This window comes from Ananas comosus, linkage group 19 (assembly GCF_001540865.1).
Source record: "Ananas comosus cultivar F153 linkage group 19, ASM154086v1, whole genome shotgun sequence".
Lineage (NCBI taxonomy): Eukaryota > Viridiplantae > Streptophyta > Magnoliopsida > Poales > Bromeliaceae > Ananas > Ananas comosus.
The window spans coordinates 73436-145524 of record NC_033639.1 but is presented as its reverse complement, the minus strand read 5'-3'; the positions used below and the strand labels follow the sequence as shown (position 1 = coordinate 145524).

Here is a 72089-nt window from a genome sequence, read left to right as displayed (position 1 = left end):
ACCTATATACCACTAAAAACCCTAAGACCATAAACGCTAAAACCTAACTAAACCCTAAACTAAACCCCTAAACATCAAACCCTAAACTCTAAACCGCTAAACCCCTAAACCCATAAAACCTAAACCCTAAACCCTAAAACTCTTCTTAAACCGCTAAAACCCTAAAGCCACATAAACCCTAAACCCAAACCCCTAATAACCCCTTAAATTCTACCCTAAACTCCTAAACCCCTAAACCCTAAACCGCTAAACCCCTAAACCTATAAACAGCTAACCCTAAACCTCTAAACCCTAAAACCCTAAAACCTAAAGACCCTAAAACCCTAAAGACCCTAAACCGCTAAACTACACCCTAAACCGCCTCAAAACCCTAAACCCTAATACCTTCTAACACCCTAAACCCTAAACCCTAATATTCCGAACTAAAACCTAAAGCCCTAAACCCTAAACCTAAACCCTAACCACTAAACCTCTAAACCTCACTAACCCTAAAACCCTAAAACCTAAACCTGAAACCTAACCCTAAACCCTAAACCCTAAACTACTAACCCTAAACCCTAAAAACCTGAAAACTAAACCTATACCCTAAACCCTAAACCCTACATAAACCTAAACCCTAAACCTCTAAACCTAAACCCTAAACCCTAAACCTAAACCTAAACCTATAACCCTAAACCCTAACACTAAACCCTAAACCCTAAACTAAACGCTAAACCTAAACCCCTAAAAACCTAAACCCTAAACCCGAAACCCTAACCTAAACTAAGACCACTAAACCCTAAACCCTAAAACCTAAACCCTAAAACCCTAAACCGTAAACCCTAAACCCTAACCCTAAACCCTAAAACCTAAATACCCTAACCCTAAAACCCTAAACCCTAAACCCTAAGACCCTAAACCTCTAAACCTAAACCCTAAAACCTAAACACCTAAACCCTAAACACCTAAAACCCTTAAAACACTAAATCCCTAAAAACCCCCCTAAACCCTAAACCCTAAACCACTAAACCTAAACCTAACCCTAAACCCTAAACTAACACCCTAAACCCTAAACCTAAACCCTAAACCCTAAAACCCTATTAACCCTAAACCGCTAAACCCGTAAAACCCTCTAAACACCTAAACCCTAGAACCCTAAACCCCTAATACCCTAAACCTAAACCCCTAAACCCTAAACCTCTAAACCACTTAAACCCTAAATCCACTAAACCCTAAACCTAAAACTCTAAAGCCTAAACCCTAACATCCTAAACCCTAAACCCTAAACCTAAACCCTAAACCCGCTAAACTAAACCTAAGCCCTAATACCTAAATCCCTAAAACTACCACCTAAACCACTAAAACCTAAACCTATAACCAACTACCCTAAAATCCCTAAACCCTAAACCCTAACCAATAAACCCTAAACCCATAAAACCTCTAAACCCTAAACCCTAAACCCTTAAACCTAAACCCTAAACCCTAAACCCCTAAAACCCTAAACCTAAAACCCTAAAACCCTAAAACTTAAAACCTAAAACCTAAAACCCTAAAACTCAAAACCTTAAACAACCCTAAAACCCTAAAACCCTACCCTAAACCTAAAAACCCAAGTCTAAACCCTAAACCTTAAACCCTAAACCCTAATACCCTATAACCCTAAAAATCCTAAACCGCTAAATCCCCTCAAACCCTAAACCCTAAACCCTAAACCCTAATACCTATAACCTAAAACCTAAACCCTAAACCCTAACACCTAAACCCTAACCTACCTAAAACCCCTTAAACCCTAAACCCTAAAACCCTAAAGCTCTAAAAACAAAACCCTAAAACCCTAAATACCTAAAAACCTAAAAATACCTAAAACCCTTAACCCTAAACCCTAAAACCTAAGAACCTCCTAGACCTAAAACCAATATCCCTAAACCTAACCACTAAACCTAAACCCTAACCTAAAACCACTAAACCCTAACCTAATCCTAACCCTAAAACCCTAAACCCTAAAACCCTATAACTCTAAAACCCGTAAACCGCATTAAACACTAAGACCCCTAATACCCTAAACCCTAAACCACGGTTGAATAAACCCCTAACCCTAAACCTCTGCAAACCTAAACCCTATAAGCCTAAAACCTAAACCCTAAACCACTAACCCTAAACCCTAACTCTAAACCCTAAAAACCCTAAACCTGACTAACCCTAAACCTCCTAAACCTCCTAAGCCCTAAACCCTAAACCGCTAAACCCTAAACCTAAACCCTAGAACCTATAACCTCTAAACCGCGTAAACCCTAAACCTGAAACCCGCTAAACGCGTCAAAACCCTAAACCCTAAACCGGCTAAACCCTAAACCTCTAAAACCCCTAAACCCTAAAGCCCTTAACGTCCTAAACCCTAACCTCATACAACCCTAAACCTAAAACCTAAACTAACACCTAAACCCTAATACTAAACCTCTATAACCCTAAACCACTAAACCCTGAAACCCTCAACCACTAAACCTCTAAAACCCTAAACCCTAACCAAAACCTAAACCCTTAAACCCTAAACCTAATCCTTAAACCCTAAACCTAAACCCTAAACCTAAACCCTAAACCCTAAATCTCTAGAAAATGAATACGCGCGCCTGGCAGACTACACAACAAACCACCTAAAGCCCTAAACCTAATCCCTAAAACCCTGGAAACCATAAACCCGTGCCACTGAAACCCTATACCTAAACCACTAAACCTCTAAACCCAACCACTAAACACCTAACCTTAAACCCCATTAAAACCTCTAAACCCTAACCTAAAACTAAATTTCTAAACCCTAACTCTAATTCCGCTAAACCCTTAAACACTAAACCCTAAACTTACAACCCTAAACCTCTAAACCTAAAACCCTTATAAACCATAACCTCTAAAACTCCTAAACCCTAAACCCTAAACCCGCTAAACCCTAAACGCTAAAACCTCTAAACCCCTAACCCTAAAACCTAAACCCTAAACCCTAAACCCTAAACCTAAACCTAAACTCTCTAAACCCTAAACCCTAAACTAAACCCTAACACTAAACCTATAACCTAAACCCTAAACCTAAACCCTAAACCCTAACTCTAAACCCCTAAACCCCTAAACACTAAACCTAAACCCCTAAAATCCACTAACCCTAAACCTCTAAACCCTAAAACCTAAACTCCTAACCCCTATAACCAAACTAAACCCTAAACCCTAAACCCTAAACCCTAAACCCTAACTAACCCTAAACCCTAAACCCTAAACTCTAAACTCTAAACCCTAAAACTAAACCTAAACCCTAAATCCCTAACCTAAACCCTAAACCTACTAAACCCTATAACCTAAACCCATAAACCTAAACCCTAACCTAACCCTAACCTAAACCCTTAAACCTAAACACTAAACCCTAAACCCTAAACCCTAAACCCTAAACCGCTAAACCCTAAAACCCTAAAACCGCTAAAAACCTCTAAACCACTAAAAACCCTAAACCCTAAAAAACCCCTAAACCGCTAAACCTAAACCCTAACCTAAACCCTAAACCCTAAACCCTAAACCTAAACCCTAAACCCTAAACCCTAAACCCTAACCTAAACCGCTAAACCCTAAACCCTAAACCCTAAAACCTAGACCCCTAAACCCTAAACCCTAAACCTAACCGGCTAACCCTAAACCCTAAAACCCTAAACCTAAACCCTAAACCCGAAACCCTAAACCCTAAACCTAAAACCTAAACCCTAAACCCTAAAACCCTAAAACCCTAAACCCTAAACCCCTAAACCCTAAACTAAAACCTAAACCCTAAACCTAACCTAGAACCCTAACCTAAACCTAAAACCCTAAACCCTAAAACCCTAACCCTAAACCCTACACCCCTAAGAAACCTAAACCCTAAACCCTAAACCCTAAAACGCCTAACCCTAAACCCTAACCCTAAACCTAAACACTAAACCTAAACTAACCTAAACCCTAAACCCTAAACCCTACCTAACCTAAACCCCTAAACCGCTAAACCCCGTAACCCTAAACCCTAAACCCTAAACCTAAACCCTAAACCTAAACCCTTAACCGCTAAACCCTAAAACCCTAAACCCTGAAACCGCTAAACCCTAAAACCCTAAACCTAAACCCTAAACCTAAACCTAAAACCCCTAAACCTAAACCCTAACCCTAAACCTAAACCTAAACCTAAACCCTAAAACCCAAAACTAAACCTAACTCAAACCCTAACCCTAAACCCTAAACCCTAAACCTAAACCCTAAACCCTAAAACCCTAAACCCTAAACCCTAAAACCCTAAACCCTAAACCCCTAAAACCTAAACCTAAACCCTAAACCTAACCCTTAAACCCTCTAAACCCTAACCCTAACCTAAACCTAAACCCTGAAACCCTAAACTAAAACCGCTAAACCCTAAACCCTAAACCCGCTAAAACCCCTAAACCCTAAACCCTAAAAACCCTAAACCCTTAAAACCTAAACCCTAAACCTAAGAACCCTAAAACCTAACCCTAAACCCTAAAACCCTAAACCCTAAACCTAAAACCCTAAACCCCTAAACGCTAAACCCTAAAACGCTAAACCCTAAACCCTAGAACCCTAAACCCTTAAACCCTAACCCTAAACCCTAAACCCTAAAACCTAAACCTAAAACCCTAAACCTAAAACCCTAAACCCTAAACCCTAAACCTAAACCTAAACCCTAAAACCCTAAACCCTAAACCCTAAACCCTAAACCCTAAACCCTAAACCTAAACCCTAAACCTAAACCTAAACCTAAAACCTAAACCTAACCCTAAACCCTAAACTAAACTAAACCCTAAAACCTTAAACCTAAACCCTACAACCCTAAACCCTAAACCCTACACCCTAACCCTAAACCCTAAACCCGCTAAAACCCTAAACCCTAAAACCTAAACCCTAAACCCTAAACCTACCTAAACCCTAAACCCTAACCCTAAAACCCCTAAACCCTAACCCTAACACCCTAAAACCCTAAACCCTTAAAACCCTAAAACCCTAAACCTAAACGCCTAAACCCTAAACCCTAAACGCTAAAACCCTAACCTAAACATAAACCTAAAACCTAACCTAAACCTAACCCTAAACCTAACACCCTAAAACCCCTAAACCCTAAACTAAACCTAAACCTAAACCCTAAACCTAAACCCTAAACCTAAACCCTAAAAACCCTAAACCTAAACCCTAAACCCTAACCCTAAACCCTAGAACGACTAAAACCTAAACCGCTAACCCTAAACCTAAAACCCTAAACCCTAAACCCTAACCCTAAACCCTAAATCCCTAAACCCTAAACCCTAAACCCTAAAACCCTAACCCTAAACCTAAACCCTAAACCTAAAAACCCTAAACCTAAACCCTAAACCCTAAACCTAAACCTAAACCTAAACCCGTAACACCTAAACCTCAAACCCTAAAACCCTAACCTAAACCTAAACCCTAAAACCCTAAACCCTAAAACCTACTAAAACCCTAAACCCTAAACCTAAACCTAAAACCTAAACCCTACACCTAAACCCTAAACCCTAACACTAAAACCCTAAACCCTAAAAAACCCTAAAACCCTAAACCCTAAAACCCTAAAACCCCTAAACCCCTAAAACCCAAACCATAAACCCTAAACCTAACCCTAAACCCTAAACCCTAAAACCCCTAAACCCTAATAAACCTAAAACCACTAAACCCTAAACATGAGCGGAGGTAAACCCTAAACCTAAAACTAACCCTAACCCTAAACCCTAAACCTTAACTAAACCCTAAACGCCTAAACCTAAACCTAAACCTAAACTAACCTAAAACCCAAACCTAAACCTAGAACCCTAAACCTAAACCTAACCCTAAACCTAAAGCCGCTAAACCCTAAACCTAAAACCCTAAACCCTAAAACTAAACCCTATACCCTAACGCTAAACCACATAAACCCTAAAAAAAATACCCTAAACCCTAAACCCTAAACCCTAAACCTAAACCTAACCCTAAACCCTAACCACCCTAAACCTCTAAACCTAAACCCTATACCTAAACTAAACCCTAAACTAAACCCTAACCCTAAACCTAAACCCTAACCCTAAAGCCCTAAACCCTAAACCCTAAACCCGTAAACCCTAAACCCTAAACCTAAACCTAAAACCCTAACCTAAATCCCTAGAACCCTAAACCCTAAAAAACTAAACCCTAAACCCTAACCCTAAACACTAAACCCTACCCTAAACCCTAAACCCGTAAACCCTAAAACCCTAAAACCCTAAAAACCGCTAAACCCTAAACCCTAAAACCGCTAAACCCTAAACCCTAAACCCATATAAACCCTAACTAAACCTAAACCCTAAACCCCTAAACCTAAACCTAAACCTAAACCCTAAACCTAAAACCCTAAACCCTAAACCCTAAACCCTAAACCCTAAACCCTAAACTCTAACCCTAAACCCTAAACCTTAAAACCCTAAACCCTAAACCCTAAACCTCTAGAACCCTAAACCCTAAACCCTAAACCCTAACCCTAAACCCTAACCCTAAAACCCTAACCTAAACCCTAAACCCTAAACCCTAAACCCTAAACCGCTAAACCATAAAACCTAAACCCCTAAACCCTAAAAAACCTAAAACCCCTAAACCCTAAACCCTAAAAACCTAAACCTAAACCCTAAAACCCTGAAACCCCTAAACCTAAACCCTAAAACGCCTAAACCTAAACCCTAAACACTAAACCCTAAACCTAAAAACCTAAAACCCTAACCCTAAACCCTAAAACCCTAAACCCAAACCGCTAAACCCTAGAACCTTAAAACCCTAACCCTAAACCTAGAACCTAAAACGCCTAAAAGCCCTAAACCCTAAAACCCTAAACCCTAAAAACTACAACTCAAACCCTAAACCCTAAACCCTAAACCCTAAACCCTAACCCTAAAAACCTAAACTCCTAAACACTAAACCCTAAACCTAAAACCCTAAACTACAAAACCTAAACCCTAAACCCCTAAACCTAACCCTAAACCCCTAGAAACCCTAAACCCCTAAACCCTAAACCCTAAACCGTAAACCCTTAAACCCTAAACCCTAAACCCTACCTAACCGCTAACCTGAAACCCTAAACCTAAACCCTAGAAACCTTAAACCCTAAACCGCTAAACCTAAACCCTAAACCCTAAATAACTAAACCCTACTAAACTAAACCCTAAACCCTAAAACCCTAAACCTAAACCCTAACAACCCTAACTAAACTAAACCTAAACCTAAACCTAAACCCTAAACTAAAACTAAACACTAAACTAACTAACCATAACCCTAAACCTAAAACCTAAACCTAAACTAAACCCTAAACCTAAACTAAATAAACCTAAAATAACCTAAACCCTAAAACCTAAACCTAAAGCCCTAAACTAAACCCTAAACTAACCCTAAACCCTACTAAACCTAAACCTAAACCCTAAACCCTAAACCCTAAACCTAAACCTAACACCCTAAACCCTAAACCCTAACCCTAACCTAAACTAAACCTAAACCTAACCTAACCCTAAACCTAAACCATAAACCCACTAAAATAACCTAACCCTAAAACCTAAACCCTAAACCGCTAAACCCTAAACCCTAAACCCTAACCTAAACCCTAACCTAAACCCTAAACTAAAACCCTACTAAACCTAAACCCTAACCCTAAACCTAAACCTAACCCCTAAAACTAAACCCTAAACCCTTAAACTAAAACCCTAAACCCTAAACCCTAAACCCTAACTAACCCAACCCTAAACCCTAACCCTAAACCTAACAACCCTACCAACCTAAACCCTAAACCCTAAACCCCTAAACCCTAAACCCTAACCCTAAACCCCTAAACCTAACCCTAACCCTAAACCCTACACCTAAACCCTAACCTAACCTAACCTAAACCCTAAACCCTAAAACCCTAAACCTAAAAACCTAAACCTAAACGGACTAAACCTAAACCCTAACCTAAAACCCTAAAACCCTAAACTAAAACCTAAAACCTAAACCTAACCCTAAACCTAAACCTAAACCCTAAAACCCTAAAACCTAAACCCTAAACCCTAAACCTAAACCCTCAAACCTAAAGCCCTAAACCTAACCATAAACCCTAAAACCTAAACCTAAACCCTAAACGCCTAAACCCTAAAACCCTAGAACGCTAAACCCTAAACCCTAAACCCTATACCCTATACCCTAAACCCTAAACCCTATACCCTATACCCTATACCCTATACCCTAAACCCTAAACCCTATACCCTAAACCCTAAACCCTAAACCCTAAACCCTATACCCTAAACCCTAAACCCTAAACCCTATACCCTAAACCCTATACCCTAAACCCTATACCCTAAACCCTATACCCTAAACCCTAAACCCTATACCCTAAACCCTATACCCTAAAACCCTAAAACCTAAACCCTATGCCCCAAAGGCCGCAAGAGTCCCAAAGTTCCTAAGAGCCCGAAGGCCTGCAGGCCCGAGGAGCCTGAAGATCCTGTCGCAAACTTCATAAAAGCCCAAAGGCCCTAAGTCCCTCAGCCCTAATGCCGGAAGGGCCTTGGTCCGTAAGTCAGTAAGCCCCAACCCCGTAGGCCCTAAGTCTGTAAAGCCCGTAGGAGTTTTAGCCCTGTCTCTAAGCCCTAGAAAGCCCTAAGCCCTTAAGCACTAAGGCCCTGACCCTGAAAAGCCTAAGCCCTAAGCCCAATAATCAACATACTTGTCACCATACACACAGGCATCCAGTCTAGAAAGAGCCCACCCTAAAAAACCCTAAACTCCAAACCCCCAAGCCTACATTTTGGGTAACACTTGGTCCAATATATAGCTTTAGGTGAAGCCCATGTGATTAAATTCTTAGTTTGGGCTGGGAAAGCCCACATGGTTCTTTTCTAATTTTAGTTAGACTATTTTTGTAGATTTTAAGTATGCTTGGGCCCATATAAAGGTTCATGTCTATTCCCTACGAAAGGAAGGAAAACATACAGGAGAACAAAAAGAAATAGATATGTAAAAGAGAGGAAACCAATGGAAGATTGGCAAATTAAATATCTAATAATATTGAACAGAAATAAAACTAGAAGAAAACTACAGCAGATTCTGAAAATTTGCACCAACAGAAAGTTGTCAAAAATCAAAAGAAAACTCAAAGAAATAAAAGAAAAGAATTTTTCCAAGCCTAACAATCTTTTCACATTTGTGAATTAAAAGAAAGTAGCAACCGTGAATAACATACCATGAACAACAGCAACCTTAAATTTTGACGTTAAAATTGAAACAAATCAATTCAAAAAGTAAAAAAGAAGCTAACAAAACAGACAAATTGAGAAGTGAAAAAAAAAATAGAGAAACGAAGATAACAATTCAAAACTGAAAAAAAAAAATATTACAATAATATATTAAGAAATGCTATTTAGAATGATAACTTGAATTAAGTACAACAAAAGATAAAAATTAATATTACAATAATCTAGTTGAACTAGCACAATACAACAAACTGTTATTATAAGAACAAGTCCGCAATGCTATTTAGAATGATAACTCAAATTAAGTACCAATCAACTTAATTGTTTAAGTTATCACAATTTTATTTTCATATGCAATTAATAAATTTACGCCAATGCCATTAACCTAAACCTTCATTGAGAGAATAAGAAAAGAGGGAGAATATGAAAAGCCGGACTAATAGAGAGAACAGAACAGGGAAGAAAAGTAGGAAGTACGAAAACGATCCACAAAGTATCTTTCCAAATTTTATTTCCATTGTGTTCATCAATATTCAAATTATGGTAAAAATATCGCATATCAACTTGCATTGTTTAAGTTATTACAATTTTGTTTTAATAGTGCCAACTACATTCAACCAATTATAGAATATGTATGAGAACAAACTCCCCTTTTTTCTAGAAAATATAAAATAATTTTTGTTCCAAAGCTTTTTACTTGAAAGAATTGCAGAATACAAAATATATTAATGCAAACTTACAGATCATGCTCATGACAAATCAAGCAATAAACCCCAAGATACGAATTGAAATTCTTCAACCTGCATACAAAGCCAATACATTAATGCAAAATTACAGATCATGCTCATGCCAAATCAAGCAATAGACCCCAAGATACAAACGGAAATTCTTCAACCTGCATACAAAGCCTCTTTCAACATCCAGTGGTGAAAAGATTAGAGAGAGAGAGAGAGGATTTGAGGAATTTCTCCATATGAAGGATAATTTTGTTACAGAAATACTTCTCACTTCAACTTTTATTACTAACAGGTAAATAAGGGCAGGTGCTTGAGGTAGGTTGAAAATATAATTCAATGTGATTATTCAGCAACTTCTCTTTAACCAAACTAATAACATTAGGAAAAGCAAAAAGAAAAACATACTTGTTACAGATCAAATAGGAACCTTTTGCATTGGTTGCACAACCGTGTCCGCAAGACCATAAGAAAAAAGCGATGGGTGCAAGCATGCTGCAGTCCGCAGATGAACTATGATGATGTAATGTCCCGCAGGTTGTTACAGATGAATTTTTCCTTCATTGAACAAATGGTCTCACCGAGCTGAGACCAAGAAAAGAGAAAAGAAAAAGGGAAAAAAGATTGGTCATTAACAAACCTCCTGATGAATCACTATTTTAGAAAAAGGCAAAGACCAGAATAGGTAATAGGTAATAGGTAATTTACTTTTCGCATGAACAAAGCATCCTTGGAGAGATTGCTAGAAAGATCAGTATGACCAACAGCTTTGATAGTCCTTTTTGAAATAATCTTTATTCTTTTTCACTTGGTTCGTTATTTTCTATTATCTTCTTCTTGAAGACGTTGTTGAAGAAAACCTCCACCGGCCCCGGCCAATAACCCCCTTCGAAGTATGGCAACTGTGATCCGGTAACCTTAGCCTTGCATTCCCACGTGGATATAATTGAGTGAACATATGAACTCGTAGTATGTCTGACAATATTCTCCTTAAGCATTAATAAGTATTTGAGAAGAGGAGAATACAATGAAGACATTTAATATGAGCAAATATAAGACAAACAAACAAATGGAAACCCACAACCCTTCACACTCACTACTCCCGCAATTTGTCAGATATCTCAAGATGGCACACTTCTCACAATATTCAAGATACTCTATCTGTAAGGACATAAATGTTAAAATCAAAATCAGGTCTTGAATGATATATGAGACACAAAGAATCACAAACAGGTGGCCTGTTGACCAAATAACTCAGGTTCAGAGATCAAAACTACCAGAATTTCATGGTAAACAAAAGTGCGTAGAGCTTCTCCGGTCGGAAGTACTTCAGAGAGTCTATATAGGAGAGATAAATGTGGCGCTGGTTACGAAAAGGGAATTTTGAACCGAATCCTTGAACGCACACACATCTACGCCTTCTATGTGTGGAACAACAATATAGCCTACACAATATTTGTATGTAAATATACACAATAGAACCTGTCATTACATTTTCTATCTTTTCCTAGAGTAAATGGAAGATGCGCCCATATTAGTGAACAAGAAGAAACAAGTGTCGAAACAAACCCATTACTATATAGCTCTATTTACCCTTGATTTTTATGGAAACTCTGTTGGGTAATTCTCTTCTTTAAATAGTTTTAAATACTGTTGTTTCACTTCAAACTTCTTGCCAACTGATGACACTACTCTTAACTACAAGTCCTTCCTCCCCTGGTACCTGATATGTGTATAAGGCCAGTTGTTGAGAAAATTATACTTTGCTATACAGTACAAAAATATAGAGAACTGAAATATTAGACTAACGAAACCGGCAGGACAAATGATGAAAATAGGTNACACTCATTACTCCCGCAATTTGTCAGATATCTCAGGATGGCAGTATAAGATGTAATCTTCGCCCTTCAGAGGAGGACAAGCCTATATGAAGCAGCTCATGAACCCACACTTCTCACAATATTCAAGATACTCTATCTATAGGGACATAGATATTAAAATCTGTATCAGGTCTTGAATAATATATGAGACATGAAGAATCACAAACAGGTGGACTGTTGACCAAATAACTCAAGTTCAGAGATCAAAACTACCAGAAGTTCATGGTAAACAAAAATGTGTAGAGCTTCTCCGGTCACTTTTTTTTATCTCCGGTCGGAAGTACCTCAGAGAGTCTAGAATAGGAGGGATAAATGTGACACTGGTTAAGAAAAGGGGATCTTGAACCGAATTCTTGAACGGACACACATCAATGCCTTCTATGTGTGGAACAACAATATAGCCTACACAATATTTGTATGTAAATATACACAATAGAACCTGTCATTACATTTTCTTTTCTTTCCTTTCCTAGAGTAAATGGAAGATGCTCCCATATTAGTGAACAAGAAGAAACAAGTATCAAAAACAAACACATTAATATATAGCTCTATTTACCCTTGATTTTTATGGAACTCTGTTGGGTAATTCTCTTCTTTAAATACTTCTAAATACTGTTGTTTCACTTCAAACTTCTTGTCAACTGATGACACTACTCTAACTACAAGTCCTTCCTCCCCTGTTACCTGATATGTGTATAAGGCCAGTTGTTGAGAAAATTATACCTTGCTATACAGTACAAAAATATAAAGAACTGAAATATTAGAGTAACAAAACCAACAGGACAAATGATGAAAATAGGTCGATTATGACTGACATGATGATGAAATAAAGAGATGGAAGTACCATGATTAGTATCAACAGACCAAAAGAAAAAAAAAAAAAAAAACTGATGCAAATAAATGGAACTTTGTCAATTAAACCTAATCAAGTAATCAATATAGAACAAGATAGTGACTAAACCATATCTATATCTATTTCTCTCTCCATATAATAACTAGTTTTTTAGATTAAGACAGTAAAAAAATATGAACCAAACATTGGATGCCTCTTTTGTAAGAAGTCAGTGTGGCACAGGTAAGTAAGCAGAGAAAAAATAAGGTTACAACTCAGAACTGGTGTTAGAGTTTAATGGAGTGTTCAAACAGGCCATCTTGGAGTCCAAACACGAGATATATGGAAGCTTTTAGTGTTAAGAGTTACTAGTATTCAGTACTCTAGGGAACGCATGCATGAAAGAATGATATATGGAATAGCTTCTAGCATATATATGATGAGTGTTAACTTGAATGGCATGAGCTATGACTTGAATGGCACTACAACAAGTTATTTTCAAGGTATTTAAGGTCAGATGATCAAGTAGCTGGACAAAAATTTTATCGGTTTAATCCATTTCTTCTGGATCATGAAAAGGTAATGCGCAAAGTTAGATGTACTTCAGGAAATTTCTAAATTTTCATAAATAAGAATTTCCACTTTTGCAATGTGTTACTCACTGCATAAAACAACGAAACCTAGTTCAGAGAATTAGAGAAAAGATTTAAGAATCTGCAATTCTAAACCAATCTATGACCTCTAGTGGCATGATTCTTTTCTCATAGACCGTACCCGTCATGGATTCTCCTTCTGATAAAGACAGAGAAGCTGCGAGACTGGCTAGTGCATCTGTCTTTGTGTTCTATCTCCTTGGCACATGTTCGCTGTTTAAATATGCGAAGGAACATGCTAATCTGCTCGCTGCTCTATGATAGGGTAAAGGTAAGAGATCTGGTTTTCTAACTTCATATATGCTGTTCATTTGGTTAATTACCAACTTTTAGTTATTCCAGTTGATGTACTTTGATGTCACAGGCTAGCTCTCTTCCCAGCTCTCTTCCCACAATCAGCGCCGTGTATTCTAACACATTGTTGGAACATGACTCTGACAAAGTGAAGGCGGGATCATGTTTAGGGCACCATCAAAATACATCTTCCAGGCTTTAAACTTTTTTCTTCAAAGAACGTATACATTCTAATCTTTAAGGAGACCAATCTAATCGCGCAGAAAAAGATTAAAAGATTAAAAGATACAGAATGTTTGCCGAATTATAATGTTATTCCAATACATTTTAGGTTCTATGACAAACAAGCAATCACGTGATCGTTCAATAAACCCGTTTATTATTAGCATTTATTAGTTCTTATTCACAATCTGATATCCTTGAGATTGTTCAAAGAACAAAATCTAAAACCAATTACAATTAAGAAATCTACCGAATTTTAGTGATAAAACTTAACGCAAGCTTACAGAATAGTGCTATGGAAATCCAGAAATTGTAGAAGAGAAAATATCTCCAAAAGCATTCTCAAATACTATACAGAAATTATATAGGCTCAAATATAAACGTAAACCAAGAAATGGTCGAAATCAAATAGAGAAATATGTCACCGGGAGAAATGTTGGAGGCGAACACATCAGCGAACTGCACAATATCGCCGGCGATGATGGTGAGAACAATGATGATGAGCTTCGAATTAAAAGTGAACTCGGCCTTTTCATGGAGTCCTCCCCCTCAACGCTTACCACCAAACGATGGTGATCACCATAACGCTTTGCCATTGGAGCGAACCCTCCGATCGGGCTCCCTAGCATTTCTTGAGGTGGAGCTCGATGGATCGATCGATGGAGGCGAAATGGAAGAAGGTGATCGCTCGCTCTCGCTCTCGCTCTTTCTTTCTATTTCAAAAATAAGGTCGAAAAACCCTAGCGAAATTTGAATTCCCTCGCGATCGATGGAGGGAATAGAAATTTGAGAAGAGCGAGGGCGGGAATAAATAGGAGCGCCAGAAGCTAAGTCGAGGTGGACTAGGGCTTGGGCTGAGAATTCGGCCCCAACTATGTCAACCACGATTGGTTTTTTTGTTTTTTTTTTTTTTTTAACCTGAGAACCATAGGCCCAGAGAAGAACCAAAAATTTTTGATCTGAGAACCATAGGCCCAGACAAGAATCAAAAGCTCATCATAAAATTATAAAGAATAAACATAATAACCAACAATAAGATTTAGTTGCAATTTCAACCAAAAACAAAAAAATAAAAGAAAACTTGATCCATTGTATGCTACACGTGGAATATATGCTAAGTTTTCATTTCGCAAGAAATAAGATTGTAAATGATATTTTTTTCGTAGATTCACCAGACAAATAAATTTTTAGAATTTAATCAACTGCCTTATTGTACATTTTTAATGAATAAAAGGTTCAACTTTTATAATTTGTAGCGATTAACATGCACGACTTTAATTTTGCGCACTTTTTTTTTTTTTCTCACTTCGACGGAGAGTCGGAGACTTGCCAATTAGAAGTCCCCTCTGGTTTATGGCCCGGTTTTGCTAGTGCCTATTGCAACAGTGTTGTTTTCAACCTTAAGTTTGTTTGGGCTAACCATGCTCCCTGTTGTCCAAAGCTTACACAATGTAATAATGGGCTCGTTTCTAGGCCCCGGACACGTCATCTCTAGGATATTAACTCTCGGGATATTTATTTCATACTATACATTGGATGGTTGGTGTAATTTAGTATCTACTACAAACTCCATATCCTAACATAAAATTCTTAAAATGTTAAACTCTAAACCCTAAACTTAAAAGGCCAAATTGTTTGTTTTGTTTTAGTTTAATTACTTGTTTATTCTTTTCTGTTTTTCCTTGCCCTTGCTTCGTAATGCATTTGGAAAAGCGAGTATTTGCATTTAGATAAAAATATCCATTGTTTTTAGGGACAAAATTGAATCTAGAAAGAAAACCATATGGAACTATTTCTTCTTTGTATATCTTCCGGTGATAAACCATTATAAATGATTGCAATGTGTAATATTTTATCAACTCTCAATTAGTTTGACCGATCCGAAGGCCCATCCGTATAGGCTGCGAGCACAAGCAAGCTCGTCAGCCTATAAATGGTAGATTCATAGGCTATGGTCCGAAATTGGATGGACTCGGTGCTATTCCACAGGTCCATAAAAAGGCATTTACGTAGTCTCGGAGCCTAACCCGGACCCAAACTTACATAATGGGTCGATCTGCTGCATGAGTGAGAGCACTATTTTGGTCCACGGAAATCAGGGCCGAATTAGTTTGATCAAACTTTGGTCCAGATATGAGCTAAATAGATTGAAGAGTCATGTGATTCTCCTCAAAGCGGCCCAAAAAAAGGGATTGGGTTCTCTTAACCGTAGCCCAGAGGCCTAATAAAAGGGAAAGCTGCAGGTATAAGCCCCACCCATGACTCTGAAGACACCGGGCCCCTTCCTTAGGTTTTCTTCCTCTCCCAATGCCCATAGGGCTGTAAATAGTAGATTCATAGGCCGTGGGCCCAAATTGGTTGGGTAAGGTGTGAAATCCAGGATTCAATAGGTTAATAGGTTGCGAACACAAGCCCGATCCAATTATAAACTTACATGTTGGGTGATTTTGCACTATAATAACACCAACTCCATCTTCGGAATTAGGCCCAAGTTATGTTGACCGGGCTAACCTAGGCCATTGGCCTAAACATTTGTTTTATCAAAGAAAGAAAGGCTGTGAACCCAAGCCCAAATATGAACAGAGATGTGAGATGCATGACCCATGTGTCCAAAAGTCGGCCTAAAGCCCTAAACTAGTTTAACAAAGTGGTCTACTGTAGATCCATAAAGGCACAAAAAAAAAAAACAAAAGTTCGGGGTTTAGGGTTCAATTTTAAAAAATGATTAAGGGGTAGGTCGGCCTACCTGGCTGGTTGGCTTTAAGAAAGATATATTTCAGTGTTTCACCATTTCGTTGTTAAACAGAAATGATAATATTTATGGTGCCTAATAAGCCATCACAAAAATATATATCTCTCTATTCCCTACAATAAAGGATGGAAATATTTATTTTTCTTCTTAATTTTGAAATATGTTTGAATTTGTTAATTAATCTAACGCTCTTTTGGTTACATTGTAAGAAATTTTATTTCAATTTCAACAAAGTCAGATACTAAATAAAGCCGCTCCATCGTTATTAAACTTTCATATTCACTCCCGTCCATAAAAAAATCGGGCCAACCAATTTTTGCGGCACAAATCAAGGAAGATCTTAAGAATACAATAAAATGAGCTTTGACAAATATTTTTACTGGGGAGTTTTGTTTTTAATCCTAAGAATGGACATTTCCAAACTCCCGAGGATAAAATTATAAGAGAACGGTCGATTTTGCTAAAATCGTGGGAATTGTTTTTTCTTTTGATTAGTCATAAATTATTAAAATTTTGCATAATAGAAAAATAAAAAAGATTCAGTCAACTGCATGAAAACTTTGCACAATTCTTCGAAAATATGATGTATAACTCTTTGAATTAATTATGGATCAAATTTATATAAAAAAAAAAACATGGTTTGTTGAAACTGTTCCTCTGCGTCGTAGGCCACTTCTTACTTAAAAACTATCCTTATATCACTTCTTTCAAAATGTAATTTTCTAAGGCAATCTCCAGTGCTCAGGGTTAATACTAGGAGCTAAACCGGGCTTTCATCGCTTGGGATTTTTTTCAGGTTAAAAATTTGAGGGAAAACTTCAAAAAGCCCCCATGTGGTTTCATAGTTCCTCACTTTGCCCCCCTGTGGTTTAAAATGTATCAATTTGCCCCCCTATGATTTTATTTTTCTCTTTTTATTATCAATTTCATTATTTTTTTTTCTTAAGTCAGTAATAAAGTTAAAATTAAAAGGTACTAAAGTAAATATTTGATAAATCTAGATGGGTATCTGAAGTTTTTTGTATATAATTTAACGAAATATTAACGAAAAAGCTACCGAAAAGATAAAAACGAAACCACAGGGTGGTAAATTGATACACTTTAAACCACAGGGGGACAAAGTGAGAAACTACGAAACCACAGGGGGAGTTTTTGAAGTTTTCCCAAAAATTAAAACACTCCAAAGGAAGACATACCAATGCCTACCCCTCGGTCTTTGAGTGGGTTCTAGGCCTCTATTTCCCCGAGCTAGGTGCCTAGGCCCATTTTGTTAGACGAAATTGTGCTCAAAGTCAGTGTGACGCTGTTGCGGCCCGCATGGAACCCAATGTTTACTTGTTGGGCCAGATTAATTTTCAATGGCGCATAGGCTTTCTAATTCTAGCGGCTCATCTCAGCTAGTTCTTTTGTTTTCCGGAGAACACTGGTTTGTTTAGTAAAATTGCACGGATCTCTCATTTTACTTTTTTTGTTGACTGAGAGTTTTTTTGGAGTTACCACATATAGTTATATATTTTATTTTAAATTTAATAACTTTTTGATTACTAATTTAGCAACTTCAGTTTTTTCCTTAAGAGTAAATAAAATTATTAAATTTGATAACATTCATGTCAATATAATATCCACAAAATATCAAAATTATTACAAAAATCACAAAATAAAAGTATCCACAAAGACGGGAGATAAATGGGCCTGTGAACAAGCTTTGGGGGAGGCACTGTCAAAATTTAGCGGATGTAAAGGACCACGCTGGAAAGTGCGAGGCGCTATGGGCCCGCCCAAGCCCGATTGTTGCTCTCTCTTTTCGGAACCCAATATGTTAGAGAGAGAGAGAGAGAGAGAGAGAGCACAAGATTGACAAATATGTGATCCTTCGAAACCTACATTGTATATTTGTATAGCAGTGCTAAAAACGTTTTTTTTATATAAGTTAAAAAAAAAAACATATTAATTAGATCAACAAGTAAAGATATATTTTAAACGTCAAGGAGTACAAGTACAAAGTTAGGTTAAATTAACAAGTTGGTGAAACTATATCGACTTCACTTCAGTATTAAAAGACAACAAACATGATTTTTATTTCTTCCAAATTTATTTATATCAAGCTTTTTTCTTGTTATGTGAATAAAAAACAAAAGGAGGTTTGTGATGATTGATTACATCTTAAATATTTTTATTCCAATGAATTTATGAAGGTCTAATTCTTTTAGTAATAATACCAACTATAAGCCTATTTGAAATTGTCATCTCATCTTTTGTTTTTAATTTTTATAAAAAAATAAATTATTTAAGTCAAATAAACTGATTTTTTTATCGCATTAATTGTTTATGTTATAAAATTTAATGCCTCTGGTCACTTTTTAGAACAACAAATGACTCGTAACTACAAAAACATTTACATTTTGCAAAATTTTACTTTAATAACTATCATAAGTTAAATGACTAGGTGGATCTAAAACAGCACCGAGCGTTGGGCCTGACTTGGGCCACCCATAAAACCTCACAAGCAGTGAAAGCGGGTGAGAAAAGCCTGGGCCCTGATCAAGTCTCCAATTTTCGCACTAAGCATGTGAATCCCGGGCCTGTAGTCTTTCGGGCCAATCCCGAAAGAAACTATGAACACCTTGTTCCAACTATGATCAAAGCCTGTGTAGAAACAGGACCATGAACACCTTGTTCCAACCAGCATTCAGTATTGGTCCTTATGCACAAAAGCAGATAATATTCATAGATTTTTTTTTTTTTTAAAAAAAAGTTTTGCATTTGATAGTCCAGCACACCCTAAGCTTAAAAAGGACCCAACCCATACCATTCTCGCGCAAATAGAAACCGCCTGAAGAGCAACAATTATAGTCTGAACAATGACACACAATCTTACAAATTTAGCAAAGAAAGAAACTATCAAGAGAATTAATCGTGAGACCTTATTGCACCTTTTAGCACGGCTTATCATGCAACAAGTCAAAATAGGTCTAAGGGTGATTTTCCGAAATACAATTGATAAATAAGTCTTAAAATGGTTTTGAAAATAACCACACAAATGAGACTACTAACATAAACAAAGTATGTTTTGGATGTGACGTAGAAACAAGATAGACCACTGGTGAATCGATAACAACTGTGAAACTAAAATGCTTTTTAACACATTAACAATCATTATTTAGAATAGTTGGTTGCTCCAGTATAGTCCTCCCACTACTTAGGAGAGAGATTGTGTAAATTCAAACTTAAATATCCAAAATTCGGGGTTTCGCCACTGGACAAGGAGATCCAGGTCTATTAGTGCACAGCCCGAGGCAAGTATCCTCTAGGCCTTCGCAGACTTAAATTTTCTCTAAGCTTGGGCCGTCCTGAGGTCCATTTACTCCTTGAAATCATAAGCACACATTGTTATCTCTTTCAGTTCGGCCTAAATATTGGACCCTATTGTTTTGTGGACCGCACTGCATCTGAAATTGCTGGCTTAATTTTTAGCAGGCCTTGTGTTGACAACTTATATTTCTGACAAGCTATCGAACATTCGAACCAGCTTCCGTTTCCTTCTACAGTGGACTTACCAAAGCTCATCTCTCGGGTCGCCGGCGACAATCCTGTTTGTCTCGGGGGCTCAGTGAGCGGGGCCGCTAAGCCCATCTCACTCTATTTTCGGACTTTACGGAAACAGGGAAGTCCCATGTTCATCAAGCCCCAAACTAACGGAGATTTTACTGCAGCCCGGGAAATTTTCTTTTTGGGCACTCAAAAATAGAAAATTAAACAGATACAAATTAGATGTTTTAGGGATATATGGAGCTAAAATAAAATTTACAAAATATTTGCCAATCTATATTTAAGTTTTTAAAAATTTATGGACAATTAAAAAATTTATAATACACTGAGAATTAAAAAAAATGATAGTGACATCATTTTATTATTTGCGTAAACTATATGAAAAGTCGCTAGCCTTTTATCCAAATTTCAATTAAATTCCTAACCTTTCGTGCATCATGTCGTTAAAAAAAAAAAAAAAGCACCGAGGGTTGGGCCTGACTTGGCACACCCATAAAACCTTGCAGGTATTGAAACCAGCTGAGATAAGCCCGGGCCATGATCATGTCTCCAATTTTCGTACTAAGCATGTGAAACCCGGGGTCTGTAGTCTTTCGGGCTTAAGGCCTATCCCCAGTCATGCACATTGGGAATGATCAAAGCCTCTGTAGAAACCGGACCATGAACACCTTGTTCCAACCAGCATTCCAGTATTGGGCCTTATGCACAGAAGCCGATAATATTCATAGTTTTTCTTTTTTTTTTTTTAAGTTTTGCATTTGATAGTCCAGCCCACCCTAAGCTGTAAAAAGGACCCAACCCAGACCATTCTCACGCAAATAGATACCGCCTGAAAAGCAACAAGTATAGTATGAAATAATGGAACAACAATGACACAAATTTAGCAGAGAAAGAAACTATCAAGAGAATTGTAAGACCTTATTGCACTTTTTAGCACGGCTTATCATGCAACAAGTCAAAATAGGTCTAAGGGTGATTTTCCAAAATAGAATGGATAAATAAGTCTTAAAATGGTTTCGAAAATAACCACATGAATAAAACTACCAACATAAACAAAGTATGTTTTGGACGTGATGTAGAAATGAGATAGACTGCCGGTGAATGGATAACACTTGTGAAAGTAAAATGCTTTTTAACACATTAACAATCATTATTTAGAATACTTGGTTGCTCCGAGGTCAAAAATAAAATATCCAAAATTCGGGATTTCAAACTTCGGGGTTTCTCGACTGGACAAGAAGATCCAAGTCTATTAGCGCGAAGCCCGAGGCGTGCAGCCTCCTGGCCTTCGCAGACTAAAATTATGGCTGGTCCGGATTCAGATCTATTTCATTCTACACTTAGGCCGTCCTGAGGTCCATTTATTCCTTGAAATAGAAAGCACATGAGCTCTTTCAGACCTTTTGCCAATATTCGGCCTAAATGTTGGACCCTATTTTTTGGTGGACCGGACTTAATCTGAAACTTCTGGCTTAATTTGTAGCAGGCCTTGTGTTGTACACTTATATTTCTAACTAAGCTATCAAAAGTGCTTTCGTTCCATTCTATAGTGGCCTTACCAAAGCCCATCTCATTATATGGTCGGGGGGCCGTCGACAACCCTGTTTGTCCCGGGGAGTTCAGTGAGCGGAGCCTCTAAGCCCATCTCACTGTATTTTCGGACTTTACGGAAAAGTGCTCACTGGAGCCCCAAACCAACGGAAATTTTCCTGCAGCCTAACTTGCTTTTACCCTTTTTCTCCTTTTGCCATTTTGGGTAAGCTTTTCATTTTAGGTAAGGTGGAAAACAGTAACTCTCGTGAATTAACCCAAAATGGAAAGTTTCACTATTTGAGCCGGAAAAATATATTGGGTCATAAATTTCTTACCTTTTTTTTTTCTTTTTTATAAATGCATGGAAATTTCTTTTTGGGGGTGCAATATCAAAATGGAAAAATTCACGACAAATTTTTTTTTTTTGTTTTTTCTCTTTAATCAGATTGTAAATAATAAAAGAGAGTGAACTTTAAAATTTTTTATATTATAATTTTACTCTAACGGTGTATTTAAATTTGATCTAAGTTCCTTTTTGGTAGGATTTAATAGTTTTTCTTTGTGCCTTTTATTGATTGGGACATTAGAAAATAATGAAAATTTAGATGGTAATTTAAAAATTTTAAATTTCAAATATCTATTTGAAAATTTTCACGCTTTAATTCACATGTTTAATAGAATGTGCCCTGAAACTAATTTTATTTTGGGAATTTGATGTTCCACTTGTAGAATATATTGACATAAGCGGGGCAAATTAGGGTCCGCAAGTGAAACTTTCCATTTTGGGGCTATTAATGAGACGTACTATTTCCGACTTTACCTAAAATGGAAAGGCTCCACAATTTTACCCAAAACGGAAAAGGGGGATTGGAGCTGGCCCATTTGTTACTGGGCTCAACGTGCGGACCCATTTACTTAGATCCGGCTCCGGAGTATTTCCCCTTCCATCTAAGAGAGGGTGTGATGGGCCGTCACCCAACAACAACGACAACCACTTTTAGTCCAAATCCTTTTTTTTTTCCTAGGTAAATATGCATGAAGCCTCCCTCAAGTATTGGTCATTTTTGAAATAGATCTTTTAATTAATTTTCTTTTTATTGAGATCCCTCTACTTATTTTTTATTTTCTTAATATTATATTTTGATATATTTAAATTTATTTGACCTCATAAAAAAAAAAATTTAAAAGGACCTTAGTCAAAAAATCAAAACAAAAAAAAAAATCAAAGTTTAGGGGGTATACTACATTATAATATACAAAGTATACTATACAGTACACTAATATATACATAGTACAGTATAACATACAAGTATACTGGTAAATGGGCCGAGGAACCGCACACGAGGAGCGACATGGGCTTCGATAAGTATAATATTTGGTCTTAATATGCCGATTTTTCCAAACGGGCCGGCGTAAGGCCCCTCGCGGGTTGGGCTATTTTTCATTTTCGGACTTTACATTTTAGGTAAAGTCGGATATAGTAAGTCTCGTTAATGGCCCGAAAATGGAAACTTTCACTTTCGAGCTTAATATTATGCTGTAATTTGCTTTTTTTTTCTTTTTGTTTATTCTCTTGTTAAGGCACTTTTTCTTTAAGCAAACAAAAATAGATAAATTTAGAGAAATCTCACGGGATTTTTCTTTTTTATTTGTTNTCCATTTGTCCATGGGCTCAACTTAGCTCAATCCAACTTTTTACTTATTTAAGAATAAAAAACAAAATACCTCAAAAATAGGCTTATCAGGGCCCATCTTATTCTATATTTGGGCTGTTATTAAGGGCATTTGTCACTGAGTTCGGATAAGAAAATAGACTAAATCATCGCGCGACCCGAATAGCTGGACCAGACCCCGCAGGCCTGGTTTGGCCGGGTGGGTTCTGGACCAATGGGCTAGAGCCTCACTCTGGCCTAGTAGGCCTCGTCTGCGGGGACCGCTCATTCTTCGCAGGCTGTGTAATTTGTGAGGTTACCTACCCCACGCCGCCCCCTTGTCCATTTCGTAGCGCCGTTTTTAATTTTACGTGGAGTATAGTAATGGGGTGAATGAACCTACATTCACTGAGCGGTGACCACACCGCCCTCCGTGGGCTTTGATCGATTCGCACGACCGGGGTCGTAATATATGTTTATTTTATTTTATTACCATTATTATGCGTATTTTCCTTCTTTTTATTTTCTTTTTGCGAAAAGAGGGTGGCTCCTCCTTAATTTATTTTGTTCTTTTATTAAAGTAGAGCTTTAAATCATTGCCGTTGTTTCTTCTTTTTTTTTTTGTTAATTACATATATATCTACCACTCAAAAAAAAAAATACTAGCTAGATCCGGGAGAGAATATGGTTCAAAGTTTTCGAACGTACTAGCTAGATCCGGAGGGGGGATCAAGGGAAAGAAAAGGAAAAATTTGCAACTTATATTGAGCGGGGCAAGTGAAACTTTCTAGGTTATTAACGAAAGTTACTATTTCCAACTTTACCAAAAAAGGTACTCAGCTCGTTAACTAAATTGGGCCTATTAAGGCCCAATGTATACTATTTGAAGCCCAGTTTGCTCCATGCTTGGGCCGTTCCTAGGCCTATTTATATTACACTGTACTTTGTATATTATAATATATCGTATAGTGTACTTTATATATCATAGTTTATTGTATAGTATACCTCGTATATTATAATGTATTACAAACCCTCAGCATTTCTTTTTTTTTTCTTTTTGGTTTTTTCACCGAGATCCTTTTTTCTTTTGATTTATCATTTTTCTAAGGTCGAGTGGTTTTAGTCAAAAAAAATTAAATGTATCAGAATCTAATATTTAAAGAAGTAAAAAGAAGTTGAGAGATCTTACTGAAAAGAAAAATAGCTAAATGGTTTATTAAAAAATGTTCAATACTTGAGGTGGGGCTTCATGCACTTTTACGGATTAAAAAAAAGGCTGTGTGCTACAATGGGTTCTTGGGCCGAGTTGTTGTTGGCTTATAGGCCATCACACCTCTGTTAGATCGAAGGCCATCACACCTCTGTTGTTGGGTTATAGGCCATCACGTTTAGCCCAGACATAAATAGGGACCCAAGTTCACGTTCCATTAATGGGCCGGATCAGGTCTATCACGTTCCATCACGTTTCTTTCCGATTTTGGTAAAATCGCCCAGAGACTTTCCTTTTTAGGTAAAGTCGGAAATAGTAATTTTCGTTAATAGCCCCGAGATTGAAAGTTTCATTTGCATAACAGCATAAGCTTTTGTTAGCATCTTCTAAAAGTGGAATACCTGATCCCCAAAATAAAATTAGTTTTAGGGCACATTCTATTAAACATGTGAACTAAATATCTAAAATTTAAAATTTTAATTCACTATCCAAATTTTTATTACGTTCTAGTGTCCAAATTAATAAAAGGCACATAGAAATACTATTAAATTCTACCAAAAAAGTATCTAGATCAAATTTAATATCACTGTTAGAGTAAAATTATAATATCAAAATTTTAATAGTTCGCACTTTTTTATTTATGTACAATATGATTAAAAAGAAAAAAATATTTGTAGCGAATCTTTCCATTATGATATTGCTACCTCAAAATTAAGCAATTATCTCTCTTTTATTATCACTCCAGAATAGAAAAAAAGAAGAAAGAAAGAAAGAAAGAAAAAAAAAAAAAAAACAAGATTTATGACCAGTATATATTTCCGGCCCTGAGACACTGAAACATTCCATTTTGGGCAATTTACGAGAGTTGCTATTTTCGACTTTACCTAAAATGGAAAACCCAGTAAGCAAAACGTAGTAGGCCCTCGGACGGCCCGTTAAGGGCCATTTTATTTGTACGGCATTACCATCTTACGTTTCGTGGGCTATTATTGAACTATCTCACCTTAATCGGCCGGATCCGGCCTATCCCCGATCATTAACCTTTCGTAAAATTGCAGAACTTTCCGTTTTAGGTAGAAGGGGTTTATTTCCAAAATGGCGTTCTATGAAAAATGAAGGTTAGGTTTGAATTAGGTAGTTGGGCATAATTGGCTCATGGGCTATCAGAACATCTCTTCCTTATATAAATTGTATTAATCAAAAATTCATTTGTTTTAGTTTAGTAAAAAATTAAGTATATATACTCTTCACCGCGAGTTGGGGGCCATCATTGGCTGTTGTGCAATCTAATTGAATTTTAGATAGGTTGAACAAGAAAAAAGCACGAAATAACAAGAAATAAATAAATTTGAAATTTTAACACAAGGACGACTAGTAAGTAAGCGCGGCCTAATAATTAAACGATATCAGATTCAATCCCGTCCACAAAGAAATCGGGCCAAACTCCCTGATGGCTGGCTGCGTCACATATGAGCCGGTTTTGGCCGAAAGGCTAACCAAGAAGCAAAAAGAAAATAGAAAAAAAAAAAAATATCGTGGATTCTTTTCAAAAACGTTTTTTCACTGCTTGGGACTTTAATATATAAATAATACACACAAAATAAAACCCTTCTATTTTACTAATTATTTACTTAAATTAAAAAGTTTAGGCATAGGCTCCAATAGGCCAGCCCATGCCACACTAAGCGGAGCGTGAATAGCAATTAAGCTTTGTTTAAATATTTTTCAAATTATATTGTTTAATTTCCAACCAAATAATTTTTAAAAAATTATAAACGTTTTAAAATTCTATTGGAAGAATTTTAACCTTTAAATTTTTGTCCAAATGATTTTTAAGTTCTATTTTTTTTAAAAAAAAAGTTTAAATTATTTAACCATAATATCGCTACTGATTGTTAAAAACCTCTATAAATATTATATTTTAAACAATTTAAATATAAAAATTTATAAAATAAAAAACTGGGCCGGAACGGGCCGGTCCAGCCTGGCCTGACATGGACTGGTGTATTAGGGACTAAGGGCCCTGCTGGGCCACAAACCCGAAAAGTTCGCCCAGGCTGGGAGTGGCCTAATCTACTGACGGGACGGGCCGAGCAGGCCCTGGCCCAACTACAAGATATCCTCGGTTGGTGCAACTCTCATAATGAGATAGGTCTCCGGGCTAAAAAAGGGCCCTGTCCATGCTATTATCATATAATGTCATTCATTGTATTGGAAAGTTTCCTCTTGCATCTGGGAACATACAATGGCCCGGCCTGCTATTGGTCAAAGCTTGGTCCGAATATAAACTTTGATTTTATGCTGAGGTATAACAGGGTAAATTATATAAGAGATCCAATTCTCTAACCTTTTACTCAAAACTTGAAATAAGTACCTAACATTTTGGACCCTCTTTCATTACCTAGGAATTTTGGGAAAAAAAAACCATTTGGAGTCCTCGAGTTCAATCTTCAACATTTTTATGCCTTAATTTTTTTTCTTGTTGTCATTGCGTTATTGCAGTAATATTTAGCTACTAATACATCTAATAGTGTCATAATGAAAATATTTGAGAGGCTAGCACGATGATGCTAATGCAGACCGCATCAAATGTCGGATTAGAAAAATAAAATTAATTATGTGATATGAGTATGCATTCTATACGCTACTTTTCCTCTCAGTAAGAGACACCTTTTATTTTGAGTATATTCCATTTTTCTGATCTTTTCTTTTCAATTGCTACATCTAATTTTTTTTGTAAAGTACAGAAATATCAAATTTTCCATAAATTTTTGAAGGGCCCATGGGCCACACGAGCTAATTCAATAGTAAACATCAAGGACTATTGTAAAGAACAATAATTCTAGCATAGTCTTGACACGTCGAAATAAGCCCGCCTCACAATCGGGCTTAGTTTCTCAAAACAAATTTGAGACCATCCGGCCCGTAGGCCAATAAAATGGTTGTTTTATGGGCTACGTACTAAGGCCTGGTCCAAATAATGCTTAGATTTGGGTTTGTGCTTGAACAAGGTTGTGACAGCTCATTTGATTTTCGAATATTCTAGCCCGAGTAAGAATTTTTTTTTTTTTTTGTACGACCATCTAGATACGAATTTAAAGTTGAACCAAGCTTGACAGGGCAAAATATATGTTTTCCCAAAGTGCTATAAGCCGATTAAATGCTGATACATATGCTGCAGGTTCAAAACAGATTCAAATATGATATTTTATTTTAGGTTGAGCTGCAACATGATTGTGAAAACTCTTCTACTTTTTCAAAATTAGGCGTAACTGACTTTAATTGATCTTGAGTTTTCCATCGAATGCTTATTACGTGTATTTAAAATAGTAAATTAAGTCTCCAAGTTAAGCTCGATTCAAATATGAGTGAAGGGTTTGAAGAATACTCTTCTACTCTTTTTTTTTTTTTGAGAACATAATTTATTTATTAAAAAAATAAATTTAGTAATATGAGAGAGGCAAAGAGGTCTTGCCACAAAGGGACCAAAAGAAAAGTAAAAAGGTAATAAAACATGTACATTCTGCATTAAAACTTATGAATCTTTTTTTTTTTTTGCACTTGCTGTATTATATCAATTTTTCTTGAAAAGTCTGGAAAAAATTTTTATGAGAATTGACGCTACCTTTCCTTATATATACGTGAATTGGTTCGCAAAGATTGAAAATCCAAAATTGTGAATACGAGAATTTACGCTTTTAATAAATCATTTAGCGGTCCTTCCTGTGTGTCCTCTCAAATTGTAAATATTAAGATCATTTAGTAAACAAAAATTAAATTCATACTTTCAAGTTTGTAAGAAAGTCTTCACATACTTTAATTTTGCGCACATTTTCTTTTCTTGCTTCAAAGTTGGACGCCAGGACGGAGACTTGCCAAGTAGAAGGCCGCCCTCTGCTATATGGACCGGTATTGCTGGTGCCTACTATTTGTAACAATGTTGCAACACTATGTGGAGCCCTCAGCCTATTTGGGCCCACCATGTCCATTCGCGTCCGAAGCTATACAATATAATAATGGGCGCGATTACAGATGGGCCATTTCTAGGCCTAAATATTTAGTCTATGGTCTAACGCTTGCGACTGTGTAAACCAAGTTAGTTACAGATCACTGTCATGCATGATTTTGGCAGGATTGTTTTCAATTTGTTTAGTAAATACTAAATAGTATTAAAATACTGATTTTAGTGTTTAATATTTGCAGGTCAAGAATCTTTATTATATATAAAAGTGGAAAGTGGATCTTACATACTAAGCATACTTTGTGCTCTTTACAATAGATTTACAATATGGAATGCTGGTTTACATGTAATCAAATCAAACCACGATGCATTAGAGTCGAGTTTGTCATTTTCAGGATATTCGCTTAAACTAATGGTTGCATCAGGATATTTATTTCATAGTTATGAATAAACATGCATTAGATGGTTGATGTAACCTAAGACCTACTATAAACTCTATATCCTAAACTCCAAAGTCCCGAAAACATTAAACTCTAAAACCTAAACCATAGAGGTCAAATTGTTCATTTTGTTTTAGCGTAATTACTTGTTTATTATTTTCTCTTTTTTTTTGTTCCCTTGCCGTCACTCGATAAAGCATTTGGAAAAAGAATCTTTGCATCAGATAAAATATTCATTGTTTTTAGGAACAGGATTGGATCTAGGAAGGAAATCGTATGGATCTATTTTTTGTTTGTATATTTTGGGGATAAACCATTAAAAATGCTAGCAATGTTCAATATTTTATCAGCTCCCAATGCGATCACAAAGATTTTGCAAAATTAGGCCCAAATTAGTTTGACCGGGATTGGATTTTTCGAAGCCCCATACGTCTACGCTGCGAGAACAAACGAGCTTGTAGGACTATAAATGGTAGATTGATAGGCCGAGTGGACTGGTTGTGATTCCTACAGGCCTATAAAATGGCATTTTCGTAGGCTGGGAGCCTAAGCCGGACCCAAAGTTACATATTGGGTTGATCTGCTGCAGGACTGAAAACACTATTTTGGTACAGATTAGGTTGATCTGCTGCATGAGTGAAAACACTATTTTGGTCTACACAAATCAGGCCCAAATTAGGTTTGGCCTAGCTTTGGTCCGAATATGAACTAAATAGACTGAAGAGCCGTGTGATTTTCCTAAATTCGGCTTCAAAAAGGGGTTGGGTTCTCTCAACCGTAGCTCATAGGCCTAATAAAAGGGTAAGTTGTGAGCTATAGCCCAACCTATGACTATGAATACACCAGGCGCCATCCTTGGATTTTTCTCACCCAATGCCGATAGGGCTGTATGTGTAAAAAATAGATTCATAGGCCATGGCCCCAAATTGGTTCGATGAATGAAATCTGTAGACGACCGAAGTCCTAACGTCGTTTGATAGACAGGTTGCCAACGCAAAGCCCGATCCAATTAAAAAACTGACATGTTGGATTGAGCTGCAGAATCACTATAAACAAAGCACCGACTCCGTCTTCGGAATTGGGCGGAAGGTACGTTCACCGGGCTTAGATATTTTGTCACCAAACGCCCATAGGCCTAAACATTTGCATAATCATAGAAAGAGAGGCTGCAAAACTAAAGCCCAAATATGAACTGACATTTTAGACTAAATATTTGTGAATTTTTCAAAATTCGGTCCAAACTACTTCACCCGTGTGGTCTACTGTAGATCTATATATATATATATATATATATATATATATATATATATATATATATATATATATATTTTAAAAAATAGGGTTTAGACTTAGTATTCAATTTTTTTTTTAAAAAAAGGGATTGATTGATTTGAATGGGTGGATGGGCCTACTGGGCCGTAACAAAGAATATTTCTCCATATCGTTATCCAACAGAGATGAAAATATTTATGATTGCTAATGAGCTATCACGGAAATATATATCTCTCTGTACTTTCTTCTCAGGGGAGATGGAAACATTTCTTTTCCATTCTAGTTTTGCAATGTGCTATAATTAGATTTTAATTTGTTCAATAATTTTACACTCTTTTGATTATATTACATTACACAAAATTTTATGTTAATTTCAACTAAAGGCCACTTCAATCATTATTAAACTTTCCCATGTATCCCATCACTCCTGTCCACAAGAAATTCGGGCCAACTTCCAATGTACCAAAGCTTTTGATAAAATTATATGAGAACAATCGATTTTTCTAAATTCGTGGAATTTTTATTTCTTAATAGTTAGAAAGAAAAACTTTGCGGAATAGCGTCAAAATAAGAAATTTCACTCACGGAGTCTAACATAAGATAACATGAAAGCCTTGCACAACCCTTCAAAATATGATTCATAACGCTTTAAACTACAGATCAAATTATATCACTTATTTCGAAATGTAATTTTATGACCACTGCGCGGAGAAGCCGGAGCTTATACAACGAGCTAAACTGGACTTTGATTGCTTGAGAATTATTTCAGGTTAAAAAATGAAAACACTCCAAAGGTAAGACATAACAAAGCCAATACCTCAGCCTTTGAGTGGGCTCTAGGCCTCTTTTTCCATGAGCTAAGTGCCTAGGCCTATATGTTGTTAGACGAAACTATGCACAAATGTGGTGTGACATTGTTGCGGCCCGGATTGAATCCAATGTTTTCTTGTTGGGCCGGATCTTTTTCAATTGCCCATAGGGTCTCAGCTCATTTTTTCGTTTTCCGGAGATCACTCTTTTATCTTCCCGTCAAATTGTACAAATTGCCTATAGTTGAGGGGGTCTCCGAGAATTTGTACCATTGTGTAATCGGATTGGGCCTGATTCGGTCCGTACATAAAGCTAAACGAATGGATTGGGTCTTTAGCCCATACGACGACGCTGCTGAGGCTTCCATTTGACGCTCTCTCTTCCCGCTCAGTCCTCTCATTTCCCCTCCGATCGCTCGTTTCCTCGCTTTAGTCGTTCCCCCGATTCCTGCATCGACAAAACCTTAGAGCGAGCCTGTGCTTCTCCTTCGATCGCTTGATTCCTCGAATGGAGAAACCCAATGGCGTGCCCTCCCTTGCTTTTCTGATCCCCGATTACCTCTCGCCATTGGTGGGCGAGGTATTTCCCTTTGGAGTTAGGGTTCGAAGCGAAAGAGGTAATCGATTTATCCCTGTTCATCGATCTTCAAATCCCTTTTTATTTAGTTCTTAGTTGCTATATCTATTTAGCTATTTCACGATTTGCTTTAGTTTCTTCAGATTTTAAGATGGAATCCGTGATCTTCATATTTTGATACGCATCTCTTTTCAGTACTTTCTTGCAGACGGAAAATTATTGCAGTGAGATGAGAACGACATTCAAGAGACTCTGAATGTTCCGAGACGAGATCAGAGAGGACACCATTGCGCAGCTAGATGAATGTATCAAACGTTGAACGCCAGCATGGATAAGGTCAAATTATCTTTTCATAATCTATTTTTCTTTCACATATCTGCTCTGCATACAATTTTAGGATGCAGATCAACCAATAAAACAACAGGAGAGCTATCGACTCTTCTTAAGAAAAGGCTTATAGTAAGAACATCATAAGTTCAGAACTAAATTATACAATTCAAGGCGCAGTTACTTTTCCTCTTCTTTGACTTCCTTGTGCTTGCACACATCTAGTAGCTTAGAGGTAGCCTTATTTTAGGCAACATACACATTGGGCTACTCCTTCGATGTTGATTACGATTTTTAAATGTTGATCATGCATGGAACTTAGATAAGTAGTCATCTCTTGTCAATTTTAAATCTAACCGGTGGTTTCTTTTGGGTCGCCAAGGGATAGATGTGATGCTCCGAACTAGAGATTGGTCTTAGTTATGAATGAGTGCATGTTTTGATAAGAGTTCATATTTGGTGCAAAATGGCTTTTTATAACATCAATAAGTGAGGCGAACTGAANATAGGTCATGGTTGGTTGTACCATTAGGACTCAAACAGAGATATACGTTGAAATGAAACATTTCTATTAAGAGAAAAGGTCATTTTGGATAAAATAGGTTGGAGACTTAGATTATGTTATTAAGCAAATAGTTGATACAAAATTTTTGAGGGACTTAGTATACCCATGACCAGCCAATCCCTTACCAAAATCAACTGTGGGATGAATTTGGTTTGGCCCATGTAATGCTATTATTTGGATGCAAATCCATCCTACCCAATCAAGTAACCCTGCTACTTTTTCTAACATATTGAGTATAAAATTCAACTAGTTCTTTCTAACCTTCTCGTTTTATTTCTTTAACTAATGATTGATACTGTGATTGGTGAAGAAAACATCTTTATGCTTCCTTTCCATCTCTTTAATGAAGATACTCTTCCTTCTCCTTCTTTCTCTTATTGTAGTTGTTTATAAACATTTTGTTAATTGTTCCATTTATATATTATCCTTTTCCGGCCACTATCCTTTATCCTTCCTTTTCCCCTTTCTTTCTCTTCTTTGTTTGTGGTTTTCTTTTATGTAGTATTTGATTTTTGTTTGTTGTCATTTTACATACGTTTTGTTTTACCACTCCTACTCTTCCTTTGACAGAGCTCATCTTTCCTCTTCCTCATTTGACTCTTTCATATATGCTTTTTACCTGATTTCTTTCTATGTTCTTTCCTTGCTTGGATGTCTCATTTCCTCACGTGCCTATATTTCGTCCTATCTTTCTATATTCTCCTCTTCATTATTGTTTCAATATTGATGTTTCAAGGTATTATTTAAGATTTGGGAGAAGGTAATGATATTTTTAAAACTAGTCGTATATATAGACGATCAATTCGGAAACTATATTCAAATCAGTTGATTAAAACATTTGAGTGGATTTGTTTTGCCTGCATGATCATAAGATTTCGGGTAATTTAAAACTCATTTTACAATTTATTCCTTTGTTCATCGAAGCACACTGCTGTTTTGCTGGGTGAATATCTTTTTATTGTGTATATTGCTTTCCTTTATTCTTTTATAGAGCTATTGAGTTCGAAATCTTGAATATTCTATCTACACTAACTTTTCTAAAGGATCATGTCACACCTCCAATGGTTGGACATTTTGCGTTGTCCGCTTAAACTTTGAATCCTTTGGTAAGAACCTCTTACTTTTAGCTTATCCTTTTTCTTGACAACCTAATCATGACCACTCATCTTTCGCTCTCACTCTATTTCAAAATTAAGATCCTCTTTCTTTCTCTCTCTCTATTTCAAAACTAAGATCGAGGAACTGAAATTTAAACTCCCTCGAGATCGAGGACAGTGGAGGGAAGAGAAATTTGGGAAAAAAGATTTCGGGCGAGAATAAAAATAGGTTCGCTAGGAGCTAGTTCTGGTGGATTTAGTGACTGACCACCTCATTAGAATGAAGATAAGGCATCAATAAATTGTTTATTGTTGGCAAAGAAAAATTAGTTTTTTAGTTTTACTTTTACGGCATATGGGCTGTGACGACCTGCTCAAAGTTCTTAATGCTAAACTAGTGTAGTGACCCGCGCGATGCAGCGAAAAAAAATATTTTAATAAAAATTTACAAATTAAATAAATAAATATGAATGTAAAGAAGAAAAAAAATATAACTATATTTGACTAGACTTAATAATATAAAAAATACATTAAAAAATATTTAAAATGAAATCACAACTCAACAAAAATTAATAAAAGAAACAAAAAAAAAGAAAGTAAGAATTATACGAGAAGAAAAATTATTACATAGATATTATAAAAGAATGTTTGAAATATTGCAAGTGAAAGATAACAAATATTAAAGAGCACACTGAAAAGATTTTATATGTCCGATTCTTTTTTTGACGCAAATCATATTTTTTTAAAAAATCAATAGTGAAGTGACCCGAGCATTATATATATATATATATATATATATACACACACACGCGCGCGGGCGACATCGATGCGATATTTTAATTATTGTATAATACACTATGATAATAATCCAATATTATAAGTGTCACATTAGTGTCGGTTTGTATTTAAGAGGAAAAATATAGAAACCAACAATAAAACCAACAATAAAAAGCCCCTTGAATAAGCTTCTCAAAAAAGGGAGAAAAAATCCCCATAATAATATTGGGAAAAATATTCTAAACATTCAAGACAAAAAAAGAATCATCTCTCTGAAACAAAAGGAAACTTTTCAAGAAGTTAGAACGAATTAAAAAAAACAAAAAATGTGCCAAAAATAAAAAAAAAAAAACACCCAAAAATGCTTTCCTAAGCTCCAAGCGAACAACAAATTAAATGTGAAAAACGAAAAAAGAAACTACTGCTAGAAGTAGAGCTATAAGAAATCGAACCTTCTATTCTATTGCGCTCTCAATTCAACAGGTGGAAGGTCAATAATCCTACAAAATTTTGTTGAAGTGCATGCATTCAATTGTGGTTTTATTGGGAGATGAGGAGGAAACGGTTTTGGAAGATGAGGGGTTTTGGAGGTTGGGAGATGAGAGGGAATAGTTTTGGTGCAATTATATACATTCAATTGTGGTTTTATTGGGAGATGAGGAGGGAACGGTTTTGGAAGATGAGGAGTTTTGGAGGTTGGGAGATGAGAGGGAATAGTTTTGGTGCAATTATATGCATTCAATTGTGGTTTTATTGGGAGATGAGAAGAGAACGGTTTTGGAAGATGAGGAGTTTTGGAGGTTGAGAGATGAAAGGGAGGAGTTTTGAAAGAAGGAGGTAATGCCATGTCAGCAAGATATTGGAGATTCATGGATTAGTATAGATAGATTATTACAATCTCATTAGAACAACAATTGTAAATTACAACCTCATTAGAACAACAAAGCCATAAAATTGTTTCCTCTAGCCCAAGGATTGTTAGTTTTTAAGGCCTATGGGCTATGTCAGCCCATTTAAGTCTTTAATGCCCAGTTACTACTAAACGAGCACGTACAAACTGCCTAGGCTCAGGCCTTGTGAGAATAAGTCTTTCTCTGAGCGTTTTTTTTAAAATGTAAATATTAGGAATATATAAAATGTATAGTTAGAAAAATATTATTTCTGCGTCTCGGGAGTGGGCCTATACTAAGGCCCCAATTTCCAGGCTTGGCCGGATTGGAGCCTACAAGTATAAGTGGCGGGCAGAACCCTGTAGCCTCCCAGCCTTGGCCTAATATGGACTTCCGGGCCGAGTAGGACGCCTGATCTTGAGAAGGGCAATAATTAGGTCATCAAACCTTCAATATTAACCCATGAAGCTCCGAGCCTGTGGAAGTCCCCTATTTACGAGCCGGGCCGGATCCAAGCTGGACCATAATCTGGTTGTCCAACCTTCATTCTAATGAGCGGCCTTGCGAAAAAATTAGATAACATTAATAGATTGGGCCCAAAATAATAAACTTGATTTCCATAGCCCATTATCAGATCCATATCCATAATTTCATGTCAGATCAGGATACAGATTGAGATTATGGTTGAAAAATAATACAATTTATTATTTGCGGACTTTACAATATTCTAGTTGGCTGAACACAAAAAGAGAACCATATTGTAGTAAAATAAAATTTTTTAAACAATAGGATGACTAAATGAAAATGTGCTGGGAGCAAATTGAAGTTTCCCTCTTAATTATTTTTTCTTGTACACCCCTATCGGGATGTACAAGGTATACCCCACCCTTGGATGGGTGGGGTGTATACCCTACACCCCCAAAGAGGTGTACCGCCAACATTTGCTCATTATTTTTTATGAATTGTTCTCCAATACAATCATTTATAATACAAAGTTCAGCAATTCATTATCGTTTGTTGCCTATTAGCTGAGCTAATTACCAATTAACCACAACTTAAAAATGTACTTATCCACTATTACGCAGGTGAGCATTTGCAAATGCATAAAGTAAAGTTGTTTAACCCTTACGTAGTAAAGAAGATGTAGCAGGTGAATTAAGATTGGTGGTGATGCCATGCCACGTGCAAATCTCATGATCTTGTGATCAGCCTTTATGGATGATTTTGTTATCAAATTGTACAGTTTTTAACTTGCCGAATTTTATTAGACCAACTATCAATTTTTTAACCAAAAAAATTGCAGCTTATTATATGAAGAATTATTGAATATAAGATATCAAAATAGATAAATAATGTTATTTTTATATAGTATTAAGGGTGCGTTTTGGTCCGCGTTATCTTTTTAAGATTTCTAGTAATCCAATAGGAATAAAAAAATATGATGGTATTTGGCTAAACGTAGTAAGTAATCTAGTTGGTAATATTAAATTTACTTGGTAATGAGATTCATCCCAAAGTACTAATCCCATTTCCTTGAGAGGGGGTATCCTCATATTAATAGATTGAGGGTAATCATAATATGTCTAATCACTTTCTTTCTCTCTACCCGCCGGCTAATTCGTATTATTTTTTTTTACACTCTAATCTCATATCTCTCTCTAAACTATTTTTCTCTCTCTAAACTAAGCTCTCTCTTTTCCTCTTTTTCTAAAATCTCAACTCTCTCACTTCCTCTAACTTCGACTATATTTTTCTTTCTATTTTTTAAATTATGTTTTCTCTTTCTAACTTATGTTTCCAACATCTTTTTTGTTGAAATTTTTTTATAGCATTATTTAAAATTAATTAAAAAAATAAATAAATTAATTGTATATTTTTTATAATCTAAATAATATGACTAAATAATATGACCGTACGAACTAAATATAAGAATATCACATTCTTAGTAATAGGATGAATAGAAATAAGATTCTCGAAGATCTTTTCATTTCTAGTAATCTTTTATAATTCGAACCAAACGCGCCCTACGTACCAAATTTAAGTATTTCAGTTTGCCCCAATACTTAATGTTATACAAAAGTATTTTGCACCAAATACAAACCCTTGGATAGAAAAACTTGCATTTATTTAGAACTAAGGCCCTGTTTGGATGCATAGTTAAAAAACTCCATGGAATTTTTATTCTATGGTTTTGGTCTAAATGAAATACGGAATTCTGTAACTACAAAAAAAATTCCACAACTTCATTTTTAAGCTGTTTGGATACATATCATACAATTCCACAGTATTTATAACAATTAAATTTCTAAAATTTTAAAATTCAAAATTCAAAACTCAAAATTCAAAATCCAAAATTCAAAATTTAAAAATAAAATTTTAAAAATTAAAAATAAAAATTCAAAATATAAAATTAAAATTTAAAATTTAAAATTTAAAAAGTAAATTAGATTTTATGTTTTAAATTTGAAATTTGAAATTTGGAATTTGAAATTTCAAATTTGAAATTTGAAACTTTAAAATTTAAAACTTAAAGTATACCATTTAAACTTTAAATTTTGAAATTTAAAAAATCTATAATTAAAATTTTAAATTTCAAATTTAATAATTTATAAATTTACATATTTATAAATTTAAAATTTTAAATTTAAGTTTAAATTTAAATTTTGAAGATTGAAAATTAAAAATTAAAAATTTGAAATTTGAAATGAACTTTTATGAAATTTGAAATTTGAAATTTGAACTTTTTGAAATTTGAATGAAATTTGAAAGTTGAAGCAATTTTGAAAGTTGAAATTTGAAATTTGAAATTTGAATTTTGAATTTTGATTTTGAAATGAAATTTGAAATTTTGAAATTTGAAAATTTGAAATTTGAACTTTTTGAAATTTGAAATTTGAAATTTGAAATTTGAAAGTTGAAAGTTGAAAGTTGAAAGTTGAAAGTTGAAATTTGAAATTTGAAAATTGAAATTCGAAATTTGAACTTTTTGAAATTTGAAATTTTAAAATTGAAAATTGAAAAATTGAAATTTCAAATTGAATTGAAATTTGAAATTTGGAATTTGAAATTTGAAATTTGAAGTTTTTGAAATTTGAAATTTAAAATTTAAAATTTGAAGTTTTTGAAATTTGAAATTTGAAATTTAAAATTTGAAATTTAAAATCAAAATTAAATTTGAATTTTAAAATTTTAAAATTTGAAATCTAAAATTTTATGTTGAAATTTAAAATTTAAAAATTGATACATCTTTGGGAGCCCAAAATGGTGGAATTTTTTCCTTTGGTTAAAGTGGATTGTAAGTTTACTCCATTTTTTGGAGTATAGTATAACTATACTCCAAAAATTACGTCATTTTTTTTTCTTCCAAACGCTTCATAGGATTATTTTCCTACCAGCGTAGCATAGTTTAACTATGCTACGTTTTTAGAGGTATCCAAACGGGGCCTAAATGTATCTTGGTCTCAAAGAAAAGGGAACCCCAGCGGATTTCAAATTGACAATACATGACTAGTTTTCAAAGATTAATGTATGCTTGACATTTTATAAACTTCATCGACTTGAAAGGAGTAGCTCAAAGTATTTGTTGCCTAAGATAGGATTACCTCTAAACTACTAGATGTGCGCCTAAAATTCCCCTGAGCTACTAGATCCGTAACAGTGCAATAATAATAATAACAACCTCGACTCAAATTGTGATTCAACTATCCTATTTTGATGCATGCTTGCTTTTCATCTCCATTAGGATGCCTTGTTACAAACTGTCTGCAATACAGTGTCTATAATACGAAAAGGAAATAAAGAAGAACAAAACCAACCTTGCCATTATTACACCGACCGTCCCTAGAGCAAGTGGCAAAGGATTTGGTGGTAGTATTCGAGATTCTAAGCTCGAATCCTAGTTGATTCACATTTTTAGCTAAGTATTTCTAAATGAAATAAACGAAGCGGGTAGCACCTCTCTCTCAAAAAAAAATCCTGCCATTATTATTAAGGGGGTGTTTGGTTTGCTGTAACAGAGTCTGAAAATTAATTTTCAGTTGAAAAATATTTTTCTGATGTTTGGTTCTCTGTAAAAAAATTTTCTCCGAAAGTTTTTTTTATGGATTCCGTAAAAATTTGGAGTTTTCGTTTTCCGCTCCGCAAAAGCGAAAAATAAAAAGCTACAGTAAAAAATGGCGGAGTTCATTGGACTTTTTGTGCGCGGTCCACGAGTGAGCTTCACCTCGTGGACTGCCTGAGTGAGAGAGAGAGAGAGAGAGGTCTCCCTCTTTGATTTTTTTTATATATATATAATTTTATTCAGCTCGTGTTCGGCTTGTTAATAAACGAGCCGGACACGAGCTAGCTCACGAGCTAGCCAACGAACAATAAGTTAAAAGGATTAGATTGAATATATATAAAAAATAAATTTGTAAAATCTTATCCATTAGACTTTGATCTGATAGTTGAAACTTTACATATAAATGAGTTTTTTTATAATTGAGCTCACCTTTATATTTTTATTTTGCTAAAAATTAAATAATTAAAATATATATTATAAATATAATTATTTATTTATATATAAATATAAATTAAATAAATTATATAAATATAAAATATATGTATTCGAGCTGTTATCGAGCCGAACACCAGCGATCTAACCCCAGCTCGTGCTCGACTCGTTTAATAAACGAGCCGAAAAATTCCGGCTCGTGTTCAGCTCGTTTACTAAACGAGCGATTCGATCTCGAGCTCATTTCGAGCCGAACACGAGCTGGCTCGCGAACAGCGAGCTGGATTGCCACACCTACTCTAGGGTTTCCTCAGTTGATGGCGGGCTCGAGGCTCGCTCCAGGGTTTCTTGTCGGGGAGGAAAGAAAGTGTGTTCGCTCTATAATCGGGCGATCGGAAGGGGAAAAGAGTAGATGCCTCGGCCGTTCCCAGGCCCAAGTGACTGCGGCCTTGGTGAGTTGCCCGTTTAGTGAAATTAGACCCGTTTGCGTCAATATGGCCCGAAACTTTTCAGTGGGGGTTTTTTAGGACGGGCCTAATTGTTAACAATTGGGCTCTGTGCGAAACTTAGCCATGCTACTTTACATAACTCTGTTAGCTATTAGTTGTTAACTTGCTTTGTTTTGATTATTAAAAAATAATTATAGTTATTCAATTTAATATAAATGCTCATATATTTGGTATATCTCTATCAATTTGAATATTCAGGATTTGAATTGATGTTGTTTCATTGATTTCTCCTAAAGATTTGACAGTTTTAGAGGGGCCTCTGTTTATTTCAACTTTTTCTTTCCATATAGAAATTTTAAATAACGACAAAACAAGAAAAAGGAAAAAAGGGAAAAAAAAAAAAAAACGCAAAGAACCTAGAGCCAGGTGAGCTCATCGACGACCCACGCGTGATTAATTTCGAGGTGGGCGCTGTGAATGCGAGATGGGCTTACCCTGCTTTAACTTTCTCGTTTAGGGGTGCTTGGCAATTCAAATCCGATTTTCTCGTCCGCCCATAGACCACCAAAGGTCCGGGGCCTGATTCTCAGGACCAATTCAGTCGTATTAGGCCTCTGCAAGCCCGAATCTCTGTCAATATTTGAGGCCCCACATACGAGTAGGGTCAGACAGCGTCGGCCTCAAATGGGCTAATCTAGATTTAGGTAGGTTGTGTCTGAAGCAGGGGTGACAATCTAGCTCGCCGTTCGTGAGCCAGCTCATATTCGGCTTGAAATGAGCTCGAGATCGAATCACTTGTTTAGTAAACGAGCCGAACACGAGCTGAATTTTTCAACTTGTTTAATAAACGAGCCGAACACGAGTCAGGGTCAGCTCGCTCGTATTTATCTCGATAACAGCTCGAATACATATATTTTATATTTATTTAATATATATTTATATATATAAATAAATAATTATATATATACAAGCTCAATTATAAAAAGACTCATTTATATGTAAAGTTTTATCCATTAAATCAAAATCTAACGAGTAGGATTTTATAAATTTATTTTTTATATATATCCAATATAATGCTTTTAATTTATTATTCGTTCGCCGGCTCGTGTTCAGCTCATTTATTAATGAGCCAAACACGAACTGAATTTTTTGGCTCGATACTTTAACGAGTCAGCTCATGTTTGGCTCATTTATTAAACGAGCTTGTTGACACCCCTAATCTGAAGGCTTGGTATTCTTTCTTTCATAAATCTATTTTAGAAAATATACTCATACAACTTCAGCTGTAGACCATTAGTTAAGAGGACTCCTTTGTTTTGACACCCTCTTAAATTTGAAATTTTTTATTTACATTTTACTAGTTAAGGTAAGAATTTTGTTAAATTCAATATCTACATCTATTAGCTATTGACTAATATTTCAATTTGCTAAAAAATAATTCAAATTATTATATTTGATAAAATTATCAATAAATTTAATCTACTAAAGTTGCTTAAGTGAAAACTAAATCGATAGTTAAATATGTGTCAATTATAAAAATAAAATTTGAGAGTGTACTGTATGGTAGCAAATTAATGCATCAATTAATTGGCTCAATTTGTTTGATTTTCATCTAAATGAGCTTCCATATCATGTCATTAAACTCACCTCAAAATACCCAAATAATTAGCCTATGCTCTTTACTACTGGTCTCGTCTACGATATAGAAAAATCATTTAGAAAAATTACACATGGCAAATAAACAACAATGCGTATAAAAATTCATAAATAAGTTTAAAATTAATTGGCATCTTTCAATTTAAATTTATATTACTATCTCATGCCTAGAAAATAGGCATAGATCTCACACCCTTTCATCGAAGAGCCAATATTTCACACTAATCTTATTAAACTTTTTATGTACATTAAAAATTAAATAAAATTGTTTAAATCTCTGCATTCAAAGATGTAAGATGTACATTTTGTTTTGTTTTGTTTTGTTTTTTTTTTTTTTGTACACGTAACATGGGTCATTACACATATTCATATTGACAAAAGAAAAGTTTTCACTAAAATTGATAGTTGGGCCTAATTGGTTCATGGATCATGACAACATCTCTTTCTAATAGAAAGAAGTGTCATTCAATTTTGTTTGTTTTTGGTTTACAGATGCAAGGATATATTTTGTTTTTGTTTATTCAGTCAGCTGTTTTTTTCCCTTCCAATCGCTTCAGAATGCTTTTGGAAAAAAGATTTCCATAAGATAAACATAACACGTTTTTGATTTTCCAAAATTACGCCAACTTAGTTTGGCCGGGCTTTGTGTGTTTGACTGGTGGCCTACAGGCCTAAAAATGGAAAATTGTAGGATTATGAGCTAAAGCCCGGTCCAAATACAATGTTTTAGATGCAGTGTGACTGTGAAGATGTGGCGCCTACAAGCACCGATTGCCCGTAGGCCCATACTGAAGGATTGACAGGCCATGAGCCCAAATTGTGTTGACCGGATGTGGCCTGGAGGCCTATGAAAAGATTTATGAGTAAGCTCCGAGGCCAAGCCTTATTCAAATGTAAAGTCAACATAATGGGTTGAGCCGCAGCATGATTCTAGACACAACTTTGGTCCTGAAAGTTGTCTAAAATTCTTTATTATGATAGATAGATAGGCCATGAACAAACCTGGTCCAAATATGAACAGCAATATTTGACTGACGACCTGCCATTTTATAATGGGTTCATAGGCTCATGAAATGCCAACTTAGTATGTCAACTTAGTGCCCACATAAGCATACGCCCCCAGCCAACGAAGGGCTTTTTTGAATATTCAAAGTTCTCACAGGTGCCCAATTACATTACTAGTCGGTACTTACAGATTATACCTCGCGTTTTGTTCATATAATTTTCGTACCTCATCATCTAAGTCAAATTGCTTTGTAGTATACAAGCCTATAGATGTGGATCAAATGCGAATGAATATAGTTGATATGTTTAAATCCAATATGAAATCATGACTATGTCCAAAGCAAGTCCAAAATGACAAAATTTTTTGGTAACTTGTCCAGAGACAAAAGAAAGAGAAAAGGTGGAATTGTAGTTTAATGCACAATAATATAGTCGTTGTATTCCATATTACATGTTAGCAAAATCATTTTTTGTACTTGTTGTGTGGAGTATGATAATTTTATGTTTAGTTACTTTATTGCATATTATTAATAATTATTATTAATAAACCCAATAATATAATTTGACCTTGACAGTGCTTTCTCTTTCTATCTTTAGGCAAGGCTAGACCACAATTGTAGTTAAGGCACGCTTGAGCTGATTAGTTAATGTCAAACCAACTTTTCTTTATATTATTGAAAACTATATTTTAAGAGCATATGGATGTTAAGAACAAAGTGAATTTTCCAAAAATGTTAAACTTATTTATTTATGTTTTGGCTCACTCTATTTTCTTGCCCCTTGTCCTATAAATTATTTAATTTATAAACCATTTAAATATCAATTACGGTGCATCCATAAAAAGAAAATTTGTTTTTGTATAGATGCAGCAGGTTGGGCGGTGCAGTCGTGCTTAAGCATTATCCTGGGGGTACGTACCCCTTTGAGTTCTCCAAAACAGGCTAAAATTAGTACGACCGGGCTTCGGGTATTTTTTTGGACAAAAGGCCCTAAAGTCTATAAGATAGATATGCAGGTCGTGAGATGAAGATAAGCCCAAATTAGTTAGACCGTGCTTAAGGTTTTGTTATTTTAAAACGAAAGGCCTAAAAGCAGCCCGATACGAATTGAGATTTTGGGTGGCTTGAACTTTACCGTGTTTTTGAGACTTGCAAAATTAGGCCCATAAGTCGGAGGAGCGCAAAGGGCGGGAGGACAAATCGTAATCGCAGCCCCAAAATGTCGGTCAGCCAACTCCCTCAGCCTTGTGTTTAATGATCCATCGGTCAGCCATGCCCATCCACTGCCTGACGCGCATCCTCCTTTCCGCCGCGCGCCGTTCGAGTCCCAAGGGGCAACGGCGGTCCCGACTACGGCGACGATGTTGCGGAGTCGCTTAACCTGCAGCACCAGTTCGTACGAGGAGGACGATCAGGGCAAACCAGCGGTGCGCCGAGGAGGTCTCAGCCGTCCTTTCCGGCGCGTAGGTGGCCTCAGTCGACGACTCCATGTCCAAAGAGGACGCTGTCACCCACCTCACCTCCCTCGTCTCCCGCCTTCTGGTGCTCGCCGTCGACGTCTAGAGCGACAAGATCAAGCACCCCTCGAGCCCCCGCCGGAGCACGGCCGGATCCAGTTCCACCGACTCAACATCAATAACAGCTCCCGACTCGAGGGCCCCATCAAGATGTCGGATCTGGTGATCTCGCCTTCCCCCCCTCTCTCTCTCTCTCTCTCTCTCTCTCATTTGCTCTCCCTCTGACAGGTCCCTCCTTGCAGCTCTCATTGGCCCCCCTTTCTGCAGATCCGCTTCTCCCCCCTTTCTCCGGACATCTAAAGCGACAAGATTAAGCACCTCCTCGAGCCCCCGCCGGAGCACGGCTGGATCCAGTTCCATCGACTCAACATCAAGAACGGCTCCCGACTCGAGGTCCTCATCAAGATGTCGGATCTGTTGAGCCCCCCCCTCTCTCTCTCTCTCTCACACTGTAATATCCCTTATGGCTCGGATCAGGTTCTTGGTGCTTCCGGTCGCTGATCCGAGGTAACGTAATCGGTAACCGAGGCTAGAGAGGTAAGGAAATAGAGATAGAAATTGGGATTGAGATAGAGAGAAGAGAATTAGAGGTAGAGAGATAGACAGATGAGGATTGAGAGGTGAGGGTTAGGGAAAAGAGTTGGGATAGAGATAAGGGATAGAGAAGAAGAAGGGTTTGGAGAAGAACTTTTGGGGGAGAAAAAGACTAATTCATTTTCATTGATGTGTTGTTGCAATTACATTCTGGTATATATAGTGACTCAACAACTTGTACTGAATTAAAATTAAACTATCCTAAGAGGACTTAACAGCAATTTGTCAAAAATGGGAATGAGGCCTGATGGGTTGAATCCGATTGCCTTGTGGGCCTCGGGTGGGCTTTTTTGGTCCAAACCGCCTGGGAGGCGGGCAAACGGACTCGGGTCCGCCCTTCTTTGCACTATCTGCAACCCGGCGGGGCTTGGGTCCGTGTTTTACGCCCGATCCGGTAATCCGACCGCCCGATCCGCCAGCTCTCTCCTGCGCCCCAACTACATGGATTCCGTCATACCTCCCGCCACTCTCTCCGAGCTCTGAGGATGCCCTAGCTCCGTCGAGCTCGCCTGAGCCCCTTCGAAGGTGCCTTCCCGCCGGAGTTCCGCCCGAACGCCTTCCCGCCGGATCGCTCCACCGAGCTCACTCCTCACCAACCTCCTGCTGTCACTTCTCTGCTCTACTTTGTAAAGTTGACATTTTTACTACTCTCCCATGCTAACTGCTACTACTTCTACTATTTATTCTTCAGGGTTGTTACAATCCCCTCCCCTTAAAATCATCCTTGTCCTCAAGGATGGAACTTGTTGAACTGGTTTGGGGCTCCCATTTGCTTCCCTCGCGGCACATTCTTCTTCTTCAAAATTGCTTATTTTAAGCCATATTCTAATAGCTGTTCTGTTTTCTTGCCCCCCCTTTGCGCCGGTGTGAGGCGTTTCCAACTGTGTCCACACTCGCCTAACACCTCAGGTTGGCAGCATGGACGGCGGCTCCTGCTGGGGCGGGGCTTACCCGTGGGACCTTCAGGCAGTCGCAACCGGCGTGCCGCCCGACTTGTTTGCTCTGAGATGTGGCAAAGTGTATACTGGCAAAATGGGAGCTCTGGAATTTTCTCCATAGTCTTGCTGGAATGCTTGTAGGGTAATAATTCTGGGTATATTTGTTCTTCTCCTTCAAGAACTCCCTCACTTCTTCTTTTATCAATATAGTGCTTCATTCCCTGACACCAATTTGTATTCGGTTGCTCCTTAAGATTGCACTTGACCTGATCACTTTGCTTGCACCAACTTACAATCAAGTTCACTCTAGCATTCTCAGAAGGGATTGAGGTATAGATTGTAGGGAAATAACCCAATTCTCTATTAGATTCTTTCAGCTTGGCTTGCTCATAAGCCAATGACAGTGAGCTAGGGTGAGGCATTTTAATAATTGGTGCTACCCCCCTCTTATACCAACTAACAAGGGTTGACCTAAGGCAAACTCCTGTCGGACCAAGAATTTGACTTAGCACTTGTACCTGCAAGTCTTGTGATCTCTCTTGCTGCCTTAGCATTGTTGCAAATTCCACCTCTTGTTGATCACTGATTTGTTGTATCTCAAAGCATTTCTTGTTCACTCCCAACAGAACTGCGACAAATTCTTTCTCTTGAGTAGAATCTTTAACTTCTCTAAGTGGCTTTTGTATGCAAGCATGTAATTCCTCCATTATTGCTCCAGATCTAATCCGATAGTGCCGAGCTTCTATTACTTGTACTCCCTGCTTGATTATCATTGGTAGCTTGATTGGGGTGACAAGCCTTTGCGAAAATCTTTCTTCAATGCCACGAGTGGTCACCTTGTTAGGTCCTGGATCAAAAGGCACTTGCCTATATTCCTTCATCCAATCAATTCTAAGCACTATGTCAGAATTTTCGAGCCTCAATTCTCTCGAATCAGCAAAGAATTTGTGTCCTGGCTCCTTTCTTGCAAACTGAGGGCAAGAATTTTCGCTTAGCACCTTGTGCTCAGGGTCTGCTATCACTATCAAGGGTGCAACCGTAGTAAACTCAACTCTGGTAGCTTTTGCAATCCCGAAGTCAATGAGGCTATGCAGGTTTCGATCATCATTCAAAATTAATTGGGTTTGGTTACCTGACTCCTTGATACTCCTAGCCTCGTAGACATTTCCTCCTTCTACTTGTTGTGGCTCACCTTCTTCTTCTTTTGCTGTCTCAGATTCAGCACCCATCTCAACCTTTTTCTGGGCTTGTAACACATGCAGGGAGCTATTCTTGCATTGCTTCCCCGTGATGTACTCCTCTCCGTATTCATCGCACCGCCCTTGCATCTTTGTTTGCTCACTTGGTGCAGCCCCTTCTACAAGATTAAGATTAAGACTCTCTTCGGAATTGTGAGTTGTATTGGCAACAGCTTTTATGGTACTTCCAGTTTCAGCTGAAGTAGTGTATGCATTTGGGGCATTGTGGGCAGGCTTGAGTAGAGATGGCTGTGCTGCGAGCAGCTTCAGTAGCTCTTCTGGCTTGCTAGCACGCTCGCTCCATGCTATCTCTGGCTTTCTATTGATCTCCAACTGTAGATAATCACCACACTCTTGCTCCGACCCTGCACTTCCAGCTTCCTGTATGTGATCATCCTCCTGCACCATAATTTCAGATCTTTTTGCGGCTTCACAATTCTTTTGGCAGCTCTCTATAGAATTGGTTTGCTCGCAAGTACTAAATTCTCGGATTGGGTACCCCTCTTTCGCCGCTGTAAATCTTTTACAAATTGCATCGGAGAACTCGCTCCAATTCACCCTTGGTCGGTTAAAGAAATATGCTTGCTTCCAAAACTGTGCATCACCCTCTATGTGCATGGACGCTATGCCTATCCATTGTTGCTCAGGAACTTGGTATCGGTCAAAATACTGCTCGCAATTTCGTAACCATCCTTTTGGATCTGTTCCGTTAAAATCTGGGAAACTTAACTCCATGTATGGCATGTACTGTTGCCGATGATTCTTCTCTGTCGGAACTTGCACTGTTATCTCTTCTTCTCTAGCATGCACAAATCGGCTCCTAATCAACTCTAGGAGTTGTTCATGTCTGCGGGCATTCTCCTGCATCATGATTTCGTGCCTCCTTGCCTCTTCCTTTTGTAGTGCTTCAACTAAGACATCTAACTTTTGATTAACAACCCGAGCACTTTGTAATGCTTCTTCAAAGCTTTGATTATAGCTAGTGGTTTGTTGCCGCAACCTTGTTCCATTAGCCATTTTGCCTTCTATCCCTGGACAGCAACTAATTCTTCTCTTGCCTTGGTACCAGCTACTAGTGAATTTAAATTCGTTGCCTCATGCCGAACCAATTTTGCTAAGCTATACAATGTGGGATCTACCTGCTTGAGAATTGTTCGCAGGAACCAGGTGGGAGCTTCACAATCAAGCAGAAATTAGCTCTGCTAGAACTGTGCGAAACTCAGAATCAGTGTGATTCCGCTACGGCTCCTTTTGTCGAGATCCAGCCGAAGTCGATTCTCGCAGCGCAGGTAGCTATGTCGCAACTGACTCTACAATTCTAAGAATCGGAATCAAGCGACTATCGCAGCACCGATCCCTGGGATCTCACTTCTCTTGGTTTCGAATTTGAACTCTTTTTTCCAATTGTTGCCCCTCGACGCTACTGTGATTGCTTCACTCTTGTTTGGTCTGAAATTAACACCTGCTACAGTAATTCGGCCGAGGTGCCAATGATGCTTGTCTGAGGCCTGGTGCTGTTCTAATTGCAATAGAACCAGCACTAGTCCTTGCTACTACCTCGGTACACCCTCGTGTGAGCCTTCTGTTGCTTAATTATGCTAGTTGGTTGATGTTACCTGTTGCGCCTCCACTGTTCGAAGTAATTCCTCATAGGTGCTGAAACTCCAACGTTCTTGCTCCTGTTGAATTCCCGCTGCCCACGGCCCTGGGACAGTGCCGCTCTGATACCAATTGTAATATCCCTTATGGCTCGGATCAGGTTCTTGGTGCTTCCGGTCGCGGATCCGAGGTAACGTAATCGGTAACCGAGGCTAGAGAGGTAAGGAAATAGAGATAGAAATTGGGATTGAGATAGAGAGAAGAGAAATAGAGGTAGAGAGATAGACAGAGATGAGAATTGAGAGGTGAGGGTTAGGGAAAAGAGTTGGGATAGAGATAAGGGATAGAGAAGAAGAAGGGTTTGGAGAAGAACTTTTGGGGGAGAAATAGACTAATTCATTTTTATTGATGTGTTGTTGCAATTACATTCTGGTATATATAGTGACTCAACAACTTGTACTGAATTGAAATTAAACTATCCTAAGAGGACTTAACAGCAATTTGTCAAAAATGGGAATGAGGCCTGATGGGTTGAATCTGAATGCCTTGTGGGCCTCGGGTGGGCTTGTTTGGTCCAAACCGCCTGGGAGGCGGGCAAACGGACTCGGGTCCGCCCTTCTCTGCACTATCTGCAACCCGGCGGGGCTTGGGTCCGTGTTTTACGCCCGATCCGGTAATCCGACCGCCCGATCCGTCAGCTCTCTCCTGCGCCCCAACTACATGGATTCCGTCGGACCTCCCGTCGCTCTCTCCGAGCTCTGAGGATGCCCTAGCTCCGTCGAGCTCGCCTGAGCCCCTTCGAAGGTGCCTTCCCGCCGGAGTTCCGCCCGAACGCCTTCCCGCCGGATCGCTCCGCCGAGCTCACTCCTCACCAACCTCCTTCTGTCACTTCTCTGCTCTACTTTGTAAAGTTGACATTTTTACTACTCTCCCATGCTAACTGCTACTACTTCTACTATTTATTCTTCAGGGTTGTTACATACACACACACACACTTACACACACACACACATTTGCTCCCCCGCTAACAGGTCCCTCCCCTGCAGCTCCCATTGGCCTCCCTTTCTGCAGATCCGCTTCTCCCCTTGGATGCCATCTTTTTATTTGCTTCCTCACCTGTAACTTGTTTCTTCCCTCCTGCGGTCTTTCTGGCTTCTCTTGCCTTCTCCTTCTTCTTCGTTCCTAGTATCTATAGCGTTGTCTCGATGGATTCCTTAGGGTTTAGCAGAAAGGAATCATCCGTTCCCATTCCTAACCTCTCTCATTTTGTAACACAGACGATCAACCTGGCGGCCATTTGTACCCCTGCAGAATACAATACCCACCTACTGGATACCATATACAGCAATTTCTTCAATGCCCCTCCGGTGGTAAGTATTGTGTGATTCATACAGATCCGATCCAGATCTCTGCCTACTGTCTCCCTTATTTCCCACTGGCCTTTTGCCGGGGCATAACAATGCAGGTTAAGTATTGCTCTGAAAACAACAAGCGGCTCATTCACTTCTCCACTTGTGAGGTGTTGGGAAGACTATTGGAAGCTTTCTCCCAAAGGATCTCCCTCAGCGAGAGGTGATATCCCTCTTTTTTCTTTGTTCGTTGTTGTATCTCACATTCTTCTATTATGCTCTCTTATCTGTACAAACCGAAGAAAATATGAAAAAAAATGTCAAGAAGTCAAGTTGATTAGTGTTCATACCCCATTTCCTCGTGAAAACTATATAAAACAAAAGTTGAAATATGCAAGAGCAGTTGCAGATCTGTAATGGTGTTGTAGAATATTTATGTGATTTCCGCAATAATGGTATGTTTGGTGTTTGAATATGTATTTAAGCTGGTCCTTGATCTAAAGAGGGTAACATAGGTCAAAGTGGGTCGCAACTTTCTCTTGGATAGAGATAATGTCACTTTCACTATGTTTATTTGTATTTTCTTTTGGTTGATTAATCCTGAAACTGTTCATGAATTGGAATTCTAGCATCCATACAAGATCTAGTCAGTTACAATTGAGCAAGTAAAAAGGTGTTATGAAGATGAAAAAACATGCATCCAAACTTGTTTATCTCCAAAAATGTCTTTGCAAGCAGCTAGCATCTTGCGTCAGACATCTTCTGTAGTCTGGAATAAGCTAAGGGCAGCATAATTGCTACAACTGATTATTATGCTATGGCTATAGTTGGGGTTAGGGGTGTCAGTGAGCTGAACATGAGCGAGCTAGGGCCGGCTCGTGTTTGGCTCGTGTAGAGCTAAACGTGAGCTGGCTCGTTAAAGTATCGAGCTGAAAAATTTAGCTCGCGTTTGGCTCGTTTATTAATGAGCCGAATACGAGCTGGCTCACGAACATTAAAGGATATATATAGAAATAATTTTTTTAGATCTTACTCATTAAATTGTGATGTAATTGTTGAAACATTACATATAATGAGTCTTTTTATAATTGAGTTGGGCTTTGTATTTAGATTGGACTAAAAATCAATAATAAAATTTATATTATATATATATATATATATATAAAAATTAATTTATATATATAAATATAAATTATATAAATTATATAAATATAAAATATATGTATTCGAGTTATTAGTGAGCCGGGCAAGAGCAAGCTGACCTCAGCTCGTGTTCGGCTTGTTTATTAAACGAGTTGAAAAATTCAGCTCGTGTTCGACTCGTTTACTTAACGAGTGATTCAATCTCGAGCTCATTTCGAGCCGAACATGAGCTGGCTCGCGAACAGCGAGCTGGATTGCCACCCCTAGTTGGGGTTAAAAGGTCTAGTTCTTGTTGTTGCTTTTGAGTTTATTGTATGTTAGTTTACGTGGCGTTCCCTATTATAGTTTCAGGGTCCAACTGTATTTATTTTTGTCTACATGTGCCACTTTTAACTCTTTTTATACCATATAGCAGATATGTAGCCTCAGTAACAGAAATTATGAAGTTTGATCATTTATGTCTATGACATGAATGCTATTCATGGAAGAGTACCACCAATTACTATGTTGGTTCCAAGACTGTTCATATTTCTAGTTATGGTTCTACCAGAGGATTCCATTTCCTTTAAAATTTGTTTCGCTACTACAAGGAAACTTCTTACTAGGAATGAAAAGTATGTTGACCGATAGATTATGATATTTTTATTAGAATATGAAGCTACAATACTTTTTGTTGCTACGATACACTTAAAGATATGATTCTGTAAATTAATGACATAAAATGCTAGGTTATAGAACTCCAAGCTAGTCCTATGTAGCTATCCACCGACCCCTTTATTGACCTATTAGAATACATGTTTGCAGTAAATTATGCACAATATGTTTATGTTGTAACGCCATAGGGGTTTCATACATAGTTTTGAGTGGTGTTTCATTAGCATATTAACATTATGAATAAACTAGAAAGTTGTATAGAAGAAATGCAAGGTTATTTTGTGGCAAGACTTTTAAATTGACATAACACTTTATTAAAAATTGTTTTAGTTGTTAGTAATACAGTTTTCACAAGGTGCCAGTCTTGTATGTTTTATTAATGTGAAGCTGTTAGCTAACTATGTTTAGGTTAAGACTTTAGAGCACTAGCACTTTATTTGAAGTACTAATTAGATACAATAAATCAATTTTGCCTCCACCTTATTTCCTTATTATTGTTTTTTGCCTCTCTAGTTTGATTTGCAGTTATTATTGTAATAGAGTAATTATACGTGTTCATTTTAATCTGGGAGCTTTAAAAGATGATTGTGGCTTAAGTACTTATATTCTAGATATACTAAAGATCTTAGATTTGCATGTCTTTTTAGGATGGAAAGTGCCAATTTGTAATGATTGAGCTTTATTTTGGGCTAACATAGGCACAAGTAAGATATAACAACTATAGTAGATAACTAAGTGAGATATGTACTTATATCTTAATACATAGTATATTAAGTCAAAAATGGCAACTAAAATAAAATTAATTGTGAATTAAAACAAGTTAAGCCGTCATTGCGCTTAAAATACTAATTAATGTTGTAACAAAAAAAAAAAAAGGCAACCAAAACTAAAATAAAAAAACAAGAAATGCAACGATTAATAAGATAAGAAAACCGATCAATGCACTACTAAGACCCGCAATAACAAGTTCTAATCCATACTTGACAACTCAAACTGTTTACTATCAAATTCCAAGCTCCACAACCAATGTTAAAATTTTAAGTACTTAAACATTGTATCTTCACACAAGATGCTTCAAAATTATTCCAATTTCATAAAAATGTAAATTTTAATCCAAATACATCAAGCGTCAAAACATAATTTATAAGAATACTTAAAACCTACATTCATCATACTCATGTGATCAAAAAGCAATCCAGAGGTACAAAAACTATCAAGATGTAATGGATCATGAGCTTGGAATTTGAATACATAAATATATATATATATATATATATATATATAGAGTCCGGCTACTATACTCTTATGAGTACGATCACCCTCATACTCATAAGTTGTTTTTGATGATAGAGTTTAGGGTTTAGGGTGACACCCTCGTACTTATTATTTGACTCTATTAAGTGACTTTACATAACGTATAATATAATAATTGTGAACTTGAAAATCGCACTTGCTGCAAAGCGCAGGTACATTACTAGTATCTTCTAAGGGGCATTGCAGTTACTAACCTATGGTTGATTAAATTGTTTGGCCATTTTATATTTGTTTATGCCATATCGTTTACCTCCATTCTTGTTTGGAGGAGAGTAACTCAAAATATATGTTCTTTTGTCAAAATTCATCAATGAATGGAATACTAGTACCCAGGAGTACTTGAGATTTTTATTTCCATTGTCAGAGTATGCGAGTTGTTTGGCTGGTAGCAAGTGGCAGCGTATGAGATGCCTAGTAACTTGTACATTGAGGTGGCAGCAAGTGAAAGTCAAAGTATCTCACTTTGCGGTCTTGAATAATGAAATTAGCTGTGTTTGAGGTGTTGGTTAACTTGCTCAATTAGCTATTCTCAAATATGCTTCGTCTTGGAGAGAATTCGTAACTTGATTACTAATTTGATTACTCTATCTATATGTTACCTGAGAAGCTTGAGGTAGAGTTTCTTATATGACACCACTAATACTTTCTGTTCTTTAATCATATCTGCTCTGTTTATTTGATATGAGTTGACTCCCAAAAGTTATATCTACCAGTATCTGTTGAAACTGGTTTCAGAAAGCAAATTCATACTGTCTATCTGCAATTCGGAGGACGTAAGCAACTGCCAAAGCAGTTAGGAACTTAGGTATAGTCTTCTGATTTGAGCTCAGGATAATAAGGTAGAATTGTAGCCTCTTTCCAGTGAGTTAAGAGCTTATAAAGTCTAGTTATAAGTTCTGCAATTTTTCTGTAGTTTTAGATTCTTGATTCTGTTTCTTATATCTTTATAAAGCAAATTCATTTATGCGAAGCTTGTACCATGAAATATTTTGAATAGTTAAAAGGGCTGACCTTTTAAAATTCAAAAACTTTTGGGCTCTGAAAGTCTTATATCCTACTTAGTGCCACGTCAATTTATAATCTAACACCAGCGTGAGTTTGATGTCTCCGAGAAGAATATTTTAACTATGAATGGTGGTGTTTGTACTGTAACGTCCCAATAGTTCCACATCGGATGAGAAAGGTGTTTTGATTTGAAAAATATGAGGCCTCGCATCCTAATAATAATGACTGCGTTTAAGCATTTTGGGTCGGTGATTTGGGCCCAATAAGTTATTATTATTAGCTGGTTGTGTCGTTAATTGTATTTTCTTGTTCCATGGCAGAAAAAGTAAGTTAAGTTCAAAGGAATTGGATAACTTTTTTTTTTTTTTGCTGGTGCAATTTTTGGTTTGCTCTTCTGATATGCAAGATGAGGCTTGGTGGTAGGTCTCTTGTGCTAAAACTGGTTAGAACTTGGAACCAATGTCTAAGAAAGAGTAGCAATTCAACGTTTCTATACAGAAAGAATAGTAAACATTCTGATTGTGAGTTGTGTTGTTACATCACAGTTTTATTGCTTAGAAGATACAAAAGTATAACCTTCTGATATGCCAGTGAAGTTAGATTCTCTTGGTCAAATTATGGTTATTTTGTAATTAATGGATCAATGTACAACTTGATTACACTGTAGCTTTGACACCTTTCTTAAGCTAAACGCAATATCAGTAACCAAATTAGACTTGGAATTTTGGTGTTGAATCCTTAAAACTGTATTTTCTTTTTGATCCATTTGCAACATGTTTTTTGGGTATTGTTAGTTTATTTTATATCTAACAGTAAAGTAGATTTATGTGCACACTCCTATCCAGATAACTATGGCTATATCCATATTTGATTTTCCATGAATCCACAATTGCCAGTTGATCTGCATTACCTACTCCTATAAAGCTTAACATACCAATCTATTCAAAACCACCTTAGTTTATCTAGGTTGACAACAAGCTATGGATCAGAAGATCCCTCAGGTCTAGAGGATTGTCCAACTATGAACAGTCTCAGTTGTAATTCTCGTGGTGTTGTAGGGTTCTTCTGCTAGACGATAAAAAGATTTTGAGTTCTGTAAATTAAGCATCCCTATTACAAGTGGCATGCATAAATAATTTTTTGTTGATTTAAGTTTTGGCTCTACTATCTGAAGCTACAATGTTTTCCAAATAGGTACCTGAACTTTGAAAATTCCACTTCGAATTCATTTGCACATGTAAAATATATGAAACAACTGTTATACTCTAATAGCTTAACCTGTTAGAGAACAATGTTTAAATATTTTTATATTTAACACTTCCTCTCACGTCTGGGCTCAAAACTTTTTGTAGGCCCATTACGTGGAATTGAATTAAATGGGAGGGAATTAATAATGTTAAAATTTTGGGGTGACTCGAACTCAGAATCTCCTATTCTGATATCATGTAAAATATATGAAGCAACCGTTGTAATCTAAAAGCTTAGGATGTTAGAGAATGATGTTTAAATATTTGCATATTTTAACAGCAAAAAATGTTACGCCCCAATACCATCTTCCATTGACGTGCTTATAATTAAATTTGTCTACTTAATTTTAACTTTTGTGTGTGTGTGTGTGTGTGTGTGTGTGGCTTCCTTAATGTTGTCTTCGTGTGCAGGTGCGGGTGCGGGTGCGGGTGTGGGTAACCTGCTAGAATAACATGCTACAACATCGTCCAATGACGTGCTTACAATTAAATTTGTCTGTCTTAATTTTAACTTTTATGTTGACAAGTGTTTTTTAGATTAAAACATGTGATAACTCATTTGTCATGTGGACTATATATAATTATTGATAGATGGTTCTTACTTTACACTTGAAGTGTAACAAGTTACTTGTCTCTCACAATTGGCATTATAGGGTCTTCTCTTCTCTTCTCTTCTCTTCTCTTTCGCTTTCTTTCCTTTGGTTGTTGGTCTACGGAAGTGTTTTTCAAAGCTCTTATATTGAAGATATGGGTTATTTCTTTGTTTTTTTATTTCTTTTGTTGTTTCTTGATAAACGGTATATTTCTTTCGTTATTTCTTTTGTTGTCTCTCACATTCTTTTCTTAATTTACAGTATTTCGGTACTTACCGAAGTCTTATGCATACTATCAAGCAGGAATTCTACATTAGTAGGATAGGTCATTGTTCTCTGACTTTATTTATGGAACCATTCCGTATTTGTTATTATTTTCTTTTCGTTTCTTTTTCCCTTCATGTTGTTAGGCATTTAATCATCTAATGCTTTAAATTAGGCCAATCTGTAGTTTCATCTTTATTTTTTGTTTCTCTTTTTTAGTATGTTTTTTTGTTCTTTCTATCAATTCTTTAGGGCAAACCAAATCATTATTTAACCAATTATGAGTTTTGCAGCACACATTTTCTTCCTTTTCTTTTATCTTTTTTTTTTAGTCGTATATGTTTTCTCTCATCTATCAGCCTTTCTTTTGCTTCATTTTTTTCTTTTCTCCATTTCTTTTTCTTGTTACTTTTAATTATTTCTACTCTATGAATGTTTGTTTTGTTTCTTATTCTGCTATTACTGTCTTTGTATCTTTGTGGATCTTCTTTAAATGTTTAATAAATTTTTTTTTTAGTCATTACACCATTTTACTTTGCTTATTTTGTGTAGGTTGTGTTAGAACTACAAAGTTATAGTCAAATACACAAGACTGCAATTAGAGGAGTGGTAAGTTGCTTGTGCAAAGATTGTGTACCCGTCTGCAGCTCCTACTTGGTAACCGTAATGCACTCTTCATTCTTTATTCTTTATTTGCATCTAAACTCCTTCCTAATTAGAAATTATTGACTGCACTGCACTACGTACAGTGCTTATAGTGGATGATTAAATTTTCTAAAACCATAAACCCTTATAGAGTGGTAGACCCTTAAGGACCTGTAGGCCGGTACACCGGAAAACGCCAAACCAGTATATTGGCAAATACAATCGGTGCGCCTATCTACCGGTAGACTTATGGGCCCGTATTTTGTAGTTATGTAGACTTTTGGTCCAGTAGAACAATTGAGCCACAGACCAGTAGGCCCATAGATCAATGGACATGTGGAATAATAAATCTGTAAGCAAATAGATCAGTAAACCCGCATGCTAGTAAACATAGACGCCTATGGACAGCTGGACCTGTCTTCCGGCCCACCANCTTTTTCTTTTGTAGAGGGAGTGCCCGTAGGCACAGTGGTCCATATTTATAGGAGTTTTTTTGGTTGTAAAATAGTAGATGCACGGCCACATATATCATGAGTCCTATAGGCTAGCAGACCACCCAACATATCACATGTAGATGTGTCAACAGATGGACAAATAGATCCATTTGCTTGTATGACCATTGACCTGTAGAATTGTAGACTGAAATCCATTTGGCCCTGACAATGTTATTGACTGTAGTATATAGACTTGTAGAACCATGTAGTGAGTCTATTACCTCACACCGGTAGGCAACCAAAACGTCTTTGTACTCTTTCCGACAAGTGTATAGCAGAAGTTTCCTTTTTTCTAGTTTTAGAAGTAATAAAATAGTCCATGGTGGCCATGTGCGACAACCTCACCGAGCCTTGCAATATTACCACATAATCAGGCATTTTATATGGAAAAATTTGTGAATGCATGTGTATGTTTTTTTTACAACTAGCTCTTACCATTGCCTATAGTCAGCTGCATTGTACTAGAGATCAGTTATGAGCAACGCCTGCTCATCTCTACCCTCAAATCTGAACTCTCCAAAAACACAACTGATAGGATTAATAAAGATTAAGATTGGCAATGAAATAGAGCAATTACTAATGAATAAGAATGTGGTGTACCACTCATTATGCATTACTATGTCTAAGCTTCAGTATATTACGTAGGATAAGATTTCACAACAATAACTACATTAGAACCAAACAGATATCGCGAACATGAATAACAGACTATACCTCTGATCTGTTGTTGTGAGGCTTGCACATTGGTTCAGCCAACCCATGTGCCCCAATTATATCCTAATACATATTGCAGTGACTCCATTCTATATGCCGGTTGAATCATATTTTGAAGCTGTCACTTGAATGTTGCCACTAGATGAATATCGAACCTGAGCACAAAAGACGGTCACAAACAAAGGAGATTAAACTTTTCTTTTTAAAAATGAGAGATTATTTGTTCAGTCAATATGGAAGTAAGAAACCAAAATGCCTGGTTAGTGTTGGCATTAACATTTAGTGTTGTAGCAAGTGAAATTATTGATATTCTGTAAATAGGAAATGATAGAAATGGGAATTGGGATGTTCTACCCTAGTAAAATGGTTGTATTCACACCATTCACTATAATAAAAACCAAACCCCACCAAGAGGAACTATTTAAATTTGGTATTATGCAATACAGGCCGCAAAATGTATAAATGGTTTGTAAGTCTTTTTGAAACTCAAAAAAAGGGTCATATATACCAACCAACAGATATTCCCCAGATGGAATGAACATACAGATCTTATGTCATAAGCCATCATATTCCCTAAATTTATGACAAAATTAATTCGTCAAACAAGCGATACCTTAATGTTATAGTACTGTAAGATAAAGCATAAGTGACAGTGAGAACCTGGAAAGTGAATTTTAGTTGAACCTGGAAAGTGAATTGAAGTTGAAAGACAAATATGACAATGCATGTAGCGGACTGAAAGGTCATTTATCATATCACTCTTTGACATGTACTGCGACAATTCTACAGAAAAGAACTGTAACAACAACAAGAACAGTCAGATTGTTGTCTCTCATTTAAGTTTGTGCATCACTCCTCACAACACATCCCGCCCAATTGCCAAGGTTGATTTCTAATTTCCTTTGCATCTAGGTAAAAGTTATATGTAAAATTAATAATTCTTTTAGTTGGAGTTTCTTATTACGACTTTTAATTTCTCTTGGACTTTCTGTTGTGACTATTTTTTTTCCTAATTCTTTGAGTATTGTTGGAATTGGAAAACATTGCTTCATGCATCTTCATTTATTTGCAGATATTATATGGGCTTCTCAAATTGCCTGAGAACAAAGAATGTGCTGATTGCAGAGCCAAGTAATTATCCAGGATCATGTTGTTCCTATTCTTGTTATACACTTCGCTTTTCCTTCCAAACTTAGAGGAACTCCATATTTTTAAGGGTAAACTTCAAATTGCCCCTTGTGGTATAGCTCATTTTTACTTTGCTATCCCGCAGTCTAAAAAGTTTCGCTTTGCCCCACTTTGGTTGAGAAAAATGTGTTAAACCACAGAGGAACAAAGTAAAACTTTTTAAACCATGAGGTGACAATAGTGAATATGAGCTAAACCACATGGGGGCAAGTGAAACTTTTTAAACCATGACGTTGCAAAGTGAAAATGAGCTATACCACAATGGGGCAATTTGAAGATTACCTTATTTTTGAGCTTGATTTTCAACAATTATTTCATAATATTTTTTATGCTATTTCCTTATGCATTTGTATTTCAAAACTGAAATTTGCCATAACTTGAGACAGGTAGTACATTATTTCGCTCTTTCGCTGGTGAAGAGATATCCATATAGCAAAATGTATCATAATTTCCTCGTCTAGGCTGCATAAAAGCTATTAGTGGTTGCATGAACCGTGATCGCTTTCTTTCCAATCGAGCCGCAATATACAGTTATTATAACCCAAACTTTCGCTGCCCTTTTCTATCTGTATCCCCAGCTCCTTTCTCTCTTCCTCTGATTCTCTTGCAAGCTTGTAAAGCTTCCCGTCTTTTTCTCGCTTGCACTCGTTTGCTTTCTTCTCTGTATACAGGTTTTAGTTTTCTTTTTTTTTAGAAAAAAAGGTTTTGGGAGTACTCTTTTTCTTGCTTGCACTCTTTCAGGATATCGATACATGCGTGTATACACATGTATATACTAACACATTTATTTATGCGCTACAAATTTTATCTACGCACAGAAAAGATCAATATTCTGGCTAGACCACCATCAAATCCACGTCTTAAAACCAAAGTCAGTCAGAACACGTCAGAGAAAAGTAGGAAAATGAAACTTGCACCCCAGCGGTAGTCCACACTCCGGATGTCAATGAGCTAATTTTAGAACTGTTTTTGCAAAACCTGACAACGAATCTAAATAGAATGTTAAAATTAACTCAAAACTGTGCTGGAATCAAAGCGGGAATAAAAATTCAAATCCGAAGCCACACCCGAATAGAAGCCCGGAGATCCATATTCAAAACCAGAAAAATAAATCCGATTATTTTATATACATGACTTAAATATATTAATTATTGTATTCAGTAAAACTTAATAGATGGGTTACTCTTTGAACATATATAATTTTACCGAGTCATCATGTAATTTATTGAGTCATCATGTGGTTTAAAAAGTTATATATAACAAATTTATAATTTTATTTTTCATTATAATAATCTATCGATAAGCAGTGTATTATTTTGTGATTTTTAAAGAAATTTATTTTTCTATCTTATTTGATTTTAGGTTTTTTCAGTGTTACAACTTTTTGAATCATTGGATAGTAAAGTTAAAATATGTTAACTTACAAAGAGGCACATTAAAATTTATCAAAATAAAAAACACTCATTATGGCTTATAAGTTATTATTGAATAACTTTATTGGATAATTCATAAGAATAAATAATGTGATAACTTTACACTTAAAAAGTCTCAGTTGCAATTTGTTAGTGCATAACTACATCTCTATAATATAGCCGAAACCTATATGCGCACACTCGAAGGTCTGTTTTAAATGATTCCAGATCATATTCTCTTTTTGTATGATCTTTTCTTCTATTAATTGATACGCTATTAAACATTTCATTATCAACTAATAAATAGAACCCTTTATTTATTCAATTGTCTCATATATAAAAGGTGTGTTCTATTCATTAATGCTTCACTAGTGAAAACCCCGCGCTTCGCTGCGGATAAATAGTTTGATAAACATACAGTAGTGTAGTCAAAATACAGCAGTAAGCGTAACTCAGTATTAAATAGTTTGATAAACATACAGTAGTGTAATCAAAACACAGCATTAAACGTAACTCTGATGAAAATATAATAAATTAGCAGTACACTAAAACATAAATTTTAAATCTTCATAGCTGATCTTCATTTGTGGAAGGACCTTCACCAAAACTGCAAATAAAAATAGAGAACACAATAAAAAATATTAGTTTAACATAACCTTAGGTGTAAGAAATGAAGTAAATTCTAACTCACCAAAGTCTTTTTTTTTTTGGCAGGCTGGATCTCCTTTATATCATCGGCAGATGGCGGAGAGCTGTAGGTAAAACAATATATCTCAGTTGCTTTGAAAAACACACAAACGCAAAGACAAACACATATAATAACATAAAGCAAACATGGAAGTAAATATGTAATTATCACCTAAACGAAATGGTTGTACTTGGGGATGCTTCCTCAAATAATTCTTTGTGAACTTCTTTGTGAGTGGTAGGCGAATCAAGTTTTTCTTCACATTTGATCATTAAAGTTTTAGACGAAGAAGTATTCTCCTTTATATCGTATTGAATATTAAAAATTTTGGCAACCTTAAAAGAAAGAACAGTTGTTCTAAACCTGTGTATGTCAGGTACTATTTGAAAAATATGTTCATTTCCAATAATTGTTTTAATTGCAGGAGGAAGAGTAAATTTATCTAAACCAGCTGAAGTAGCGAGGTTTTGAGCCGGAATATGAATCAAATCTTGGGCCAATCTGCCGAAGATGGTAAAATTTGCAGAACTGGTATTATCTTCAACAATGGTATTTAATTTGTACCTTTTAACAATATAATAGAAAGAAGAAAGAATGTATAGTAAGTTCTTTTATTGAAAAATTTATGAAAAATAGAAGAAAGAAAAACGGTGAGGCTCAGGTCTAACAGGAAAGCATGTATCATCTCTTTTTTTTTTTTCGCCATAAGCTTTACAGTAGGTGGTAGCATCCAACCAAACCCATGGTAGTAAGCAATAACAGAAAATGCATTAGAAGGTGGTTGCCTTTAATTAGGCTATCCAACCTAGAATGAATAGTTCACTAACATCAGCGTGACCGCACCGCAAGGCAGGAATGCCAATTACACCCGGTACATTGAAGAAAAGTTGCTGTCGGGGAGCGCAGGGGGAGGGGAAAAAAAAAGAGAGCAAGTAAGGCAAGAAGAGGAGAAGTGATAGATGGTTGCGCATGGAAAAGCCGTACTGTCTAGTGTAGACAGTTGCTTTCTAATGTGCCAATCCACTACAACCCTCCGTTCTTTTAAAGAAAGGCATAGGGAGGAAGAAATTGAATCCACAACAACCCTCGATTCGTAAAGGGAGGTAGAAGTCGCAGGGAATAAGATAGCCACAAGATGTAAATGGAACGTAAGAGATAGTCATCATCGCCTCGAAAAGTGAAGTAAAAAAAAAAAAAAAAAACCAAGGAAAGCAGGAACCAAAAGAAAAAACCAAGTAAATAAAGGAGAAGGGCAGAGAAAGCAAAACAGTAAAGTAAAGAAAAGAAAACAAAGAAGTAAGAAACACAGTTTGGAAAGAAGAGTAAGGAAATAAAACAGATAATAAATGATTACAAACATGAAGGAAGTAATTAGAACACATAACCAAACAAATAAAATAGGTAGGCTCAGGTAAAGTGTGAGAAATGGAACCAAGTAAAGCATTTCCGTCGTCACTTGCATGGGCAAATCTCGGCCGAACTTCATTCTGGGAGAGAAGACAGGGCCATAAAATGCAAAAGAAAAACCCAATATAGCAGCATCAGTCAACAAACAGTATTAGATGGCTTCCCTTTTGTTAGGAGCCGATTTTCGTCCTCTTTGACCCGGTCAAAGATCTTCCTCAGGATACGTGTCGGGAAGCGAAACGGCTACGATTAGTGACCCTCGAAGTTTGCGCCCTTCGACTGGATCAAGCGATTCGGCTGATAAGGGATCGGATCAGCCGAGTTCGAAAACCTTTACTGTAGAATCGGTTCGGCTAGATGAGCCGAATTAATAAAATGCACAGAGTCTTGGGTCGGCTGATGAGCCGAATATATGAAAAACACAGTGATTGGTCCGCTGAAAGAGTCGAATGCCTTTATATATTAATAAAACAGAGTGTGCCCGAAGGGCATACAGACTCTAAAAATTTAGTTTACAACAGAGTGTGCCCGTGGGGCATACAGACTCTGAAAATCTAGTTTATAACAGAGTGTGCCCGGGGGCATACAGACTCTGAAAATCTAACTTAAAAACTACTCCTAGGAAAGCAGTAAATGCAGAAAAGAAAAAGATTACATTTAGACTACTCCTAGAAAAACGATAAAATTGCAGAGGAAATAAAGATGGTCTTCTCGTTCAGGGGGGAAAAAGACTCTTATTGCAGGTTTCAAAATTACTATTTATAGTAATATCAACCCACATTATTGGTTGGTTGAAAGTAGTAAGGGGAGTGGTTGTAACCATGATCATGGAAGTTACGCCCACTTCTCATGGAAGTTACGCCCCACTTCTCAACCGTTCCCGCCTAAACCCTCTCAACCTTCAGGCGCCTTATTGCCGACTCCTGGTGTACCACGTGTTCTTATTTTTTTGGCTCATACGTGGGTTAGGTCGGCATGTTAATTTTTAATTTTGGCCTCAACACCTTTATTAGGTCGTCCAATCTCTGTTAGATGGTTGCCCTCCTACAGAACACAGAAGCCATGCTTTCTGGGGGCGGAAAAGATTGCATACAGGAAAAAGAAGCGGCAAGCAAAAAATTTCTCTCCCGAAACAGCATGCAGTTTAACAACCCAAAGAAAGTTCAGAGTTTTTTACTTTTTTGATACAGTTGTCATCATTGCCTCCAAAAAAATAAAGAAATTAGATGAAGAAGCAAAGAAATCAAGAATATGGACATTAGAAAATAGAGACAGCAGGAACAAAGACATTAGAAAACCCCCAATATAGCAGTGCCAGGCAATAGGTAGTAGTAGATGGGTTCGCATAGAAAGGCCGTCCAATCTGTGGCAGATGGTTGCCTTTGCATGGAATACCCAAGCAACCTTCCCAATCCAATAGTTTTTCATGAGCAAACACCAGCTAGTGTAGAGGTGGTCCAAATGTAAGAAGCCAGTATATAGGAACAGATAGAGGGGTCTGCAGCCAATCAGAATAGCTCACCTTGCACTGCAGAGAGAGAGGCTCGTACTGTTTTTTTTGGCTAAACAGTACATGCTATTTATAGGCTCAGAAACACACAAAATCTTAAACACCTTATTGTCCAGCAGGCTTTAGGGAATTTTTTTTGAAGTATAAGCCTTTTGTCCAGGAAGCTAGAGTTGTCAATTTTTCAAGTAAAAAAACAGACATGATGATGACAGAATTGATCTCAGGATATCTCCCTATTTATTTTTAAGATCTCAGAATATCTTTAGAAATTTTTTTTTTGAACAGAGCTTCTGGCAATAGGGATTAAACAGATATCAAGTAAAATCTCAGGAGATCTTTCCATTTTTTTTGTAAGATCTCACAATGGTTATAGGGGTCAAACAACCTAGGGGTCGTTTCTTTTCGTGCCCCTCTGAGGAGTAGGAGGCAAATAGATCTACTGTTAGGGGCCATGGAGAGTGCAACACACCATCGCAGCCGTAGAAGGCTGAACGGACGGCATAGAGCCGGCTAAGGCAAGCAGACAACAGTAAATAGAAAGGCGAGAGAGAAGATTACCTGTAGAGGCCAGAGGTATAGGGATAGGGGTCACCTGTAGACGCCACAATAGGGATAGCCGTAGGGGTTCTGATAAGAGAGGATCCACACTGTTCTCTCCAGGATCGAAGAGAGAGAAAGAGAGGGGCGATCGGTTGAGTGTGAGAGAGGACCAGAGATGGTAGAGAGAGAGCGCGGCAGAGCCCAGGATCGAAGAGAGAGAGAGAGAGGGGCGATCGGTTGAGCGTGACAGAGAAGCATAGATGGTAGAGAGAGAGAGCGGTGGGGGGGGAGAGAGAGGGATGTAAAGAGATGGCGCACGAGAGAGAGAATGAGAGAGATGGGCGTTCTGTTTAGGAGGGAGAGAGAGGGAGCGAAGGGTTTGGGGGGAGAGGGTTGGCGTTCGGTTCAGGAGGGTAGAGAGAGATGTAGGGAGGAGGAGAGAGAGAATGAGGCAGATAGACGGTAAAAGAGAGAGAGAGGTGCGGTCGGTTCAGGGAATAGGTTTGGAGAGGTGCGGTCGGTTTAGGGAAGGGGTTTGGGGAGAGAAGGGGGAACGTCCCTGATTGCCACGTGTATCAAAACACCTCCCCAATTGCCACATGTATGGAATGTTCTCTCAATTTAAATAGTATAAGATATGCAAGTAGCAAAGGCTATTTGCAGAGTCTTTATATTTTATAATGTATGTCCATAGGCGCAAATTTAATACATTCACATTTCAAAAAATGAAAAATAAAACACATGCCCCTTTGACGTTGCCCGGCTCCCTAAGGGTTTTTTTTTCCTTAATTCCTTTCTTTCACTGTTTTTCAACTGTTATTTTTTTCTTTTCTTCATTTGTTTGTTAAGGCATTGATATATTGTAATTGTGAGTCCGGCTACTATACTCCTATGAGTATAGGCTTTTTGGTACTTATAAGTTTTCGATTGTTAGATTTAGCCTTTTGATTATTTCCTCCCGTTATATTATACTATTCAACCAACCACCCACTCAACCCTCGGGGACTACTATCATCCTAACCGCATATTCCTTTATCCAACGGTCAAAAACTTATAAGTACAAAAGGGTCTATACTCATTAAAGCATAGTAGCCCTAGCTTGTAATTATTGTCATTTTCAAAAAGATATTATATAATTATTATTATATTTCTAAAATTGCTCTATTTCTAACACATTGATATGTTTTTTTATGTATGTTGTCTTATTAAGTTTTTGAGTTTGACTTTCATAAAGACCACACTAATAAATTAAAATTAAAAAATCCAATCAAATTATGTCACGTTTACATATTATTAGAGTACAATGGAGAGCACATGTATAGATAAATGGACCCTTAAATGAAGGGTAGGGATGTCAATAGGTACTGATATTCAAAGTTTTATTTGAATTTAAATCCAAACAGAGCAAATTTATCTGATGTTAAACAAAAATAGTTTCAGATATGAATATAAAAATAAAAATTCGATGGATTTGGATTCATGTAAGAATTTTGTTTATACATCTTTCAGCTATCACTAAATAAACTGAACGTTTGGAGAAGATAAACAATGAATCGTAGGTACTCGGCTTTTTTATTACTATTAGAAAATTGGACTCGATTTTTTTATTACTACTAGAAAGTTGGACTCGGCTTTTTTATTACTATTACAAATTGGACTCGATTTTTTATTACTACTAGAAAATTGGACTTGGCTTTTTTATTACTACTAGAAAATTGGACGTGCAATGCATGTTACACATAATTACAAAGACAACGTTTAATTTTGTCAAATAAAAATTTGTTCAAAATTCAATAACTTTAAATCTTAAATTCTAAACCTTGAAATACCTCCTAAGACAATTTTAAATAGCCCTATCAACCGTATGCATCTACAATATCGTTGAGAATCTTCAGATTATAATTACAACCTTGAGGAACTTCATTAAAAGCAATGGCACTACCTCACTCATAGTAATATTACATGACCATCTCTATATATACAACCCTAATTCTCATATCTATGCATTCCACACCCATATCTCTCTCCCTCCCTCCCTCCATGGATGATCTTAGCCACCAACTCGAGCTTCTCCTTAACCAAAACAGCCCTAAAGAAGCTTCTTTCTCCATAGACATTGAACAACCAGTTCCCTTTTTCCCACCGAACAACTTATCACTGATATCGACACCTCCCGTCAATCAAAACACTGCAGCACTCAACACCGCGCTCTTTTCTCCGCCAACGTTATTCGATCCCCTCCGATAGACATTGAACAACCACCCTGCGTTCACACCAACTCCAACAGTAATCTTTCTTCCACCATGCAACGTAAATTTTCCGCCACAGCTGTTTTCACCAAAGCAGCAGTAACACCACCACCAACAACAACCACTTTCACTATTGATGGGCTATTTTGGATTGAATCTCATGAACCGAATGAACCAAATGTTGTGCATGGATATTCGAAACACCTACAATGTCCAAAACAAAAGCTACCTGTCACGCCCCGGGACCCAGCAGAAGCCCGCCCGGTGCGCGCACAGACCCGCCGTGTACACCAAACAACCACAGTGCACACAAGGCGTCTACCAAAAACTAGAAATGAATAAGATAAAGTCCTAACAAGGCTATCAGAGCGAGTAAAATAAAATCACTAATATTCTAGCATAAAGAGATCCAAAATATATACAACTAAATCCAAAAGTTTAACATAATCTCTAAACCAAATACATAATACATCTTTCCACAAGATACAAAAAGAAAGATGATGTCGAGTCCATTTAAAATAGCTCCGTAGGGGCTCTAGCTAGTCGTTAACCCATTGCCACGATCCCTAGCCTCTCCCGATGCGGATGGCTCTGAAACAAACAACAAAACAGATGACGTAAGAACTATTAAACAACCACCCACTCAACCCTCGGGGACTACTATCATCCTAACCGCATGTTCCTTTATCCAACGGTCAAAAAGATATTCTATAATTAGAGTAGCCCTAGCTTGTAATTATTGTCATAAAAGTATAGTAGCCCTAGCTTATAATAATTGTCATTTTTAAAAAGATATTCTATAATTATTGTTATATTTCTAAAATTGCTCTATTTCTAAAGCATTGATTTGTTTTTTTATGTATGTTGTCTCATTAAGTTTTTGAGTTTGACTTTCATAAAGACCACACTAATAAATTAAAATTTAAAAATCCAATCAAATTATGTCACGTTTATAGATTATTGGAGTACAATGGAGAGCAACGTGTATACATAAATGGACCCTTAATTAAATGGAGAGTAGGGATGTCAATAGGTACTGATATTCAAAGTTTTATTCGAATTTAAATCCAAACAGAGCAAATTTATCTGAAGTTAAACAAAAATAGTTTCAGATACGAATATAAAAATAAAAATTCGACGGATTTGGATTCATGTATGAATTTTGTTTATACATCTTTCAGCTATCACTAAACAAACTAAACGTTTGGAGAAGATAAAAATGAATCGTAGGTACTCGACTTTTTTATTACTACTAGAAAATTGGACTCGATTTTTTTTATTACTACTAGAAAATTGGACTCAGCTTTTTTATTACTACTAGAAAATTGGACTCAGCTTGCATGTTACACATAATTACAAAGGCAATGTTTAATTTTGTCAAATAAAAATTTGTTTAAAATTCAATAAACTTTAAATCTTAAATTCTAAACCTTAAAATACCTCCTAAGACAATTTTAAATAGCCTTATCAACCGTATTTATTTTATGGATGCTCTTGCATAATTTGTTATTACAATTATTTTAAATTACTGTTAAATTAAATATTTTATTTTTTATAATTTTATAAGCTCTTTTAAATATATTCCACTTTATTAGAAGCCACAAAACTATGTAATTTACATTGTTACCACTATTAATGTATAGACATATATATTAATATATATAACACAAGAACTGTTGTTTTATGTTATTTAATGTCTATACATTTATGTTAATATATATAACATAAGAACTATTGTTTTTTTTATCAAGTATTAAAACAAAATACGCATAATTCAAATAAACATAAATTGAAGTTGAGAGGACATCAACCAAAATTTATTTTGATTGGTTAATGCCAAATAGGATGGGTTTTAAAGGAAATTTTACCTAAAGGTGTCCAAAATATCCGATATCCCATATCCGATCCGGACCCTACCCGGACCCGAACCGGACCCGAACCGGACCCGATAAAAAATGAATAGTATACGAATAAAAAAAATTACCCATTAAAATTTCGGGTATAGGTCCGGATATTTTATACCCATACCCGATTTGGACCTGACCCGAACCTAACTTTTAAATGGGTAGGGTCCGGAATAGTTTTCAAATCCGGACCCTGACCCGGACCCGATGAAATATCCGATAGTAAATAAAAAAAAAAAAACTTTTGAAGTTGAAGGATCAATTTTAATATGACTTATAGATGATGAGTCACTATGTATTTTCATCCTAATGAAACCCTAGCCGTCTCTTTTACTCATTACTTTTTTCTAATTTTTTTACTCTTTGTTTTCTACTCTTTTTTTTCATTTCATTTCCGCCAATAATATTTCATTGTCAACAATATAGTTTGTTTATTGACTATTTAATAAAGTTTATAAAAAAATATATTTATACGGATATCCGTACCTGATTTAGATCCGATCCATATCCGATTTTGAACGGGTAGTATACGGGTAGTCACTACCCAGACCCGCTCAAATAGACCCGATGGGTATATTAGAAACTTTAGTACCCAGACCCGGACCCGACCCGAAGTTAAATGGGTAGGGTATATATATATTTTTTGTAACCATTTCTTTTTAGGGTATGGGTACAGTATATTAATTATCCAGACCCGACCCGGTCCACGGACATTTTTAATTTTACCAATAGAAAAAAAAAAGAGAATGTACGACAAAAAAAAAATACCTTTCAAGGTATTGAATATGGTAGTAGTTGGTCTTTTAATATTCTATTTTTAAATACCTCAAAAGAAGAAAATATATTCTTTTTATTCATCATTAATTTTGTAGATAGTTAAGAAAAAGGTAAGTAGAAGGGTATTTTGGAGATAAAAAAGGACATAAAATAATAGATATTTTTACTGTCGGTCTTTGGATCTAATCTAATAATACAGTAATTAGTAAAAACTTAAAAAAATTCAACAACAGGCAATATTGATACCGAGCTCTAATTTATCTTCCACTGCACGTACAACCATCTATCAACTGTAATAAAATTACACCAACAACATGATCAACTGTAATAAAATTACACCAACAGCATCAGTATCCCTCCAATATATCAACTGTAATAAAATTACACCAACGACATGATATAATGCTGACTATACGCGGGAGGGAGAGATTGGAATGACCAAAGTCAGTACGATAAAAAATAATCACGTGATCAGTATGAAGCAATTGCATGTGCATCACCGATACTCCAATACTTTTTGAAGTAGCTCCCACCCGCCACTAGGGACGCTATCCGCGCCACCACCTGGGATGCCATCCGCGCCGATGGAACTAAGGATGAACAGCAGTAAGATAATTGTTTGTAGTGCACTCATTTTGAACTTTTGTTGGAGGGATTTTGGTGTTGGGTGAGTTGAGTGTTTCTGTTGTGGGCGATGTGTGTTGTGGACGTTCTGCGAGGTTGCGTGAGTTAGAGTGTTTCTGTTGTTGGCAATGTGTGTTGTGGACGTTCTGTGAGGAGTGCACACATATTTATACCCAAGGTGGCGTCGGCCTAATAAATGGCCGCGAAGAGAGGTAGGGCCAGTGGGTACGTAGGTAGGGCCAGTGGGTATGTAAAGGCGCGGTAGAATTGAATTTGGGCAAAACAAAAATATAAGAAGGAAACTTATTACCTAGACCATGTGTATTTACATATTACTATACCGCTTGTTTATGAAGCTTTCATCCTATGATATTTTTTTTGATCCAATCAATAAAAATTAAATAAAAAAATTTACAAAGTTATCTAGATATCTTAGATCGAAATGTAACATGAAATGAACGATTGATAAATGAAAGATGTACAAACATGAAATGCATTCGGCATAGGCTTTTTTATACATTGGATTGATAAATGAAAGATGTTTAAACATGAAATGCATTCGGCATAGGCTTTTTTATACAATGGATCGAAGAATTTCTCACTTGTAGCTAACTAGGAAATACATGACGTTGATAACTACTTAGGTAATTTGGAGCCACACTAGTTGAAGCTACGTAATTAATAAGTGATACATGAAACGTTGCATATATCTACAATATCGTTGAGAATCTTCAGGCTATAATTACAACCTTGAGGAACTTCATTAAAGGCAACGGCACTACCTCACTCACAGTAATATTACATGACCATCTTTATATATACAACCCTAATTCTCATATCTATGCATTCCACACCCATATCTCTGTCTCCCTCCCTCCCTCCATGGATGATCTTAGCCACCAACTCGAGCTTCTCCTTAACCAAAACAACCCTAAAGAAGCTTCTTTCTCCATAGACATTGAACAACCAGTTCTCTTTTTTCCCACCGAACAACTTATTACTGATATCGACACCTCCCGCCAATCAAAACACTGCAGCACTCAACACTGCGCTCTCTTCTCCGCCAACGTTATTCGATCCCCTCCGATCGACATTGAACAACCACCCTGCGTTCATACCGACTCTAACAGTAATCCTTCTTCAACCATGCAACGTAAATTTCCCGCCACCGCTGTTTTCACCAGAGCAGCAGCAGCAACAACAACAACAACCGCCTTCACCATTGATGGGCTATTTTGGATTGAATCTCATGAACCGAATGGACCAAATGTTGTGCATGGATATTCGAAACACCTACAATGTCCAAAACAAAAGCTACCTAAACCCTAGCGGCGACCCGATCTGCCTGAACTGGGAGGCCATCAACACGTATCTGTTGGGGCAGGTCTTGCAGGGTTCTAAAGACGTTCAAATATTTTGGTGCAGCAATTGCGGGGTGGCGTTCCCGAACGGTCAGGCATTCGGAGGGCACGTGAGCTCGCACAGCAAGATGCGACGGCAGAAGAGTCTGGCGCCGATCAAGGCGCAGTTCAAAAGGGTTAGTGGATCGATGAGAACAAAGTCGGAGGAGATGAAGAAGAAGAAGAAGAAGAAGAAGAAGAGGAAGAAGGTGGAGAGTAACAGCAAGG

The 72089-nt window shown here is 36.7% G+C and overlaps 1 long non-coding RNA gene across 7 annotated transcripts; it reads left to right on the top strand.

Annotated features, from left to right (window-relative positions):
- LOC109724900 lies at window positions 31339–59710 on the top strand. Of its 7 annotated transcripts, none has more exons than XR_002220107.1 (6): window positions 31339–31637; window positions 31793–31933; window positions 50018–50110; window positions 50206–50312; window positions 55864–56966; window positions 59235–59710. It is a non-coding gene; the product is annotated as an uncharacterized LOC109724900 (long non-coding RNA). The 7 variants fall into 7 exon arrangements; XR_002220112.1 differs by having other exon boundaries at window positions 31358–31637; window positions 56862–56966; XR_002220108.1 differs by lacking the exons at window positions 50018–50110; window positions 50206–50312 and having other exon boundaries at window positions 31354–31637; window positions 55864–56370; window positions 56862–56966.